Genomic DNA, 72089 nt, shown 5'->3' on the forward strand with positions numbered 1-72089 from the left:
GTCTCACTAAAACACCTAAGCAGACAACGGAGGCAGCTGTGGGAGAGGGGCGACTCTAGAGTCCCGGAAGAACTCCAGGCCTACCCCGTCATACGGGTGCGTCCTAGCCATATCATCTGGGGGACGGAGAGAACGAGCATCAGAGACAGACAGAAGCAGTTGTGAGGACTATCCCGGGGTGCTCAGCAGGGAAGGACTACAACACACAAGCGCTAGAAGGTAGACGCTGATTCCCACCTGTGAAGGGGACTCCTGATGTGCCTTCAGACCGGCCGGTCTCAGACAGCCCGGTTAACAGTGCCCTGGATTAGACACCTGAAGCCTTCAGTAAAGAGGTAAAGAGACTGCAACCTGGTGTCCTCGTTATTGACTGCGACCGGCACTACACTACCACCATCATCCACATCTATTACTGTACGCCCCTCAGCAGGGTCACGGACCGGGTCTAGCCACCGCGACAACCCCAGAGCAGAGACTTGGAGGCCCGGTACCGGGTACCCCTCGGCCCTGCGGCCGTGGGGGCGCTACAACTTGGCGCCACGAACAGGATCTACTTAAGCCTGAAGAATCAGGTCATGTGTGCCTTGGAACTGTGATTTACTGTGCTTGGAACTACTGTGACTTATTGCAAGGACTGTGTATTGTCATTTACCGCCAAAATTCGCCATTGCCGCGCACGGAAGGAGGAGCCTTAGCTTCGTGGGCGGAACCGGCCAAAAGAAGCGCGGAACGGAAAAGCGCGGTAAGGCGCCAATCCCGGAAGAGGAACTCCGACCTCCAGCAGGTTAGTGGGAGGAAGGGACAGCCATGTCCGAGTCAGGAGGAGAGGAGGTGGCGGCCGCAGCCGTGGACGCAGGGGCACCTCCGGTCCCCGCAGCGGGCGAAGCCGCGGCCCTAATACCACCACTGGCAGCCCCGGTGCCCGTTGCCCCCATCAGCCAGTCGGACACCGCCGCTACCGCAAAGGCTATAATGCCCTTCTCTATGCCATACCTGCCCGGGGCGGCCTGGCTCCCACGATACTCCGGGGATTCACATACATTCACTGACTTTAAAGAAGGGATTATGCAGCCTGCTCGAGTTCTATCCCCTGACAGAGCCTCAGAAGGTTCATCTGATAACAAACCAACTCTTTGGGGCGGCTCTGAGAGAAATGAAATCCTGGCCCACCGCGGATAAGGGAACTGCACAGCAGGTTTTTGCAAAGCTTAAAGCCACCTTTGATACCCGCACTGCTACCGAAATTAAACTGACTTTCTATGGGTGCAAGCAGAGGCCGCAGGATAGCTTAAGGGATTATGCCCTTAATCTTCAGGAGGCGATGCGGGCCATTAAGCAGAGTGACCCTGACAGCATGCAGGATGAGGATAAACTCCTGAAGGAGCGGTTCATTGAGGAGCTCCTGTGCAGCCACCAACGGGGTCAACTGCACTTCCTGGCCATGCAAAATCCAGACTTGACTTTTGCGCAATTCAAGGATAAAGCTATCCAGGCATGGCAGGAGCGACAGCCTAGCCGTGCAGCACCTCCTAGGCGTCCCGCTCTCACATACCAGGAGGTGGCGTCGGATGTTCCAGTCGCCGCCGAGGCCGATGCCCAGAGCCTAGAAGACGACTCCCCTGCAGGACTCCGCCTTCAGATGCAGGTGCTGACCAAGAGCGTTGCTGCCCTGGCCCGGACGATGCGGTCCCTACAGGAGGCCCCCAAGGAGAAGATCCAGCTAGCCACCAGACCGGAGGATGTTCCTTGGATGCGACAGAGGAGGACCCCGCCGACCAGAGGCCGGTCCAACGATCGCTTCCATGAGGATGGATGACCCATCTGCCGCCGCTGTCATCAGGTGGGCCACCTTGCAAGGTACTGTCCTTTAAACGAGCAACCCCTGGGGCAAAGGGCCAACCCCCAGGAATAGGACGGTCAGGCTCACAGCATTGGAGAGCCAAATACATTGGAGGGCGACCAGTTCTTCCTGTAGTGGTTGACGGCATCCCCCTGAATGCTTTGCTGGACACCGGTTCTCAGGTGACGACTATGCCTTATGTACTCTATAAACGGTATTGGGAGGAAACCGACATTACTCGTGGCCCCGATGACGATTTCACCATAATAGCCAGTAATGGTCAGCCATTGCCACAAGTGGGGTATAAAGAGGCCACTATCAAAGTGGGGCGGGTGGAATTGAAAGCTCAGGGGATTGTGATTGTTGATATTGACCGCCGAGAATGTAATCCCATGATGACTATCGGTACCAATGTTATAGAAAATTGTCTTGCAGAAGTTATTGTTTTGTTGCAACAGGTAGCCGAAACCGCTGGCCACAGTGAACAACGTGCCCTGCGAAAAGAAATCAGAGCTCTGATGCAGAGACAGCAGGTAGAGCTGACTGGTGGTGAGATTGGCCGTGTCACTGTGAGTGATTCAAACCCCATTGCGATACCCCCCAGGAGTGAAATGTTAATATGGTGTCGGGCAGCCATAGGCCTCAGGGGAAAGGACTACCAGGCCTTGGTAGAACCCGTGTATTCAGACAATAGGCCTACTATTCTGACAGCCCGGGGGGTGGTCGACGTGCGCCAGGGGAGGGTGCCCGTACGTGTCCTCAATTGTGGGGAGGAAGAGGTTCATCTCACCAAGTATGCCACGCTCACCAAACTGTTCACTGTCAACAATAGTGTGATAAGGACACCTGAACCCTTGGTCCCGTCAAACGTGGCGGAGGACAACGGTTCTGCAGGGCACACGAAACATTGGTGTCGGGAATTGCATGTGGGCACTGACTCTACCCCATCCCAACAAAAACAAGGGGCTTACAGGGTGGTTCACGAGTACGAGCGGGTATTTAGCAAACACCCCTTAGATTTTGGACAGGTGAAAGGGATCCAACACCATATCTCCACGGGAGATCACCGGCCCATAAAAGAGAGATACCGCCCTGTACCCCCAGCTCATTACCAGTGTGCCAAGGACATGTTGCGAGAAATGAAGGAGGCTGGGGTGGTGAGAGACAGTTGTAGCCCCTGGGCAGCTCCATTAGTCCTGGTTAAAAAGAAGGATGGTACAATGAGGATGTGTGTTGATTATAGACAGTTGAATCGCATTACACATAAGGACGCATACCCACTGCCCAGGATAGAGGAGTCTCTGGCTGCCCTAAAATCTGCTAACTACTTCTCTACCTTAGATCTCACCAGTGGGTACTGGCAGGTTCCCGTGGCGGAGGCGGACAAAGAGAAGACGGCCTTCACGACACCGATGGGTCTCTGCGAATTCAACTACATGCCCTTTGGATTGTGCAATGCCCCGGGGACGTTCCAGAGGATGATGGAGTGCTGTCTGGGACACAAGAACTTTGAAACCGTGCTGCTGTATTTGGATGATGTCATTGTCTTCTCTAAGACCTACGAAGACCATTTGAAACACCTGGCTGAGGTGTTTGAAGCCCTGTCCAACTTTGGCTTAAAGGTGAAACCGTCCAAATGTCATCTGCTGAAACCTAAAGTGCAGTACCTGGGCCATGTGGTGAGCGCTGAAGGAGTGGCCCCAGACCCCGACAAGGTCACGGTGATCCAGGATTGGCCGAAGCCCAGCAACCTCCACGAAGTCCGGCAATTCCTCGGGCTGGTAGGCTATTACCGGAGGTTCATTAAGGACTTCACCAAGAAGGCCGCGCCCTTGCAAGACCTGTTGGTGGGGCAATCAAAGAAGACCAAAGGGAAGAACACCCCATTTGATTGGAACGAGGGGCTGGAAGGGTCCTTCACTTGCTTGAAGTCGGCACTGACGGGAGAAGAGGTACTGGCCTACCCCGAATACGACCAACCGTTTGTGCTGTACACGGATGCCAGCAATGTAGGATTGGGAGCCGTGCTGTCCCAGGTCCAGAAGGGCAAGGAGAGGGTAATCGCTTACGCCAGCAGGAAACTTCGTCCCACGGAAAGGAACCCTGACAACTACAGTTCCTTTAAGCTGGAATTCCTTGCCATCGTCTGGGCCATGACAGAGAGGTTCAAACACTACCTGGCCTCAGCGAAGTTCACTGTCTTCACGGATAACAATCCGTTAACACATCTGGACACCGCCAAGCTCGGGGCCTTGGAACACCGGTGGATGGCCCGGCTGTCCAACTACAACTTCACCATCAAGTACCGGGCAGGACACAAGAATGCAAATGCTGATGCCTTGTCTCGAATGCCCAATTTGCCACAAGCAGAGGAAGACCCGGAGGCACTTGAAGAGGTGGAGCTACCTGCATTCCATCGCCCTAAAGCCACTCAGAACTCCCATCATGTGAGGAACAGGCACAAAAACCAACCGGGTGCCACGCTGAACCCCCTGCCCCACCATGGGTGGGCGGAAACCCAGGATGGTGACCCCGCGGTCCGTCAGGTGAAAGAGCTCTTGACGCAGGCAGGGTTGCATCCCGGTCCAGATGATCCACAGGAGACCCCACAGCTGTGGAAGGGGAGAAGCAAACTGTTTATCCATGATGGCAAGCTGTGCAGGAGAAGCATCGATCCACGTACTCATGAATTGGTGTGGCAGATAGTGGTGCCAAGGCGAGATGCGCCCATGGTTCTGGGAGCCTACCACGATGGAGCCGGACACTTCGGATGGAGGAAGCTAGAGAGGCTGCTCCGAGGGAGGTTCTATTGGATTGGCATGAAGAGAGCCATTGAGAAGTGGTGTCGGGAGTGCGGTCCATGTAGCCTACGCCGGAAGGACCGTGACAGCCAACGGGCTCCCTTGCGGCCTATCATCACCAAACGGCCGCTCGAACTGGTCGCGCTGGATCATGTGAAGCTGACACCTAGCCGGTCAGGCTATATCTACGCTCTTACCATCGTAGATCACTACTCCAGATTTTTGGTGGTTGTACCTGTCAAGGATCTAATGGCCAGGACTGCTGCCAAGGCCTTCCAGCAGTACTTTTGTAGGCCCCATGGCTACCCGGAGAAGGTACTGACCGATCAGGGCCCAGCCTTCGAAGCAGAAGTGTTCCAAGAGTTCTGCCAACTGTACGGGTGTAAGAAGATCAGAACCACACCGTACCATCCTCAAACCAATGGGATGTGCGAAAAGATGAACCAAGTGGTGATTGACTTATTGAAGACCTTGCCCGTAGAGGAACGGAACCTGTGGCCGACAAAGTTGCCTGACTTGGTGGATATATACAATCACATCCCAGTAAATTCTACCAACTGCACTCCAGCGTACCTAATGCGAGGAAGGTCTAGCCAGTTACCCGTTGATTTGGACATGGGGGTCCTAGTCCCCGAAGATACCTCACCGGATGCAGATTGGGATGGAGAAAGGCAGCAAAGGTACTGCAAGGTACAGGAGTGCGTAGAGAGAAGTCTCGCCCAGGCTAGGCAAAAACAAGAAAGGGACTACAACCAGCACGCTCCTGCGATTCCCCTGTCACCTGGTGAGCAAGTACTCAAACGAAAGAGGAGACTACACAAGCTCGAGGACCAATGGGAAGCGGAACCGTATACCATCCTGCCATCCGATTTCGACAACACGAAGGTCTGTCTCATCAGCAAGGACGGAGGGGAGACCTCAACGGCGATATCCAGGGATCACCTTAAGGTCTGCCCTGATAAGTTGAGAGAGAGGGAAACGGCTCCAGGAATCTCCCCACCTGAAGAAAAGGAGAAGATGATCCACACTGTCCTTGGTGACTTTCCCCAGTCCTGGACTCAGATAAATCAGGCCATCGTGGTACCTGTTCTAACGTTTCAACAGCCGGACCCACCAGAAACAATGGTGGTACCAGATCATCCGGCCCCGCAGCCTCAGCCAGCTCAGCAGATCCAATCTGAAGATGCCATGCCAACCGCTGAAGCGGCAAGTCTTCCCTCTGCTATCGGCGAATCTGTCGTACCCACTGTTGGTAGCAGCAGCCCTGAGAGCTCTAGCCTGCCAGTGCTACCCAGACTCACTAGAAGTGTAGCCAGAAGACAGTGCACTACACCAGCGGTAGCAAGCATAGCGGGCCCGGTTAGGTCAATAGCGACCACTGCGCTGCGAAGGTCCACACGCAGCACTCAGAATCAAACTCCACTCCGCTACAAAACTTGGAGGTATTAATGAGGGCTGCGATTTAGTTGAAAATGTTTGTGTGCATATCTTCTGTTACAGGTTTTAAAAATGGACAGCGGAGTAATGGACAGTGAATTGCTCCAAAAACTTCTAAAAGGGGACCCCTTTGTTTACCCGGGGTCCCCGCTGTTTCAACCACTGAACTGAGAGTCATAAACTGTGCATGACCTAACCTTTGCAACGTTCAAGAAGTCCTCACCTCCCATAAGGGGAAGCACTGTTATGTTTAATTGTTTATAACCTTTCAAATTGTTGTGTGTTTCCTGTTAACATGTATTGTTGTTCTTGTTTTCCCAGTCCGGGAGTACTGGATTTAACCGGGGGGGAGTGCAGCACCCCAGAGTCCTGGTCGTTGCAGTAATGTCGCTCTGCCGCTAAGGGGGGTGATGTTACGTCTGATTGCACTAAAGGAGTTCACCTGATCAGGTAACACTCACATTACACTTCACACTCCGGCCACCAGGGGGAGTGGTTCTATCTAGTAGGCCACTCCTCACACTCTGGTAAAACTGGGGGTTGGACAGGAAGACAGGGAGAAGTAACTGGGAAGAGCTAGTGAGAGGACCTGTCAGGGATGGGATCCTGGCAGACTCCTAAGAATAGCACAAACCAGTGAGCAACGGGACACAGCAAAGAAGTGATAGAACCAGAAGGAGTCGTGCTGTAAGATCGAGGCAACATCCTTCTGAGGGGCAACAGTCGGTGGCCGGAACGCCGAGCAAGTAAGAGACTACAAGTATTACTTCAAACCACGGCCGGACAGCCAATTATAGGTTGTCTGTCTCACTAAAACACCTAAGCAGACAACGGAGGCAGCTGTGGGAGAGGGGTGACTCTAGAGTCCCGGAAGAACTCCAGGCCTACCCCGTCATACGGGTGCGTCCTAGCCATATCATCTGGGGGACGGAGAGAACGAGCATCAGAGACAGACAGAAGCAGTTGTGAGGACTATCCCGGGGTGCTCAGCAGGGAAGGACTACAACACACAAGCGCTAGAAGGTAGACGCTGATTCCCACCTGTGAAGGGGACTCCTGATGTGCCTTCGGACCGGCCGGTCTCAGACAGTCCGGTTAACAGTGCCCTGGATTGGACACCTGAAGCCTTCAGTAAAGAGGTAAAGAGACTGCAACCTGGTGTCCTCGTTATTGACTGCGACCGGCACTACACTACCACCATCATCCACATCTATTACTGTACGCCCCTCAGCAGGGTCACAGACCGGGTCTAGCCACCGTGACAACCCCAGAGCAGAGACTTGGAGGCCCGGTACCGGGTACCCCTCGGCCCTGCGGCCATGGGGGCGCTACAGCTATATCCCGGCAGGCAGCGGCGGAGTGGACTGGGCCGCGGGGTCCTGGGCCACTCCACCAGCAACTGTGTGGGGCTACCTGCTTCTTCTTTGGCCAGCACCTTTAAACTTGTTTGTGTGTCGGCCCAGCCACCTCTCAGCTAGCAGACGTGGCCCTGTGCGCAGCCGTGTCTGCTAAATTGACGTCACACAGTGCTTCCTACACTGCTGCTTCCCACTGGGGAGGAGCTGGACTGGAGACAAGCCAGGGGCAGGTGAGTGACATATGCTGCTTCCCAACGTAAAAATACCCCTAGTGTGTCTGAGCGTGCGTCTATAGTTTTGTTTAAGAATGCATGTCTGTGATATTTCTGTTTATATGTATTTTTGAGTGTATCTTCAAATATGTTTATGCCTGTATGTGTCTTTGTATATAGCTACATTCACACTATCAGTATTTGGTCAGTATTTTACATCAGTATTTGTAAGCCAAAACCAGGAGTGGGTGATGAATACAGAAATGGTGACGTGTTTCTGTTAACCCCTTTCTGACATCGGGCATAATAGTACGCCAATGTCGTAATATTACTTGTTATGAGCGACGCACCGTGGTCGGCGCTCAAAGCCAGTGAGCAATTCTGCTATATACAGGCGATCTGATCATCGCCTGTAAGTAGCAGAGCCGATCGGATTATGGCAGCTTCTAGTCTCCCATGAAGACTATTGAAGTATGCCAAAAGTAAAAAAAAAAATTTTTAAATATTTAAAAAAATCTAAAAGTTCAAATCACCCCCCTTTCCCTCCATTCAAAATAAAACAATAAAAAAATTCTAAAGTATCAGCGCGTTCAGAATCGCCCGATCTATCAATGTATAAAAAGAATTAACCTGGTCGCTAAATGGCGTAACGAGAAAAAAAAGTCAAATGCCAGAATTACATTTTTTTGGTTGCCGCTACATTGCAATAAAATGCAATAACGGGAGATCAAAATGTATTTAGTCTCCTATGTATATTATGAGCCTCCAAATAGCCTCCTATGTACAGCATGAGCCCACACATACAGTAGCTCCCTATATACAATATGAGCCTTCACATACAGGTCCTTCTCAAAAAATTAGCATATAGTGTTAAATTTCATTATTTACCATAATGTAATGATTACAATTAAACTTTCATATATTATAGATTCATTATCCACCAACTGAAATTTGTCAGGTCTTTTATTGTTTTAATACTGATGATTTTGGCATACAACTCCTGATAACCCAAAAAAACTGTCTCAATAAATTAGCATATTTCACCCGTCCAATCAAATAAAAGTGTTTTTTAATAACAAACAAAAAAACAATCAAATAATAATGTTCAGTTATGCACTCAATACTTGGTCGGGAATCCTTTGGCAGAAATGACTGCTTCAATGCGGCGTGGCATGGAGGCAATCAGCCTGTGACACTGCTGAGATGTTATGGAGGCCCAGGATGCTTCAATAGCGGCCTTAAGCTCATCCAGAGTGTTGGGTCTTGCGTCTCTCAACTTTCTCTTCACAATATCCCACAGATTCTCTATGGGGTTCAGGTCAGGAGAGTTGGCAGGCCAATTGAGCACAGTAATACCATGGTCAGTAAACCATTTACCAGTGGTTTTGGCACTGTGAGCAGGTGCCAGGTCGTGCTGAAAAATGAAATCTTCGTCTCCATAAAGCATTTCAGCCGATGGAAGCATGAAGTGCTCCAAAATCTCCTGATAGCTAGCTGCATTGACCCTGCCCTTGATGAAACACAGTGGACCAACACCAGCAGCTGACATGGCACCCCACACCATCACTGACTGTGGGTACTTGACACTGGACTTCAGGCATTTTGGCATTTCCTTCTCCCCAGTCTTCCTCCAGACTCTGGCACCTTGATTTCCGAATGACATGCAAAATTTGCTTTCATCAGAAAAAAGTACTTGGGACCACTTAGCAACAGTCCAGTGCTGCTTCTCTGTAGCCCATTTCCTGCACACGCCTGTGCACGGTGGCTCTGGATGTTTCCACACCAGACTCAGTCCACTGCTTCCTCAGGTTCCCCAAGGTCTGGAATCGGTCCTTCTCCACAATCTTCCTCAGGTTCTGGTCACCTCTTCTCGTTGTACAGCGTTTTCTGCCACATTGTTTCCTTCCAACAGACTTACCATTGAGGTGCCTTGATACAGCACTCTGGGAACAGCCTATTTGTTGAGAAATGTCTTTCTGGGTCTTACCCTCTTGCTTGAGGGTGTCAATGATGGCCTTCTTGACGTCTGTCAGGTCGCTAGTCTTACCCATGATGGGGGTTTTGAGTAATGAACCAGGCAGGGAGTTTTTAAAAGCCTCAGGTATCTTTTGCATGTGTTTAGAGTTAATTAGTTGATTCAGAAGATTAGGGTAATAGGTCGTTTAGAGGACCTTTTCTTGATATGCTAATTTATTGAGACAGGTTTTTTGGGTTATCAGGAGTTGTATGCCAAAATCATCAGTATTAAAACAATAAGAGACCTGACAAATTTCTGTTGGTGGATAATGAATCTATAATATATGAAAGTTTAATTGTAATCATTACATTATGGTAAATAATGAAATTTAACACTATATGCTAATTTTTTGAGAAGGACCTGTAGGTCCCTATATACAGTGTGAGCCCACACAAAGCTCCTTCTATCCTGAATGGGCATGCACAAAGCCTCCTATCTATGTACAATATGAGCCCCCGCATAGCTCGCCATATATACAATGTAAGCCCTCACATAGCTTCCTATATACAGTATGAGCTCCCACATGTGGACACTTACCTTGTCCACATGTTGCCTTTAAAGACATGAGGCGCCTCTTTCCAGGCCACAGTATGTCTATTTACGCTCCTTCTCCGCATGATAAATAACCCAGTCTATGCATACGATGCAGTGACTCCGCATGTGTTCAATTAGCACATCCGAAATCACCGCACGTACAACAGGGGGCGGGGCTTTGGGCAGAGCGGGGTATCCGCTGCGTCCAAAGTGCAGAGATTACGCCCAGTGGAAACATAGCCTTACCCTCTGGATAGAGTTGTGGATCTTTTTCATGGACACATGTCTATGCAAAATATTATATTGAAATATACTCGTACTGTCGTATTTAGATTTGATTATAGCATGAGATCTGCTGCTACAGGAATCACTGGTTTCAATGAGGTGGGCTCCATAGGTTTCACTGGGACACTGATCAATTTATTGGTAGCTATATCAGATTGTCAGATAGGTTGAGGGTGATATAGAGATAGCCAAGGGTGAGCAAGGGTGCCATTTTGTATACAGGGAGTTATGTGGGAGCTAATACTGTATATAGGAGCCTATGTGATTGCTCATACTGTATATATGATACGATACGATACACTTTATTGATCCCGAGGGAAATTATGGTATTACAGCAACGTTAAAAACAGCATTTCAAAAATTACTGGATCGCCCCCCTAAGGGCAGTGGGGTACTCGGTGGGGGGCGATCAAGGGGGATGTCACGGTGGATGTCTCCGAGGCCCTAGGGACGTCCATATTAAAAGGGAAAGGTCTTTAAAGGGATAGAGTTTGTGTTCGTGACGCCACCTGTGGTATTCGGTCAGCGTGACCGACGCTGCTTAGGGGTCCGCTGGGGTGATGTTATGGCAGCTAGATTTTATACCTTCCCACAGGTGAAGTATGTCCCCAGGGCTTCCCAGTGTGTAGATGGTGGATGGTGAGAGGCGCAGTGAAGAACGAGGACACAAGGTTGCAGTCTCTTTACCTTTTTACTGAAGGCTTCGGCATCCACAGTCCCGAGCACCAGATCACAGGGCAGGCAGAGTCCAGCCGGTCTGAAGGCAAATCCAGAGTCTCCTTATCCAGGTGGAAATCAGTAGCCTTCCTCTAGCGCCTGGGTGTTGTAGTACCTCCCGGCTGAGCCTCTCATAAGGTCCTCACAACTGTTGTAGATGTTCTAGATGTTATGTCTCTTTCTCTGTCCCCCAGATGGATAGGAACAAACCCGTATGACTGATGGCCTGAGGCTTTTTACAGGGACTCTAGCACGCCTCAGGCCCCACAAGTTGCCACCGTGCCTCCTAGGTATAGGGCGGATCAGTAACTTGGAATTAGCTGTCCTGCCGGTCTCTGGAGCAAGGCATAGAGACTGTTGCTCCCTCGGTGTTCCGGCTACGGGATCCTGCGCCTCAGAAGGAGGCAGCTTTTGCAGGGCAGAACTCCTTCTGGTTTCCTCTCCTTTTGCTATGACTTCGTTTCTCACCCTCTACAATACAATTCGCTGTTCGTGTCTCTTTCTTAGGATGCTGCCGCACGTCGGGCAGGTGCAGCTCCGTGGCCTTCTGTCTAGGCCTCTGACAGGAATCCACCCCTGTCAGGGACCCACTCTGTCAGCAGCTATTAGATGTTCCTCCTTCCTCTCTGTCTGCCTGACAGGAACTGACTAACTTCCTATCCAGGCCACCAGTTTTCCCTAATTGTGAGGAGTGCCCTAATAAATAGGAGCATAGCTCCCCCTGGTGGACTGGAGTGTGAAGTGTGTTGCATGGTTTGTGATACCTGGTAAAGAGATCTCCGTTATTGCCTTCAAACGTAACATCACTCCCCCTGGTGGAAGAATGACATTACTGCAACGACCAGGACCCTGGGGCACTGCACTTCAACATTACAAACAGCATTACATAAAATAATTACTAGACACAGATCTCGCGCATGACTAACCACATTACGTAACAAACAAATTTGGGTGAATGAAGGTACTTAAATTTCTGGTCATTGCCATTAGTGCACCAGCCGTAGGTCATTGTTGTCTTTCACCCTTAGGTGAAAGAATATAGGAGCCTATGTGAGGAATCATACTGTATATAGGAGGCTATATGGAGGCTCATACTGGATATAGGAGGCTATGTGCAGGCTCATACTGTATATAGGAAGCTATGTGGGGACTCGTACTGTATATAGGAGGCTATGTATGGGTTCATAATGTATATAGGAGGTTATATATGTGGGGCTCATACTGTATATAGGAAGCTATGTGAGGGCTCATATTGTATATGGCGAGCTATGTGGGGGCTTATATTGTACATAGATAGGAGGCTATGTGCGTGCCTTTTCAGGATATAAGGAGCTATGTGTGAGCTCACACCTTATATAGGGAGCTATGTGAAGGCTCATATTGTATATAGGGAGCTATGTGTGGGCTCATGCTGTACATAGGAGGCTATTTAGGGGCTCATAATATATTTAGGAGACTATGTGGGGGTTCATAATATATATGAGGCTATAAGGGGATCATACTGTATATAGGAGCCTATATGAGAGCTCATACTTTATGTAGGAGGCTATGTTTGGGCTCATATTGTATATTGGAGGTTATATATGGGGCTCATACTGTATATTTGGAGCTATGTGAGGGCTCTTATTGTATATAGGGAGCTCTTTTGGGCTCATACTGTATATAAGAGGCTATGTGCGGGATCATACTGGATATAGGGAGCTATGTGTGAGTTCATACTGTATATAGGAGGCTATGTGGGGCTCATACTGTATATAGGAGGCTATGCATGGGCTCATACTGTATGTAGGGGGCAGTGTGTTTACTCATACTGTACTGTAGGTGCTGTGTGTGGGTTCATACTGTATGAAGAGAGATGTGTGTTGGCTCTTAGCTATGTGGGGGCTCATACTGTAAATAGGGGGACTGTGTGAGGGCTCATATTGTATATAGGGGCTGTGTGAGGGCTCATACTGTGTATACGGAGCTCATATTGTTTGTATGGGCCATGTGGGGGCATATTGCCTGGGCCTGTGAGCAGTTATCCTCATTGCATTATAGCTTATGGTCTCATTTTCTTGTCCTGATTGAAGGAATTCCCTAATGAAACCCCAAATGACCAAAAGAGGGTAAAAATACATCAGAAGATATCATTAAGCTAACTACACAACTGTTCAGGCCATATAGAATATATATATATATATACTGTATATATGTATAGGATAGTCCATGCCCATAGAAACGTGACTATAAGGTACAGGGCAACCATCAGCGCATTACTGCCCTTACTGTTGTATGGGGCCCAGCGAGCTGATGTAAAGAGGGATGGGGCTCAGAGCTGGTTCAGCCCTCCTTCTTGTGCTTATGTTCAATGAGCCCCATGGTATAATAATGTAGTCTGTGCTGGCATGACAGCCATGCAGCTCCAGGGGAGTTACCCAGCCTCTTATGCGACGCGCTGTTGTCAGGATATATGCGTGCCACTCACCAGGAGGTTACCAGAAGTGGAGCTGAGGGCTGGGGACAGGTGGCAGCAAATGACTATGGAGTGTGGGTGGGGGATGGGGACTTCAAATAATGATGGATTGAGGGTGGGGGATGGGAGACAGCAAATAATGATGGATTGAGGGTGGGGGATTGGAGACAGCAAATAATGATGATTGAGGGTGGGGGATGGGGACAGCAAATAATGATGGCTTTGGGGTGGGGGATGGTGAGGATGGGGGACAGCAAATAATGATGGATTGGAGGAGAGGGACAGCAAATAATGATGGATTGGGGGTGGTGGACCGGGTGACAGCGAATAATGATGTATTGAGGATGGGAGACAGTGAATAATGATGAATTGAGGGTGGGAGATGGGGGATAGCAAATAATGACAGATTTAGGGTGGAGGACGGGGGACAGCAAATAATGATGGATTGAGGGAGGGGAACGGGGGACAGCAAATAATGATGGATTGAGGGTGGATGACAGCAAATATTAATGGATTGAGGGTGGGGGATGGGGACAGCAAATAATGATGGATTGAGGATGAGGACAATAAATAATGATGGATTGAGAGTGGAGGATGGGGACAGTGTATGATGATGTATTGAGGGTGAGGTGAGGGAGCGAAAATAATAGATTGAGAGTGGGGGACAGCAAATAATGATGGATTGAGAGTGGGGGCAACAAATAATGATGGATTGAGGGTGGGGAACAGTGAAAGATGATGGATTGAGGTGGGGGAGCGCAAATAGTGATGAATTAAGGTGGGGGACAGCAAATGATGAATTGAGGGTGGGGTACAGCAAATGATAATGAATTGAGAGTGAGGGGAGAGAAAATGATGAATTGAGGGTGGAGAGAGTAAATGATGATGTATTGAGACTTGAAGATGGGGACAGTAAATGATGATGAATTGAGGTTGGGGAAAAACAAATGATGAATTGGGGATGTAGGAAAGTAAATGATGAATTCAGTGTGGGGGAGATTAAATGATGCTATATTAAGGATGTGGAGATCAAATGCTGATAAAGTGAGGGTGGGAGAGAGAAGACGTAGCATAATGAATTGGGAAGGAAGGGGCATGTAAATATCATGAATCGGGGGAGCCGGAGGTAGAGTGGCGGGCCGTTGAGGATACAGGAGTGTGACTGGTAATTGGGGGAAAGAGTACAGGTTCAAATAGATTTATATATTCATTGGGTGGGGAAAGTGACTATTTATACTTAGTTAGAGACGGTGGTCTGTGCCTGATGAAGAAGAAAAGCATATAAAAGCATATAATTTTATGGGTCCGAGCACCTGTGCACTCCCACTCCCGATACCGTGCAACATCATTTTACAGCACTAGGTGGAACCAACATATATATAAAAATTAAATGGAGTAGAACTGCATGTGTGCACTCACACATACAGTATATTCCTATGTAATTTCTTTATGTACTGTATACATAGGGGTTATGGTGGTTGAGCAATAAAGACTTGCCCGGTTTGGTCAATCTTGTTTTTGAAATGTGCAGCAAAGCATTCTGCAGGGATGAAGGATGTTGGAGGGGCAATGGTGGGCATATAAGGGGGTTGAAAGTATTGAATAACGGTTTTGAGTTGTGGGATAAAGAAGATATGAGTAGTAGTAGTAGTAGTAGTAGTAGAAGTTGAATAATGTATTTTGGTGCTGTTATTTTTCTTTTCTTTCAATAGGCTGTTGTTTTTTCAAAAAGATTTTGATCAGGGTAGAACTTCCAGCGTCCTAGCTGTCATCACTATTACAAATACCCAGTCACTAGAGCTTTATAAGCTGCAGAGTTTACTATTGCCAGTGAGTGTTTACAACGATAGCTCACACTTCAACAGATTCCTTAGACATTATCCAGTTTTATTTTCCTGATACAGTTATGTCTGTAGGAAAACTGCATCTAGTTCTTCTGGTATTCATTAGTAGACGCAGAAGTGAATGATGTCACCTTACCACAAAAAAAGAATTCACACAAGTGTCCAGACTGCTACATGCAATTAGTTTACATATCCCTATGATCTACGCTGAGGTTTTGGATGAAAGGCTTTGTAATCATCACAAATGTGTATAACATAACAGATATGCACATGGAGAGGATTAAATATAACTATTCACTGCTCTTATTATAAATCTGAGGTATAATTCATTATCTTTTATGTTTCTTTCTGTTCAGCTGTGGATTGCTTAGGAATTTTTGTCATTGAATCTTGGTATTTTACATATTATTTGATCTACAGTAGATCAATAGTTTGCAGCCTGTGGTCCTATATGATAGCAGCCACCCCATGGATGAGTTAGGCTATGTTCCCACGATCAGGAACAGCAGCGTTTTGAACGCCGTGTATTTTCGCTGCATCCAAAACGCTGCATTCTAATTTACCGTACTTGTGTTTAGGCACCTGCAGATTTACCGCATGTAGTGACATTTTATTGCTGAAAATACGCAGCGGAAACGCTACAAAAATTGCCATGCTGCAGCTCGTAAACCCACTCCACGGGTGAGCTTACGCAGCGTTACATAGAAGCACAGTGGGCAGGAGATTTCTATAAATCCCATCCACTGTGCTTGTAATGTAGAATACAGCATTTTGGAAGCAGAGGAAATTGCTGTGTCCAAAACTCTAATAGTCCTGATCGTGGGCACGCAGCCTAAAGGTGCACTGCACACCAGATATGCGTTGGTGTTTTTGCTGATGGATGGTACTGGCATGTAACGATGTTTTAATAACGGTACCAATAAAGCTGAAGATTTTATCCATTGAGATGGATCCTTTTCTACAGGGCCGGCATTAGAGGGAGGCAGACCAGGCAGCTGCTTAGGGCTAGAGCTCCTCCAGGGGCCCCCAGCCAGTGGTCACTATGGGGCCCCTGAGTAAGAGGGGCCTGGCGCCGCCCCCTCCTCGCATCGCGCATTCAACTTATCGGCATTATAGATGCTGATAAACTTGAAAGCAGCGATGGAGAGAGTGTCAGCTGACACTCCCTCTCCCATCACTTCCCCTCTGTCTGTGACCCAGCATGTTTCAGCAGTGGAGCTGAAGAGATGCTGAGACGCTCTGCAGAAGCTACAGCAGCAGGAGTTACAAGGAAGAGAGGTAAGGTGTGTCTGTGTATGTGTGTGGGTAGTGGACTATACTGTGTGGGGGGACTGCATTATGCTATGTGTGTGTGGGGGCAGAACTATACTGTGTATGTGGGGGGCTGCATTGTACTGTGTGTGGGGGCTACACTATGCTGTGTGTGGGGGCTGCACTATACTGTGTTTGTGTGGGGGCTGCATTATACTGTGTGTGTGGGGGGGCTACATTATACTGTGTGTGGATTGCAGATCACTAACATACAATAAGTACAGTAAGAACCAGACATTTATTAAACACTAGCTGGAATAATACTTCTATAGTTTGTGAAGCAAAATTGATGTGTGTTTAAAAAGCAAAGGCTAACTGATTTTGTTTAATTCCACAAAACAGCGACCAAAGCACAAATTGCTGAGAATGTGAATGCTGGAAAGGTTTCAGAACACACAAACAAGTAAAGATACTCGGACTGATCTGTATCCAGTGGCGTAGCATTGGTGGTAAGGGGCCATAGGAGTGGTCTATGGGGATTTCGTATACTTACTTATATAGTGCCATCATATTTCACAGCATTTTACAGTTATTGTCATCGATGTCTCCATTAGGGCTCCCAATCTAAATTCCAATATGTCTTTGGAGTGTGGGAGGAAACCCATGCAAACACAGGGAGAACATACAACCCCCTTGCAGATGGTGTCCTTGGTGGGATTTGAAACCAGCCTACACTTTTACACACTTTTTCTAACCCTAGTGAGGGTTAGAGCTAGGGTTAGAACTAGGGTTAGGTTCAGGGCTAGGGTAATAAAATAGTTACATAAAAAAGCCAAAAATATAAAAGGTAATAAAAAATAAAAGTAAAAAAGAAATAACAATGTAAACCTTTTTATTTTTAAAATATTATTTCAGATTTAAGCAAAAAGAGTATTAAAAAAAGCCACAACTTGGTCTTATTAAAATGTGTTCTTTTCACATCATGTGGATGACCAGATTTGTGTGCATCAGTGAAGAAGAGATGGCACTAGGATTCACTACGTGAAGAAGCCAAGCGGTCGGAGGCAGTGTGATGTTCGGGGTAATGTTCTGCGAGGAAACCTTGGGCCTAGATATTGTTGTAGATATTTAACTTTTTAACACAAACCAATGTAGTAGTTCACTCACGTGGCGGCGCAGAGAGGTAGGAAAAATGGGAACACCGTCTCTTTAAATCTTTATTGGTTTATTGTCAGGCAGCATAAACCAACTAATGGGGAAACAAAACTAAGCCTTTCTGGCTAAAACAGGAACAAAACAACAAAAAGGAAAACAGCATGCTGCAACACAATCGGTATAATAACATAGTAACATAGTTATTAAGGTTGAAGGAAAACTTTAAGTCCATCTAGTTCAACCCATAGCCTAACCTAACATGCCCTAATATGTTGATTCAGAGGAAGGCGAAAAACCCCATGTGGCAAACAGTAAGCTCCACATTGGGGAAAAAAATTCCTTCCTGACTCCACATACAGCAATCAGACTGGTTCCCTGGATCAACGCCCTATCAAGGAATCTAGTATATATAACCTGTAACATTATGCTTTTCAAGAAAGGCATCCAGTCCCCTCTTAAATTTTAGCAATGAATCTGTGGCGCCCCAGGGTCCTGATCGTCATAGTAGCATTGCTTTTCTCACCGGGAGAGTGATGTTACATTTGGAGGCAAGGAAGGATAACTGTCACCAGGTAAACACAAGCATGCAACACATTCACACTCCAGGCCACAAGGGGGAGCTTTTGATCCTGTTTACTAGGTGACTCACCATATATAAGGTAGTTTTTGGAGGGAAAGTCAGTCAGTTCCAGGAAGGTCCAGTCAGTTCCTGTCAGAGAGACAGAGGGGAAGGAAGCAGAAAGATGTGCTAGAGAGAGAGATTGCCAGAAGGGAGCTTGTCGTGGAACATCAGCTGAGGCGGAGCTGGTACGATGGGAGAATAGCTGAGCAGACGTGAGGGTCTGTAGCTCCTGGCAGAAAGGGGAATCTGAAAAGGAAAGAACATCGTAGAGAACAGTTCTTGCCAGGAAACAGACTGGAGCAGTCTGAGGCAGAGGAGGGTTTACGGAGCTGTGTAGCCGCAGTGCAGCAGTTCCTAGAAAGAGATATACAGAAAGCCGAATATATTGCAGTGAGTGTGCATGAGAGCAAAGCACACGAGAGGATACCAGCGGGAGACCAGCCACGAGCAGGCTGCCTCCTTCTGAGGCGCAGATAACCGGTAGCTGGAACACCGAGGTTGTAAGGACTCTCTACGACTTACATCAGAGACCGGCAGGACAGCTGAACTTCACGTTACCTGTCCGCCTTAATACCCAGGAGACACGGTGACACCTTTAGAGCCCAGGGCATGCTAGAGTCCCTATAAACAGACTCAAGTCACCAGTCATACGGGTTATGTCCTATCCTATACGGGGGACAGAGAGAGAGAACATCTGTGAGGACCTTATCTGAAGCCATAGGCAGTAAGGGACTACAACACCACGGCGCAAGAGGAAGGCTTTGATTTCCACCTGGATAAGGGGACTCCTAACTTGCCTCCAAGCCGGCCAGACCCTGCCTGCCCTGTGATCTGGTGCCCTGGACTGTGGCTGCCTGAAGTCTTCAGTAAAAAAGGTAAAGAGACTGCAAACCTGTGTCCTCGTTCCTTACTGCGCCATTCGCCATCTTTCATCTACACACTGGGAGCCCTGGGGATACACTTCACCTGTGGGAAGGTATACCATCTAGCTGCCATAACATCACCCCAGAGGACTCCCTAAAGCAGCGTGGGTCCCGACTGACCGAATACCACAGGTGGCGTCACAAACATAAACTTTATTCCCTTTAAAGACCTTTCCCTTTTACATGGGCGCCCAGGGCCACGGACTGGGTAGCCACCGTGACATCCCCCTGTGAGTACTGGACCCGGTACCGAGTACCCCACGGCCCTGGCGGATCACTCTAATCACTCATTACAACATCATACGGCAGAGAGTTCCATAGTCTCACTGCTCTTACAGTAAAGAATCCGCGTCTGTTATTATGATTAAACCTTCTTTCCTCCAGACGTAGAGGACGCCCCCTTGTCCCCGTCTCAGGTCTACGAGTAAAAAGGTCATTAGAAAGGTCTTTGTACTGTCCCCTCATGTATTTGGTATGTATGTTGCGGGTGGCACCCCGCTTTGCAGCAGCACAGGTTCAGTCTGTGCTCGACGAGCCACAAAACCTCTGGAAACTCCTCACTCCAGGCTAGCTGAACCCAGACTGCCTGTAGAGCTCGGTTATTTAAACCCAAGCCTGTGACTTTCCCATCATGTGGTTGATCATATGATCATGACCTCACGCAGGTCCTGGCAGGTCTGCAAGGGGAAATAAAGTGGACCTTCTCACACCTGCTCTATGAAGGTCAACATAAAACCCTTTTTACGTAACTTAACTCTCATAACACATAGCATGCCGGAGAAAAATCCTCTGGTTTCATATCACTGATGCCGCTAAAAGCGCAGTGACACATATCTCCCCTCTATCACCCTGCCAGGGACTCTGTCACACCAAGTATTTCAACATTATTCCATACCTGCAGTGTCCTCTTAAGGCAGTGGCCTCTTTCAGCTGACTATTGCAAGATTGTTCAGGAATGTTGTGAAGTACGTCACAATAAATTCAAGGTACTGATTTGCCTTCCGAATTCCCCAAGTCTACATCGCATCTGTGGAAAGTGCTAGAGGCGCAAACTCCAAATTTAGAAGTAAACACTTGATGCCAGATACCACAGAACACCTTCAGAGGTCTTATGGAGTCCAAGATTTCATGGGTCAACGCTGCCTTGAGAGTACAACTGGCAATATTATGCAAAGTAGTTTTAATGTTATGGTTGATCAGTGTATAAGACAACCACATTGTGTTACCTATAGTATTGCAAATGCGGCCCCATTATTCATTGATGCTTTCTAGTACTGGAATCACTATTCTTTTATTTCCTTCCATTGTGTCTGCGGTTGAGATGCTTTTGGATGTCAAAGTGACGTCTGGCCAATGATTTCACAACTACAAATCCTATTACAAAGCACAATGCCCCATTGTTTAAGACGTTGATGGCATGAACTGCTTAAGAAACAATTTAGATGAGATTATTATTCAGAAGGATTTGTTTTTTGGGCAAAGCTTGTGGATACCTCCCAGCTCTTTATATCGAGAAGAATTGACCATCTCCCCTAAAACACTACAGTTTTGTATAACAATTCGATGGAGGTCTGGAGATTTGCAAGAACATTCTACTAAGTATGGAGGAACGTACAGCTATTGATTTCATGAGGGAATTAGGGTTGTGTATATGATATACAACATGGTAGTAGTGGATCAAACAAGAGTAAGATGAGGTTTGGATATCTGGTCTGTTTTCTGACAAAGTTAACATGAAGGGAACATATAAATATGACCACATAACGAAATCCATACATACATACATAGATACTCACTTATATTCACACATGCAACCTTTGGGGGGAGGGAATGATACCACCGTGTCCCATTGTACAGACATAGATAACATTGCCATTATTTTCCCTTTTACTGGATGGACCACCTGTAATATGGGATCACTTCTCCATCATAATTAACTAGTGGATGGTAACGATGCTGCTTCTCCCTGAGGTCTGGGGCATATGTAAGGCCACATACCAATCAAAATAAGTGAATGACTTAGGTATATCACTGTCTAACCTACATCTCATCAAAAGCTAAACTACAGTAGTCAGTGGTGAAAACATTCACTGCACCGACCTAATGAAGTCTCATGTCTAATCAGACTATATAATTTGCAAAAAGCATTTATTTACTCAAAGTCTAACAAAAATTACAGCGGAAATGTTTAGTAGCAATAGATATAAATTTAGACAAAACAATGCTGCCATCAACACGTCCAACATACTGCAACATTCTTTAATCATTTTCCATCTTTTCGTATCTTATCAGTTACAAACCATACAATATCCTTAACCCCTTAAGCTGGAGTTACACTAAACGACTTACCAACGATCACGACCAGCGATACGACCTGGCCGTGATCGTTGGTAAGTCGTTGTGTGGTCGCTGGGGAGCTCTCACACAGACAGCTCTCTCCAGCGACCAACGATCAGGGGAACGACTTCGGCATCGTTGAAACTGTCTTCAATGATGCCGAAGTCCCCCTGCAGCACCCGGGTAACCAGGGTAAACATCGGGTTACTAAGTGCAGGGCCGCGCTTAGTAACCCGATATTTACCCTGGTTACCATTGTAAAAGTAAAAAAAAAAAAGAACAGTACATACTCACATTCTGATGTCTGTCACGTCCCCAGGCGTCCACAGGGTTAAAACTGCTTTCCGCAGGAGCGCTGTAAATGCACACGCTGCTGCCGAGAGCTTCCCTGCACTGAATGTGTCAGCGCCGGCAGTAACAGCGGTGACGTCAACGCTGTGCTCTGCTTTACGGCCAGCGCTGACTCAGTCAGTGCAGGGAAGCTCTCGGCAGCAGTGCATGCATTTGCAGCGCTCCTGCCGAAAGCAGTTTTAACCCTGTGGACGCCGGGGGACGTGACAGACATCAGAATGTGAGTATGTACTGTTTTTTTTTTTAATTTTACAATGGTAATCAGGGTAAATATCGGGTTACTAAGCGCGGCCCTGCGCTTAGTAACCCGATATTTACCCTGGTTACAAGTGAACACATCGCTGGATCGGCATCACACATGCCGATCCAGAGATGCCAGCGGGTGATCAGCGACCAAAAAAAGGTCCTGATCATTCCCCAACGACCAACGATCTCCCAGCAGGGGCCTGATCGTTGGTCGCTGTCACACATAACGAGATTGTTAGCGGGATCGTTGCTACGTCACCAAAAGTGTGACGTTGCAACGATATCGTTAACGATATCGTTATGTGTGACTCAGCCTTAAGTGACAGAGCCAATTTGGTACTTAATGACCGAGGCAATTTTTACAATTCTGACCACTGTCACTTTGAGGTTATAACTCTGGAACGCTTTAACGGATCCCACTGATTCTGAGATTGTTTTTTCGTGACATATTGTACTTCATGTTAGTGGTAACATTTCTTTGATATTACTTGCAATTATTTATGAAAAAAATGGAAATATGGCGAAAAAGTTTGCAATTTTCAAACTTTGTATTTTTATGCCCTTAAATTAGAGAGATATGTCACACAAAATAGTTAATACACTGTGTTCCAAATTATTATGCAAATAATATTTCCTCATATTTTCTCTAAATTACCTATCTGAATTGCAGTCATTGTTATTTTCCAGTCATCTACTATTCTAGTATAATTGCAATGTTTTGGAACAAACTGCCTATGAAAACAGTATATTTTTTAAAAAAATAAACACTCAAAATGCATGTTCCAAATTATTATGCACAGCAGAGTTTTCAACCTTTTTTTTTTATTGAACAAAAAAATGGTCAATTGTGAAGTTCTAAGCATTATCAGCTTATTACAAAATGAAATCAAACAGTTTTCAAGTGAAAACTTTATTCTAGGTGATGTTACATTTGCACATAGGACCCCTTGTTGGAAAGAAGCTTCTGAACTCTCTCGTCCATTGAATTTGTCAGTTTTTGGATGGTTTCTGCTTCAATTGTTTTGCATGTGGACAGAATACCCTCCCAGAGCTGTTGCTTAGATGTGAACTGCCTCCCGCCATCATAGAAACTCCTTTTGATGATGCTCCAGAGGTTCTCAATGGGGTTGAGGTCAGGGGAAGATGGTGGCTACACAATAAATTTGTCCTCTTTTATGCCCATAGCAGCCAGAGATGCAGATGTGTTTTTTGCAGCATGAGACGGTGCATTATCATGCATGAAAATGATCTTGCTGCGGAAAGCACGGTTCTTCCTCTTGAACCATGGCAGGAAGTGTTGTTTTAGAAACTCCAAATAGATTATGGAGTTCATCTTTACCCCTTCAGGGATCATAAATCTCTCTCCCCATGATTCCAGCCCAAAACATTACTCCACCTCCTCCTTGTTGGCGCCTTAGCCATGTTTTCATGGGGTGTCCATCAACCAGCCATCCTCCACTCCATCCATCTGGACCATCGAGCGTTGCACGGCACTCATCGGTGAACAAAACGGTTTGGAAGTCAGTCTTCATGTATCATTTGGCCCACTGGAGCCGTTTCTGCTTGTGTTCAGTGGATAGAGGTGGTCGACAGGAAGGCTTACGCACAGCTTTAAACCTCTGAAGGACCCTGCATCTTGGTGTTCTGGGGACGTTGGAGGCACCAGCAGCTTCAAAAACTTGTCTGCTGCTATGACAAGGCATTTTTGCAGCTGCTCTTTTAACCTTACGCAATTGCCTGTTGGAAAGAGTCCTCAATTTTTCCTGATCAGCACGCACACGTGTGTGCTGGGAATCAGCTACATACTTCTTGATTGTGCGATGATCACGATAAAGTGTCTTGGCAATGTTGATTGTAGTCATGCCTTGACCTAAATACTCCACAATTTGTTGCTTCTCAGCAGCCGACACATCCTTTTTCTTTCCCATTTTTGCAAAAAATGTAGGCAGCTTAATAATGTGGAACAGCCTTCTTAAGTAGTCTTGCCTTTATTTGGACACACCTGCCAAACTAATTTGCACAGGTATCTGCAATTGCTTTCAGTGATGCAAAGAGCCCTGACACACATCACCATCAATGAGTTTAAATGACAAACAAAAAAATTCTAACCTTATCACTCCTAAACTCTTTGTGCATAATAATTTGGAACACAGTGTAAATAACATTTCCCACATGTCTACTTTACATCAGCACAATTTTGGAAACAAATTTTTTTTTTGTTAGGGAGTTATAAGGGTTAAAAATTGACCAGCAATTTCTCATTTTTACAACACCATTTTTTTTTAGGGACCACATCACATTCGAAGTCATTTTGAGGGGTCTATATAATAGAAAATAACCAAGTGTGACACCATTCTAAAAACTGCACCCCTCAAGGTGCTCTAAACCACATTCAAGAAGTTTATTAACCCTTTACGTGCTTCACAGGAACTGAAACAATGTGGAAGGAAAAAATGAACATTTAACTTTTTTTTGCAAACATTTTAATTCAGAACCATTTTTTTTTATTTTCACAAGTGTAAAAACAGAAATTTAACCATAAATTTTGTTGTGCAATTTTTCCTGAATACGCCGATACCCCATATGTGGGGGTAAACCACTGTTTGGGCGCACCGCAGAGCTTGGAAGAGAAGGATCACCGTTTGACTTTTTCAATGCAGAATTGGCTGGAATTGAGATCAGATGCCATGTCATGTTTAGAGAGCCCCTGATGTGCCTAAACAGTGGAAACGCTCCACAAGTGACACCATTTTGGAAACTAGACCCCTTAAGGAACTTAACTAGATGTGTGGTGAGCACTTTGAGCCCCCAAGTGCTTCACAGAAGTTTATAAAGTAGAGCCGTGAAAATAAAAAATCGCATTTGTTTACACAAAAATGATCTTTTTGCCCACAAATTCTTATTTTCACAAGGGTAACAGGAGAAATTTTTACTTCAGAACCATTTTTATTTATTTTCACAAGTGTAAAACAGAATTTTAACCATAATAGTTATTGTGCAATTTCTCCTGAGTACGTCGATACCCCATATGTGGGGGTAAACCACTGTTTGGGCGCACCGCAGAGCTTGGAAGAGGAGTGCCGTTTTACTTTTTCAATGTAGAATTGGTTGGAATTGAGATCGGACACCATGGCCCCTGATGTGCCTAAACAGTAAGAAACCCCCCACAAGTGACCCCATTTTGGAAACTAGACCCCCCAAGGAACTTATCTAGCTGTGTGGTGAGGACTTTGAATGCCCAAGTGCTTCACAGAAGTTTATAATGCAGAGTCGTGAAAATAAAAAATATTTTTTTTTCCACAAAAAAGATTTTTTAGCCCCCAAGGTTTTATTTTCACAAGGGTAACAGGAGAAATAGGATCCCAAAAGTTGTTGTCCAATTTATCCCGAGTACGCTGATGCCCCATATGTGGGGGTAAAACACTGTTTGGGCGCACGGCAGAGCTCAGAAGGGAGGGAGCACCATTTGACTTTTTGAGCGCAAAATTGGCTGTGGCGTTTAGAGACCCCCTGATGTACCTAAACAGTGGAAACCCCCCAATTCTAACTCCAACCCTAACCCCAACACACCCCTAACCCTAATCCCAACCCGATCCATAATCCTAATCACAATCCTAACCCCCAAAACACCCCTAACCCTAATCCCAAAGCTAACCATAACCCTAATCAAAACCCTAAACCCAACACACCCCTAATCCTAATCTCAACCCTAACCTCAAAACCTAACCCTAATCCCAATACACCCCTAACCCTAATCCCAACCCTAACCTTAACCCTAATCCAAAACCTAACCCTAATCCCAAATGTAACCCTAATGCCAACCCTAATCCAAACCCTAATCCCAACTCTAACCCTAACTTTAGCCCAAACCTTAATTTTAGCCCTAAACCTAGCCCCAACCCTAACCCTAACTTTAGCCCTAACCCTAGCCCTAACCCTAGCTCTAACCCTAATCCTAGCTCTAATCCTAACCCTAGCCCTAACCCAAGCCCTAACCCTAGCCCTAACCCTAAGGCTATGTGCACACGTTGCAGATTTTGCTGCGGATCCACAGTGTTTCCGCAGCTGCGGGTCCGCAGCAGTTTCCCATGAGTTTACAGTACAATGTAAACCTATGGGAAACAAAAAACGCTGTGCCCATGCTGCGGAATAATCCACGCGGAAACACAGCGGTTTACATTCCGCAGCATGTCACTTCTTTCTGCGGATTCCGCAGCTGTTTTACACCTGCTCCATAATAGAAAACCGCAGGTGTAAAACCGCAGGGGAATCCGCACAAAAACCGCGGTACATCCGCGATAAATCCGCAGGAAAAACGCAGCGTTTTGGCCCTGCGGATTTATCAAATCCGCTGTGGAAAAATCCACAGAGAACCATTCTACGTATGCACATATCCTAACCCTTCCCCTACCCCTAACCCTACCCCTAACCCTAATTGGAAAATAGAAATACATACATTTTTTTTATTTTATTATTTTTTCCTTACTAAGGGGGTGATAAAGGGGGAGGTTATTTACTATTTTTTTTATTTTGATCACTGTGATAGGATCTCACAGTGACCAAAATAAAACAAGAGGAAGAATTTTCCTCTGCCGGCCGGCAGATCATGGCAGGCGCACTGCGCATGCGCCCGCCAATTTCTTACCGGAGCAAGAAGCCGGCTGCCAGCAGAAGAAGCAGGAGGACCCAGGGACACCGGTAAGTATAACAGGGTCCCCGATTCCCCTATTTCTCTGTCCCCTGATGTGCGATCACATCAGAGGACAGTAAAATCAACCAAGAGCAAGCGTATGCATAATTATTGGGATCACCACAACATAGTTTTACAATAGACCAAATCTTTATTTAGAAAACAACATAGACAAAAACATTAAAAACATCTAAAAACAAAAGGACATAAAGGGTCCATCAATATAATGAATACAATAAATACTACAAATAAGCAAGCACCCTACACAGCTTAATATATTATACCATCATTTGATATGTCAACACACCTGTTATTGACAGCATGTCCCAAACCCATATACATATTCCAAAATAATTTGAGGCTAAATGCCACAGTTGGAAACTGGTACCAAATAAGAACCGTAACACAAATAAGGGTATAAAAGAAAGAGTCTGAATACTCAAATCGTCACCCCACTAAGTCCACCTCAAGCAGGGCCGTATTTAGAGTTTCTGCTGCCCTAGGCACTTTTAGCGCTGCCCCCCCATTGGTGAGTATGACACTATCGGCAGTGACTTTGGCAAGAATCGCTGTTGCGAAAATAGCCTTTTGCAGCAGATCGGGCAGTTTTTTTGCATCTGCCACGTAACGGATCACTTACAACGGATCACTTACGGCAACACTGCGCTTGGCTTCATTCATTCCCTATGGGATTTGTGGCACTTGCTGTGATCTGGCAAATGCGGTACCATACCTCCCAACTCTTGAAGGGAAAGAGGTATAAAGGTTGCGGCGCCTCTGACCACACCCATTTCACAACTAGTCACACCCATATCCAAGTCCCAACCACACCCATTTAGCACTGCTGATCACAACTGTTTCATATACAATAATTATAACCAAAAAAATATGGCCACACATGATGCTCCATACTGTATAATGACCGCACATGATGCTCCATACACTGTATAATGACCGCACATGATGCTCCATACTGTATAATGGCCACACATGATGCTCCATACTGTATAATGACCGCACATGATGCTCCATACTGTATAATGACCGCACATGATGCTCCATACTGTATAATGACCCCACATGATGCTCCATACACTGTATAATGACCGCACATGATGCTCCATACACTGTATAATGACCGCACATGATGCTCCATACTGTATAATGGCCACACATGATGCTCCATACTGTATAATGACCGCACATGATGCTCCATACTGTATAATGACCCCACATGATGCTCCATACACTGTATAATGACCGCACATGATGCTCCATACTGTATAATGGCCACACATGATGCTCCATACTGTATAATGACTGCACATGATGCTCCATACTGTATAATGACCCCACATGATGCTCCATACACTGTATAATGACCGCACATGATGCTCCATACTGTATAATGGCCACAAATGATGTTTAATACTGTATAATGACCGCACATGATGCTCCATACTGTATAATGACCGCACATGATGCTCCATACTGTATATTGGCCACACATGATGCTCCATACTGTATAATGACCGCACATGATGCTCCATACTGTATAATGGCCACAAATGATGTTTAATACTGTATAATGTGTATAATGACCGCACATGATGCTCCATACACTGTATAATGATCGCACATGATGCTCCATACTGTATAATGGCCACACATGATGCTCCATACTGTATAATGACCGCACATGATGCTCCATACTGTATAATGGCCACACATGATGCTCCATACTGTATAATGACCGCACATGATGCTCCATACTGTATAATGACCGCACATGATGCTCCATACTGTATAATGACCCCACATGATGCTCCATACACTGTATAATGACCGCACATGATGCTCCATACACTGTATAATGACCGCACATGATGCTCCATACTGTATAATGGCCACACATGATGCTCCATACTGTATAATGACCGCACATGATGCTCCATACTGTATAATGACCCCACATGATGCTCCATACACTGTATAATGACCGCACATGATGCTCCATACTGTATAATGGCCACACATGATGCTCCATACTGTATAATGACTGCACATGATGCTCCATACTGTATAATGACCCCACATGATGCTCCATACACTGTATAATGACCGCACATGATGCTCCATACTGTATAATGGCCACAAATGATGTTTAATACTGTATAATGACCGCACATGATGCTCCATACTGTATAATGACCGCACATGATGCTCCATACTGTATATTGGCCACACATGATGCTCCATACTGTATAATGACCGCACATGATGCTCCATACTGTATAATGGCCACAAATGATGTTTAATACTGTATAATGTGTATAATGACCGCACATGATGCTCCATACACTGTATAATGATCGCACATGATGCTCCATACTGTATAATGGCCACACATGATGCTCCATACTGTATAATGACCGCACATGATGCTCCATACTGTATAATGACCGCACATGATGCTCCATACTGTATAATGACCGCACATGATGCTCCATACTGTATAATGACCGCACATGATGCTCCATACTGTATATTGGCCACACATGATGCTCCATACTGTATAATGACCACACATGATGCTCCATACTGTATAATGACCCCATATGATGCTCAATAGTGTATAATGCTGCCCTCCCATCTTGTATGCATGGCTCACCTTCCTCCCATCCCATATGCATGGCTCATATCCCCCCGCGTATGCATGGCTCATAATTCCCCCCCCCCGTATGCATGGCTCATATCCCCATATGCATGGCTCATAATTCCCCCCCACCTCCTGTATGCATGGCTCATAATTCCCCCCTGTATGCATGGCCGATATCCACCCCCCCGTATGCATGCCTCATATCCCCCTATGCATGGCTCATAATTCCCCCCCCTGTATGCATGGCTCATATCCGCCCCCCTGTATGCATGGCTCATATCCCCCTATGCATGGCTCATATCCGCCCCCCTGTATGCATGGCTCATATCCCCCTATGCATGGTTCATAATTCCCCCCCCTGTATGCATGGCTCATATCCCCCTATGCATGGCTCATAATTCCCCCCCACCTCCTGTATGCATGGCTCATAATTCCCCCCCCCCCTGTATGCATGGCTCATATCCGCCCCCCCCGCCCCCCTGGCTGTATGCATGGCTCATAACCCCCCCCACCTCTTGTATGCACGACTCATATTCCCCCTATGCATGGGTCATCACTCCCCCCTCCCCCCCCATGCATGGCTCATCACTCCCCCCTCCCCCCCCATGCATGGCTCATCACTCCCCCTCCTCCCCCCCCCATGCATGGCTCATCACTCCCCCTCCTCCCCCCCCCATGCATGGCTCATCACTCCCCCTCCTCCCCCCCCTCATGCATGGCTCATCACTCCCCCTCCTCCCCCCCCATGCATGGCTCATCACTCCCCCCTCCCCCCCATGCATGGCTCATCACTCCCCCCTCCCCCCCCATGCATGGCTCATCACTCCCCCCTCCCCCCTCTGCTCCCCACTCCTTCTCCCATGGCACGGGCGGCTTACCGTCCTCCTTCAATCCCCCCTGTCCTCTGTCCCTCATACTCACATGTCAGCTGTCTCACACCAAGCGCAGGCTCGCAGCTCCTTCTTCCTGCGTGAGCGGTCACGTGATACCGCTTCATTAAGGCTCATGAATATGCGCATATTCATGAGCCTTAATGAGCGGTACCACATGACCGCTCACTCAGGACGCGCTACAGAAGCTGAGACCAGGCATCGCTGGAGCAAGGTGAGTATCGTCTTCAAGGAGGGCGGGGGGAGGCAGGGGGGGCGTCGGTCGGAGGGTGGGTGGGAGGCTGGTCCCGGGGGGGGGCGGGGGTTGGGGCGGTCGGGAGGTGGGAAAAAAAGAAAAAAAAAAAAAAAACCTTGCTCACTTGCTCTGGTGCCGCCCCCCCGCATCGTCCCCGCCCTAGGCACGTGCCCTCGGGTGCCTAGTGGCAAATACAGCCCTGACCTCAAGGGAATGATATAATGGTTCTTACCTAGCCCTAGTACGGGTAACTAGCTCAATGGTATTAGCCAGCAAACATGTCAGAACAGGATAGCTGTGTGGGTGCCCTGACCACATCAGAGGACAGAGAATGACATTGCTTCTTTTTTTTTTTTGCGGTCGCCAGTAAACAGTTAATTACCAGCTAATGCAAAACAGGGGTGGGTAAAAACCGACCACGATCATGTTCTTTGGGGTCTCGCCTACCCCTGGCAGCCGAGACCCCAAAGATCTTCTGGGTGGCGGGCGTACTGCGCATACGCCCGCCATTTTTTTCCCGGAAAAAGATGGCGGCACCCATCGGGAGCCACGAGGAGCACCGGGGGAGAAAGGTAAGTATCGGGGGGCGATCTGGGACCCCATCTCTCTGTCCTCCGATGTGCGATCACATCGGAGGACAGAGAAATTAAATGGCAAATTGTGGTGTTTTTTTTGTTGTGACCGCCGGTAAACGGTTAATTACCGGCGATCGCAACTCGGGGGTCGGTAAAAACCCCCCGAATCATGTTCTCTGGGGTCTCGGCTACCCCCGGCAACCGAGACCCCAAAGAAAATCCGACTCTGGGGGGCGCTATTCATTTTTTCCACAGCGCCGTTAATTAACGGCGCTGTGGTTTAAGTACCCTTAACTGCCGCCGTTAAAAGGCGTATTGGCGGTCGTTAAGGGGTTAAAGATTTATATGTGACTGTTATTTACTATTAGAACATTGAAGGACATCAATAGCAGTAGAGTCTTATCCAAAAGCCTTTAGAAATACCTTGGTTCAAAGTGCTGCCCATTGTGTTGGATTGTCAGTGCAACCCTCTTCTCCCACTCTTGACACACTGATAGCAACATCGCAGAAGAAATGCTAGCACAGGCTTCCAGTATCCGTTGGGCAGCACTTGGAACACATTTTATAAGTGGTCATAAACTTGTAAATATCTCATGAAAAAATAAAGTTATGTTAAAACCAAGACACAACATTGTTTTTCTTGTGAAATTTCAATAAGTTTGATGTGTCACATGACCCTCTTCCCATTGGAAAAACTAAAGTTGGATCCAAAATGGCCGATTTCAAAATGGCCACCATGGTCACCACCCATCTTGAAAACTTTTCCCCCTCCCATATACTAATGTGACACAAACAGGAAGATGATATCACCAACCATTCCCATTTTATTTAGGTATATCCATATAAATGACCCACCCTGTATAATACAGGTGCAATATAATAATATGTGAAAACCTAAACACAGAATGGCAAAGCTACCCTCATCTGGCCTGTGCACAGGATCATTTCATACTTGACCAACTATATGTTTTTTGAAAGCACTAAATGACAAATCTACCCTATACGACAACCAAGCAGAAATATTCCAATCTTTTTTTTAGAATGAGGAATATGGATTTCTGCCTACAATCCTGACATCAGCTCTCTTGTTATTTAAATTTGGCTCCTATAAAATAAATTGTACTTTATTTATTCTGGTTCAAAACTTCTTGGATGGAACAAAAAAGCAGATGGTGACTATGATCTGACTGTTCTTTTTAAGGATTCGAGATTATGTGCTTTCACTTTCTAGCATTTACGGTAGATGGTCAATTATAGCCAAAAAAAATTGTGCTCCTGTCTAGTCTATGTAGAAATGAATCATAAAAACTCATGTTTGACAGTAGAATGGAAACTTTTAGAACATTCTCATCTATTTAATCTCGACTGCCCGTCATCATCCATGTCTCAGAATCGCATGTCTACATGACCTTACTGGTATGCCAAGACTTCTTGTGTTGAGCCAGAGACATTATAGAAAACATCCATGTTTATAGTTATTAGAAGTATTCATTTGTGTCACGCCGCAGCTATGCAGGTAGATGCACACTCCACTAGATGGCAGTAGAGTGGGGAAAGACTGCAACTCTTGCCAGAGCAGACCTGCAGCGCTGCAGCGACGCCACCACCAGGTGGCAAAAAGGGTAGTCAAACAAGCCGTGTCAAAACCAGGAGAGTAACGTAGTACAAAGGGGGAAATCAACTCAGTCAGAGACATGCCAGAGGGTCAATACCAGACAGAAGCAGAAGTACTAGGAGCAAAAGACAGAGTGAGGTCTGAGACGAAGCCGAGTCAAGTACCAGAAAGTCTGCACACAAAAAGGAAAGCATTGAGTCAGAATGGGGGAAGGGGAATAAACAGACATGGGAACAGTCAGGGATCGCAGCAGGACAAATCAGGATATAACAGGAGTCAGCTACTCACGCCGTAGGCAGAAGCTATAACTTACACCGCCTGCAGGATGCAATGGAGCTAAATTGCAAACCTGAACCCAGAATGAGGCAGAGCAAAGTTAACCATTGACATGATCAGTCCGGGAAAAGGGCAGACAGGACTAAAACCCAAGACACCTTAGTGGCCCACAGTCTAAACTTAGAACAATACCGTTTAGCAGTGAGTTTACTCTGGGAGAGACCCATGATCACGTCCTCTGCCACCCTGATCCAGTCTGATTCATCATAAATCAGTCCTAAAGCCTCAAAGAACCTATCCACAGACGTTCGTTCAGGGGCAGTAGCAGATAAAGAAAAAGCCCAGGTTAGAGGACCCTCCCGGAGCAATGAAATAATTATCCCCACCCGCTGACTCTCATGTCCTGAGAATCTGGGTCTAAGGGTATGTTTCCACGTTCAGGTTTGCTTCAGGCTTTGGTCAGGATTTTATGCAGGTAAAATCCTGACCAAAAATGCACCTGAGGTCACTGGCAGGTCACCTGCGGTGTTCCTGCGTGTTTTGCTCATTGTAGCAACATGCTGCGTTCTGAAAAAATGCAACGCATGTGCGTTTTTGCGGGAAAAACGCATGCGTTTTTTAATGCACAGTGGAGACGGGATTTCATTAAATCCCCTCCTCTATGCTGTAACATCTGGACGCTGCGTTTTTGACCTGAACGTGGACATACCCTAAGGGAAAAAAAATAGCTTACAACCCTCCCTGAAAGTAAGAAACCTTTTCCTTCTCTTTGGAGAAAGTATCAGGGAGCCTGAGTAGGTTCCGGAGAGTGTAAGGAAATATCAAAGGGATTAGATTGCTTAACAGCTGATTTTGTCATGGAACCCTGAAAAGATTTCACAGTTTCAGTAAGCTCCCATTGGAGTTGGTTGCGAGAGGAAGCAAGAGCCCTATGTTCCACTGACAAATCCTGCATCATTTGGGTGAGATTTAACATCTGACCCACAAGAGTGTGCAGGGGATCCATAAGGAGCAGAGCAAAGAAAAAAAAACTGGTGGTCAGTTATAATGTCAAGATCTTGACAATTAGTAATTACCCTCTATTGTACCCATAGTCCCAGCCCTCTATGTGCTCCAAGACGAGTCAAGAGGTTTACTTAAATTTTCAAATTACCTACGAATTTCCAAATAATTTCAAATTGCTCTTAGTTTTTCTTGGTTTAACTGCACCCCAAAACTAAACAGGTAAAGAGAAGTCCTAATATTTAAAAGGGAGAAATCAAATCATGCACCAATAAATTCAGAAATATTTTCTTAAAATATGTGCCTATATGTAACGTTTTGTGTTAGAAAAGATCCAAATATGTAATTTGTCTGTTTTACAGTCAGTCCTAAGCCCCAAGACCTCCACTCCTGCTCTTGTGCTTGACACAGGAGAGTTTTTCCTGTGTTTGGCATGTCATCAGAAGAACTGTGTGTTAAGGGGGCTAGCTGGTTATTCAATTCAGAAGCTAAGCCAGCCCCCTTTACATGTGCAGCGCCCCAGAGTCCTGGTCGTTGCAGTACTGATGCTCCGCCGCTAAGGGGGGCTATGGTACGTCTGATGGCACTGAAGGAGTTCACCTGACCAGGTATCACAGACACCAATACAATTCACAGTTTGGCCTCCAGGGGGAGCTAAGGGCACTATGTATTAGGCCACTCCTCACAATCTGGCAAAACTGGGGGTTGGATAGGAAGTTAGAGAGAAGCTGACTGGGTTGGAACCAGGCAACATCCTGTGGCAGAGGGTGTTGCAGGGGAAGATTCAGGGGGGTCCCTGTCAGGGGTGGGATCCTGACAGAGGCCTAGCGAACTGAGAGAACATTACGGGACCGCGCCTGCACCTGATCGCAGCGGTACCCTAAGAAAGGACAAGAAGCGAGGTTTATTGTGCTGAGTGAGAAACGAGATCAACGCAACAAGGAGAAACACCAGTAGGAGTCGTGCTGTAAGACGAGGCAACATCCTACTGAGGCGCGCAGCCGGTGGCCGGAATGCCGAGGAAGTATAGAGCTCCAGGCCTAACTTCAAACCTACGGCAGGACAGTCAGTTATAGGCGGGCTGTCTCACCCAAATCACCTAAGAAGACATAGGGGGCAACAACAGGAGAGGGGCGACACTAGGGTCCAGGAAGAGCTCCGAGCCTACCCGTCATACGCGTGCGTCCTAGCCATATCATCTGGGGGACGAAGAACATGATAATCGAGTTGTGAGGGAACTTCAGAAACAGACACAACAGTTGGGGGGACTATCCCGTAAGCACAGCAGGGGAGGACCACAACACACAAGCGCTAGAAGGTAGGCACAGATTTCCACCTGCAAAGGGAACTCTGGAGGTGCCATCGGACTGGCCGGACTCCCACAGCCCGGTTAACCGTATTCCGGACCGAGGATCCTGAAGCCTTCAGTAAAGAGGTTAAAGAGACTGCAACCTGGTGTCCTCGTTATTTGCTGCGACCTGCACCGCACCACTACAGCATCACCACCCACACCTTTCATTGGGCGCCCCTCAGCAGGGTCACGGACCAGGTCTAGCCACTGTGACAACCCCAGAGCAGAGAATCAGAGGCCCGGTACCGGGTACCCCTCGGCCCTGCGGCAGTGGGGGCGCTACAACTTGGCGTCACGAACAGGATCTACTTAAGCCTGAAGAATCAGGTCATGTGTGCCTTGGAACTGTGATTTATTATACTTGGACTGTGATTTATTGCAAAGACTGTGGATTGCCATTTGCCGCCAAAACCAGCCGCCATTACAGCGCTGAGGATAGCGCAGGAGGAGAAGAGGGGCGTGGAGTAGGCGTGGACCAGCTGAAGAGCGCGAAAGACAATGGCCGCCCAGTCTAAACATTTTTGCATCCTGAGGACATGTCCGTCAGCAGCCGAGGTCCGCCTTCTCATCCTCTTTGGAGGGTGGAGACCATGGAGACGGGGCCGCCCACGAAAGAGGCCGCGGGAAGAAGACACTGGAGAGGAAGCAAAGATGGCGACGCCGGGAGTACCGCGTGGGGACGACCCGACCCAGCATGAGGCTGCACCCCCCGACACAGCACCAGATGCGCCATCGTTGCAGGGACTGGCCCTTACGGAGTTACCGACGGGCAGACCCAACTGGCCGCCGTCTGAGGAGTGTGTGGCCGCAGCCGAGGCCCGGCAGATAGCACGCCGCCGGGAGGCCGACGCCCGTGTGACCGCTCGGCTGGGCCAGCCTACGGAAGTCCGCCTAACTCCGGTGTCCCCCGCTTCCTCCATCCTGGCCATGGCAGAGTGCGAGCTACAGGCACAGGGCCTGAGGATCCTGCCGGAGGCAGAACATCTGCGGCGCCTGATGACGGCGTGGAGGAATAGACCCCAACCTGCGGTCCAGATTGACCTGACGGATGCTGAGGAGGTTCCCCCGTCACACTGGGGTGTGGTGGTGTTTTTCAACTCCCGGGAAGGACGGGGAGTTATACAAGAAATTGGAGAGCCACTGCGGGTCCGTGTGGATCGGGAAGAGGTGGAACCCTGCGGGGGAAGGTACAGTCACGACCTGGAGCCCGGAGACGCGGTAACTTACACCCGGTGGAGGAGGGAGGTTGGCTGGATAGCTTGGGGTGTCCAGCGGTGCGTCGCACTCCAGGCCGCTGCCGGGACGTCGGAAGACGAGCCTCCTGCAGGGAAGATGCCGGAACCTGCCCCCGCAGAACCCCAGGGAATCCAGGCCCACCGTGTAGCTACGGGTCGTGCTCACCCACGAGCGAGGAGGGTGTCCCGACAAGGAATCCTGTCGTTGCTGAATCCAGGACCGGTCCTCGTCACGCCACCACGACCCGTCTGCCAGGTGAGGCCCGGAAGGAGGCCGCCTCCTGCTCAGCCAGAAACTGAGTAAGCAAGAATGCTTCATCAATTGTATATAGTTAACTGTCCGTTCTTCTATGTGTCTTCTTGCTGCTACAACCCGACTAGGGTTAACTCTTAAAGGGATCCCTTTGTTTACCCGGGATCCCTTCTTCTGCTTTTGTTTTTGTTTTTCGTCTTATCATTGTTGAAAAGAACTGCTGGATCATGAACACTGCATGATTACAAACTCATTGTAAATAGTTTGCACCTTCTTAAAGGTGCCCTCTACTGGTTTTACAAAAAAAAGGACTCTGCGAAGAAACTGTTCCTGGAAACAGCACCAGAGTCCTTACTGCATACGGACTTGCAGCTTGAGAAGTTGCACTACCTCATAGAGACTTGGTCCCCTCTTAAAGGGAACGTTCACCCATAGCACTTAAAGTATAATGATGCTTTAAGAGAAATAGTGATAATGCTTACATGTAAAGTTATATGTAGTCAGACAGTTGATAGTAAGAAATGTTTAATGATGTGTCAGAGAATGAGGACAGGAAGTGGACCCGTACGGGGTTAGTCGGTGAGTCCTCTTAGGAGCCACACAGAGATGGCTCAGTGATCTTGAACTGAGAGATGGATGATACGTTCTATACTGTGTATAGTAGCAGAAAGGCAGTAGGCCCGGGCGGAAAGGGGCGGTCCTGCAACAGAACGAGAGGCAGTAGGCCTGGGGCAGATAGACAGGCGGTCCTGCAGATGTAAGGATGGAAAATGAAGAAAAGTTGATTAGCCTTATAGAGTTTTATAAGAAGGTCTTTAGTGGATTCAGTGTGTACGTCCTTAAAGGCAACGTTAAATTATTGTTCAAAAATTTGCACTTAGTAGAATACCCGGTTGGGTAAGAAAAAGTTATTTATAGTACGTTATTTAAAGTATTTAACCATGTTTGTAACGTTCAAGTGTCCGCACTTCCCATAAAGGGAAGCTTACTTCAAATTTGCTTATTTGTTATGACCCCAATGGCAGAGGGTCTCAGGAATCAATACCAAGTCTGCAAACACAAAAAACCAGCTCATAGGGCAGTGGTAACTGGGCTGACCATATATCTAATCCTAGCACCACAAATAGAAGTAGCCGGGGAACGTGCCTACGTTGGTTCTAGACGTCTCGCGCCAGCCGGAGAACTAACTAACCCTAGAAGGGAAAAGAAAGACCTTTCTTGCCTCCAGAGAAAAGACCCCAAAAGTTGGATACAAGCCCCCAACAAATAATAACGGTGAGGTAAGAGGAAAAGACAAACATAAGAATGAGCTAGGTATTTAGCAAAGAGAGGCCCACTAGCTAATAGCAGAATATAGTAAGATGACTTATATGGTCAGCAAAAACCCTATTAAAATATCCACGCTGGATATTCAAGAACCCCCGAACCGTCTAACGGCCGGGGGGAGAACACCAGCCCCCTAGAGCTTCCAGCAAGGTCAGAAATCACATTTAGTACAAGCTGGACAAAAATAATAGCAAAGCAAGTAACTCAAAAAACAAAGAAGCAAGACTTAGCTTAATTTTGCAAGAGCCAGGACCAGCAGACAGGAGCAACAGAAGGATCTGATTACAACGATGCCAGGCACTGGACTAAGGATCCAGGAAGTAAATATAGCGACACCCCTGGACTAATGACCCAGGTGAGTGCCAAACAGAAAAAAGACAATCCCAGAGTCATACCACTAGTGACCACAAGAGGGAGCCAAAAAGTCTAATTCACAACACTTATTGTTACTGTGTTTCAAAATTGTATGTCTTTTTGCTGACATGTATTGTTGTTTTCTTCCCAGTCCAGGAGTACTGGATTTAACCGGGGGGGGGGGGAGTGCAGCGCCCCAGAGTCCTGGTCGTTGCAGTACTGATGCTCCGCCGCTAAGGGGGGCTATGGTACGTCTGATGGCACTGAAGGAGTTCACCTGACCAGGTATCACAGACACCAATACAATTCACAGTTTGGCCTCCAGGGGGAGCTAAGGGCACTATGTATTAGGCCACTCCTCACAATCTGGTAAAACTGGGGGTTGGCTAGGAAGTTAGAGAGAAGCTGACTGGGGTGGAACCAGGCAACATCCTGTGGCAGAGGGTGTTGCAGGGGAAGATTCAGGGGGGTCCCTGTCAGGGGTGGGATCCTGACAGAGACCTAGCGAACTGAGAGAACGTTACGGGACCGCGCCTGCACCTGATCGCGGCAGTACCCTAAGAAAGGACAAGAAGCTAGGTTTATTGTGCTGAGTGAGAAACGAGACCAACGCAACAAGGAGAAACACCAGTAGGAGTCGTGCTGTAAGACGAGGCAACATCCTACTGAGGCGCGCAGCCGGTGGCCGGAACGCCGAGGAAGTATAGAGCTCCAGGCCTACCTTCAAACCTACGGCAGGACAGTCAGTTATAGGCGGGCTGTCTCACCCAAATCACCTAAGAAGACATAGGGGGCAACAACAGGAGAGGGGCGACACTAGGGTCCAGGAAGAGCTCCGAGCCTACCCGTCATATGGGTGCGTCCTAGCCATATCATCTGGGGGACGAAGAAGAACATGATAATCGAGTTGTGAGGGAACTTCAGAAACAGACACAACAGTTGGGGGGACTATCCCGTAAGCACAGCAGGGGAGGACCACAACACACAAGCGCTAGAAGGTAGGCACAGATTTCCACCTGCAAAGGGAACTCTGGAGGTGCCATCGGACCGGCCGGACTCCCACAGCCCGGTTAACCGTATTCCGGACCGAGGATCCTGAAGCCTTCAGTAAAGAGGTAAAGAGACTGCAACCTGGTGTTCTCGTTATTTGCTGCGACCTGCGCCGAACCACTACAGCATCACCACCCACACCTTTCATTGGACGCCCCTCAGCAGGGTCATGGACCGGGTCTAGCCACCGTAACAACCCCAGAGCAGAGACTCAGAGGCCCGGTACCGGGTACCCCTCGGCCCTGCGGCAGTGGGGGCGCTACACATGTCTTTGCATTGGTCATGACATTGAAGGGGGGCTAGCTGAGCAGTCAGCCCATCGCCTTCATACAGAGCGCAACTGTAGTGATGTGCTACAACAGAAAAGGCCCTCCTTTGTCAAACCTAGAACTGGAACTAGAGTAGTCAGGACCAGGGTTTCACAGTGACATAGTCACAGTTATATGCAAATTGCCTCTTCTGAGAAAAAGAACTCACCTATTGGAAGTAGCGATCCTACAAGTCACAATCAACCCTTTAACGAGTTGTGCAATATGACTTAGGATAAAAGCCAAATCAGTATCTCAATTCGCAGACACGGTGTTTCGGGCTGTTGTCCCTCGTCAGTGCGAAGCATGAGAACTGATTTTGCTAGGTGAGAGGCTCTGGACTGGGGTCTAAGGGGTATCGTTTCTCCTTATGGAGAGTGACATACCATCTCTGGCTTGTCAAGGTAAGGAGGCTTATTCGCAGTTATGGAGCCTTGCGTATTCAATTCAATATGCATTAGTAAGTTATATATAATTCACCAGAAATACATTTAAATGTATTTACTTTTAAAGTGGACACCCCCTTTAAAAAATGTACTTTAGAAAACATGTTATAATTGAATACATTGATAAATATGATGAAGTAGGTGTAATAATAATAGTATTAGCAAATACATCCAATTAGAAATGTAGTATAGTTCTTCTAATAAGCTATGTTGCTTACCCCATGTGAAGGGCATTACAGTAGCTTAGATCTCCATGGTTACGACATATAGCGACAGTTAGTTGTTAATGGTCGTAACCATGGATACCTAAGCGACTGCAATGCCCTACACATGGGGTAAGCAAGATAGCTAATCAGAAGAACTATACTACATTTCTAATTGTAGGCATTTGCTAATATTAATATTATTATATTATTACACCTACTACATATTGGAATAGGATCTTGGAGATGGGAATACCCTTTAATGTTTGCAGTTTTGCATTTGATTTTGACAATAATCCAGCCCAGCCAATTAAAAGCCACGTTGGGGGTCGTAGACGGTAAGAGATTCATAAGCCTCCTACCCAGCAGCCGGAAACTACTGACCTGGCTAATGGATCGAAATCCCGGAAAATCGATCTGCCCATCTCTTTCTGTTCATTACAGCATTATCCTAAATATTGGTGGCACGTTATATGTGTGTTTTACTTTATTGCATCACAGCGGAAGCAAATGTTTCCTAGTAAGACAAGCCGCATGAGTGCATCAGCATCGCAGGAATATTTAGGTGAATGTCAGATCTTCATTTCCTGTAAAGTTAATCCTCAAGACCTCAAAAAAATCAGTAAAGACAAACTCATTCTAATATTTTCCTGTAAAATTCACATTCTTATGCCATTGTTCACTTGGTATACTAATTGATGGGTCTTGACCTTCAAATGTTTGGCTGACTTTGTATGAAGCTGAGCCAACTCTGCTAGTTATGAAATTCTATGATTGTGTGTGGTTTGAGCTTTCTATTGCTCGCAGGCTAATGCCTATACTTCATTGTAAGCCAACAGCCTATAAATTAAAGTCTCACTCTGTCTACACTTCAATGGCTACACCAGCTTTTTACTAAGCCCTTAGCAATATTCAATGGAACAAAGCCAAATATGAGCCTGTACAGCCAGTCATTGTCTATTAGAAAACAATATCGGGAGCATGTAATGGCAGTAGATATAAATCAATAGTTACAGAACTACATAGCATTTAACAATGCAATTACATGAGAGAAACTCATATCAGACTAATAGTTGTTGGTCAAACAGATAAGGAAAATTACTTTCTGTGTTTTGCTTATGTAAGAAGGGGCATGTTAGATCTACAACAGAACATAAGGAAATTCAGAATTCTAACATGATTTGCACCCCTGGGCTATCCCTCCTTCCTTCTAATTCTTCTTCCATTGATTGCCATGTTACAGATACCTTAACTTGCAGCCAGGCCCCAGTCACCCTGTCTACAGTTCTGCTAGTTCATATCACATTAGCCACTAACCTCACCAGTCTCACACTTCAGAGGCTGCTTGCTTGAATCAGTGCTGATGCTGCGGTGACCGCAGGACTTTACTTACTTTCATCTTTCTTCTACAAATATCCAGCAATGAACTGTTTGGGGGAAATATACAAGTGATTCTCTCTCCTCATATCTAAAGTGAAGGAAGTAATTATTTGATCCCTTGCTGATTTTGTAAGTTTGCCCACTGACAAACACACAGTCTATAATTTTAAGGTTAGGTTAATTGTAACATTGAGAGATAGAATATCAAAAATAAAATCCAGAAAATCACATTGTATAAAGTATATACATTTATTTGCATTTTGCAGTGAGAAATAAGTATTTGATCCCCTACCAACCATTAAGAGTTCTGGCTCATACAGACCAGATAGACACTCCTAATCAACTCATTACCTGCATTAAAGACAGCTGTCTTACATAGTCACCTTTATAAAAGACTCCTGTCCACTGACTCATTAATCAGTCAGACTCTAACCTCTACAACATGGGCAAGACCAAAGAGCTTTATAAGAATGTCAGGGACAAGATCATAGACCTGCACAAAGCTGGAATGGGCTTCAAAACCATAAGTAATATGCTGGGTGAGAAGAAGACAACTGTTGGTGCAATAGTAAGAAAATGGAAGAAATACAAAATGACTGTCAATTGACATCAATCTGGGGCACCATGCAAAATCTCACCTCATGGGGTATCCTTAAAGGGGTTGTCCACTACTTTCAGTTAACCCCCCAATGTATCCCCCCTGAGACCCCTAATGAATTTTATAAATACCTTCTGTTGCCGTTTTCGCCTGTGAGCGGCGCTATGGCGGCGGCTGAGTCCGGGTCACGTGACCCCCAGGCTGCAGCCGCCGCTAATTTCCGACGTCATGTCAATTTCCAGACTCTGGAAATTGACGTGACGTCAGCAACAGGCGTGTCCCAGCCGCACAGTCAGCAGTCGCTCAAGAGTGACTGGGCTGTGGGCGGGGCTGTCGGCTGCCTGCGGGGCTGTGCTGGGGGTGGGCGGGGCTGTACTGGGGCGGGCGGGGCTGTGCTGGGATCTGCTGACCGGCCGCACGGCGGCCGGTGCATCGGCGGTGGCGTTCGTTGCGGCGGCCAGTGCGGCTGCCGTTGCCGTGGCGGCGTTCGTTGCGGCTGCCGGTGCCGTGGCGGCGGCCGGTGCATCGGCGGCGGCCGCGGCCGGTGCCGTTGCGGCGGCCGGTGCGTCAGCGTCGGCGTTCGTTTCTGCGGCCGGTGCGGCTGCCGGTGCCGTGGCGGTGGCCTGTGTGACGGCGGGGGTCTGCACGGTGAAACCAAAGGTGCTGGAGTGTGGCTGTGCGGTGGTGGTGGCGTCGTCGTCTCTGTGTGCAGGCATCGTCCGATGGGACTACAAGTCCCATCGGGCTCTGCCTGCTACAGTGACAGTGAGTGACACATTAGCCAATGATGGGACAGTAGTAGTCCCATCATCCAGCTAATGTGTTGAATGTAAAAAAAACAAAACACACACACATATACAGTACATACATACATAGAACACACATACAGGACATGCGATGACATGCACCATGCGGCGCCATGTGACGACATGCACCATGCGACGAAATGCGACATGTGACATCATGCGACATGCAGCATGCGACATGTGACATGCACCATGCTACATGTGACAACATGCGACGACATGCAGCATGCGCCATGCGACGACATGCGCCATGCGACGACATGCAGCATGCGACATGTGACAACATGCGCCATGCGACGACATGCGACATGCAGCATGTGACACGTGACAACATGCGATGGCATGCACCATGCGACGACATGCAGCATGCGACATAAGACAACATGCAATGACATGCGCCATGCGACAACATGCGCCATGCGACAACATGCGCCATGTGACAACATGCAGCATGCGACATGAGACAACATGCGACGACATGCGCCATGCGACGACATGCGGCATGTGACATCCTGCGACATGCAGCATGTGACATGCGACGACATGCGCCATGCGCCGACATGCAGCATGAGACATATGACAACATGCACCATGCAACAACATGCAGCATGCGACATGTGACAACATGCGACGACATGCACCATGCGACGACATGCGCCATGCGACGACATGCAGCAAGCGACATGTGACAACATGCGCCATGCGACGACATGCGCCATGCGACGACATGCAGCATGCAGCATGAGACAACATGCGACAACATGCGCCATGCGACAACATGCAACATGCGACGAAATGCGCCATGTGGCATCATGCGACATGCAGCATGCGACATGTGACATGCAACATGTGACATGCACCATGCGACAACATGAGATGACATGCAGCATGCGACATGCGATGACATGCAGCATGCGACATGTGACAACATGCGACGACATGCAGCATGTGACATCATGCGACATGCAGCATGCGAAATGTGACATCATGCAACATGCCACATACAGTACATACATACAGTACATACATACAACATACATATAGACATACAGTACATGTAACATAGATTACATACTCACCATCACTTGTCACTTTGTTCCCCGAAGCCAGTGTCATCTGTAAAAAATATTAAAATAATAAACAAACACTATACTCCCTGATCCGCAGAAATCCAATTAAAACGAGTGTCCCTCGACGATCTCCCGTGGAGAGCAGGAGCATCAGCTGATGCGACCGCTCTCCAGGGGCTCCAGGAACACAATGAGGGGAGGAAGGTATCCTTCCACAATGTATTCCCCACAATGTATTCCTACGCCCCTGTGAAAAAATAGTCCCTAGTCTCACTTTATGGCATTGCTGTGTGAGAAAGTTCCCACGCAGCTTTTTGCCATAAAGTGAGACCAGTGAACTATAGTAACCTCAGTGATGCACTGCAGGAGCCATTGTCTCCTGTCATTGTGTCACTGAGGGTCCTATAGAGCAGTGACATCACCCGATGTCACTGTTCTATAGGGGAGATGGCCGTGGGACACTCGTTATTAATTGGACTACGGCGGACAGGTAGTATACGGTTTATTATTTTACGTTTTTTGCAGGCGCTGAAGTATGGTAAGTATGGTTAAATGAAGAATATTAAAATACTTTTTCCTAATGTGTGTGTGTTTTATTAACCCTTTATTACTATTGGATTAATAACGGATGGGCGTCTTATTGACGCCTCTCCGTTATTAACCCGGCTTAATGTCACCTTACAATAGCAAGGTGACATTAACCCCTTATTACCCCATATCCCACCGCTACACGGGAGTGGGAAGAGAGGGGCTAAGTGCCGGAATTGGCGCATCTTACAGATGCGCCATTTCTGGGGCGGCTGCGGACTGGTATTTGTAGCCGGGGGGGACCAATATCCATGTCCCCTCTCTAGGCTATGAATATCAGTCCACAGCTGTCTGCGTAGCCTTTCTGGCTGTAAAATATAGGGGGACCCCACGTAATTTTTTTTGGGGATCCCCCTATTTTAATAGCCAGTAAAGGCTACGCAGACAGCTGCGGGCTGATATTCATAGCAGGCTACAAATATTGGCCCCCGGCCGTCGGCTTTCCCCCCCTAGCGCAGAAAATTTCGCAGGAGCCCACGCAATTTATTTATTTTTTTTAACTGAAACATATTGTTTATTAACCCCTTTCTGCCAGCTGACAGAATAGTACGTCAGCTGGCAGTATCCCCCGCTTTGAGGTGGGCTTCGCGGTGAGCCCACTTCAAAGCCGCAACATGTCAGCTGTTTTCAATACAAAAAAAAAAATGTACATGATCGCTAAACGGCATAGCGAGAAAAAAAATCAAAAGACAAAATTACATTTTTTTGGTCGCCGCGACACTGCATTAAAATGCAATAATGGGCGATCAAAAGAACGTATCTGCACAAAAGTGGCATCATTAAAAACGTCAGCTCGGTGTGCAAAAAATTAGCCCTCACCGACCCGATATCTCAGAACATAGACGCTACGGGTATCGGAAAATGGCGCAATTATTTTATTTCTTTTTAGCAAACTTTGGAATTTTTTTTCACCACTTAGATAAAAAATAACCTAGACGCAGTTGGTGTCTATGAACTCGTAATGACCTGGAGAATCATAATGGCAGGTCAGTTTTAGGCTGTGTGCACACGTTGCAGATTTGGGTGCAGAATTTTCTGCACAAAATCTGCATCTCCTTGCAGAAAACGCAGCTGCATTTTTGATGCATTTTTTTCACTTTTTTTCATGTTTTTTGCGCGGTTTTGATGTGAGTTTTTTGTGTGGTTTTGATGCAGTTCTTGGTGCGGTTTTTGTTGCGGTTTTTGCGTGTTTTTTGTGCGTTTTTGTATGCGTTTTTGAAAGCTAAATAAAGATGTATTATTGAACAAAAAAAAAAGATTTGTGATGTCATTATTGTCCAATCCACACTCAATTACACACAGATAGATAGACATATAGATGATAGATGAAATGGATAGACAGATCTACATATAGATAGATCTATAGATGCATACATCTACCTATTCCTATATCTATCAATAGATATATCTGGATAGATATATCTATTGATAGATGTATGGATAGCGTAGGGTGCGTGTCCACTGTCCGGATTACATCCGAATTAGCTGCAGATTGGATGCTGCGTACTTGTAGTCCCATCGGATGATGCCTGCACACACACCCCAAAAGACCCCCCGCACAGCCCCGCACACATCCGAACAGCCCGCAGACCCCGCACACACCTGAACAGTCCCGCACAGCGCCGCACACATCCGAACAGCCCGCAGACCCCGCCCGCACACACATACTCGCACACAGTCACCGCCCACACACTTCCCTCCTCCCGAACTGCAGCGTTTCTCGGACCCACATCCGCATCTAAACTGCAGATCTTTTTTACATCTGCGGTTTTGCTGCGGATGTGCCCGACTCTATGAAAGTCTATGGGTGCATAAACGCTGCAGTTTGGCACAAAAGAAGTGACATGCTCCGCAACAACAAGTCTGCGGCTCCCATAGGCTTACATTGGTTGTGCACTACACTGCGGATTTGATGCAATTCTGTGCGGCAAAAAATGCTGCGGATCTGCAATCAAATCCGCAACGTGTGCACACAGCCTTAGCATTTAGTGAACCTAGCAAAAAAGCCAAGCAAAAAACAAGTGTGGGATTGCACTTTTTTTGCAATTTCATCGCACTTTGACTTTTTTTCACATTTTCTGTTACACGACATGGTAAAACCAATGGTGTCGTTCAAAAGTAGAACTTGTCCCGCAAAAGATAAGCCCTCACATGGCCATATTGACGGAAACATTATGGCTCTGGAAAGAAGGGGAGCGATAAACGAAAAAAGCTCCAGGGGTGAAGGGGTTTAGAAACATGGATATGGACATATCTATGGAAATAGACTTAGATATATCTGTATGTATCTATCTATCCATCCCATATCTATCTATCTATCTATCTATCTATCTATCTATCTATCTATCTATCTATCTCATATCTATCTATCCCATATCTATCTATCCCATATCTATCTATCTATCTATCTATCTGTCTGTCTGTCTGTCTGTCTGTCTGTCTGTCTGTCTGTCTATCTATCTATCTATCTATCCATCCCATATCTATCTATCTATCTGTTATCTATCTATCTTATCTATTTGTTATCTATCTATCTATCTATCTATCTATCTATCTATCTATCTATCTATCCCATATCTATCTATCTCTATCTATCTGTGTGTAATGGAGTGTGGGTTGGACAAATGTAAAAAAGGAGGTTGGACAGAAATGACATCACAAATCTTTTTGAAGATAGAGGCGGGAGAGGAGGGAGGGGTTGGGTTGTGTTTTGGAGTGGGTGTGGTAGGTTCGGGCTTAGAAGCCTGTGCAAAGCATCATGGAACTTGTAGTATTAGAGCACAATAACTCAGGAGAAAGGAAGTTGTCGATTAACCCCATGAGAGCTGGATCCAGCACTGAAGATGTGCTGCTACAGCATGATAAAAGGTAATACAGGTAGTCCTCGACTTACGACGTTGATCCGTTCTTACACAGCGTCGTAAACCGAATTTCGATGTGTCGGACCATACATTCATACAGTACTGTACCATAATAACAGTACAGTACTGCAAACACTTAGCCTATCCAAACACCTATCCTAACACAGTACCCTACATAATTAGGGTGTTATGGCGTGCAGGACACTCGTTTTCCTCGTGTAACCGGGTACAGTGTACAGTACTGGACTCTATTCTCCTGCCACTGCACGTAGTTGCATGTAGTTCGACTTACGACGCAAACCGTGTAAGTCGGAACGAGGCCTCGTATAAAGCGTTGTAATCACGAAACGATGTAACTCGAGACCGTTGTAACCCGAGGACTAACTGTATTGCTAAAATAAAGACTGGATGTTTTCAGTGGCACATAATAGCAAGATTTATGAAAAAAAATTTTTTTTATTGTAGTGGACAACTTCTTTAACCCCTTCATGACCCAGCCTATTTTGACCTTAATGACCTGGCCGTTTTTTGCAATTCTGACCAGTGTCCCTTTATGAGGTAATAACTTAGGAACGCTTCAACAGGTCCTAGAGGTTCTGAGATTGTTTTTTCGTGACATATTGGGCTTCATGTTAGTGGTAAATTTAGGTCGATGATTTCTGAGATTATTTGTGAAAAAAACGGAATTTTCACATTTTGAATTTTTATTGTTAAACCAGAGAGTTATGTGACACAAAATAGTTAATAAATAACATTTCCCACATGTCGACTTTACATCAGCACAATTTTGGAAACAAATTTTTTTTTTGCTAGGAGGTTATAAGGGTTAAAATTTGACCAGTGATTTCTCATTTTTACAGCAAAATTTACAAAACCATTTTCTTTAAGGACCACCTCACATTTGAAGAAAGTTTGAGGGTTCTATATGGCTGAAAATACCCAAAAGTGACACCATTCTAAAAACTGCACCCTTCAAGGTGCTCAAAACCACATTCAAGAAGTTTATTAACCCTTCAGGTGTTTCACAGCAGCAGAAGCAACATGGAAGGAAAAAATGAACATTTAACTTTTTAGTCACAAAAATGATCTTTTAGCAACAATTTTTTTATTTTCCCAAGAGTAAAAGGAGAAACTGGACGACAAACGTTGTTGTCCAATTTGTCTTGAGTACGCTGATACCTCATATGTGGGGGAAACCACTGTTTGGGCGCACGGCAGGGCTCTGAAGGGAAGGAGCGCTATTTGACTTTTTGAATGAAAAATTGGCTCCAATCTTTAGCGGACACCATGTCGCGTTTGGAGAGCCCCTGTGTGCCTAAACATTGGAGCTTCCCCAAAAGTGACCCCATTTTGGAAGCTGGACCCCCCAATGAACTTATCTAGAAGCATAGTGAGCACTTTAAACCCCCAGGTGCTTCACAAATTGATCCGTAAAAATGTAAAAGTACTTTTTTTTAACAAAAAAATTATTTTAGCCTCAATTTTTTCATTTTCACATGGGCAACAGGATAAAATGGATCCTAAAATTTGTTGGGCAATTTCTCCTGAGTACACCGATACCTCACATGTGGGGGTAAACCACTGTTTGGGCACATGGTAAGGCTCGGAAGGGAAGGAGCGCCATTTAACTTTTTGAACGAAAAATTATCTCCATCGTTAGCGGACACCATGTCTCGTTTGGAAAGCCCCTGTGTGCCTAAACATTGGAGCTCCCCCACAAGTGAGCCCATTTTGGAAACTAGACCCCCCAAGGAACTTATCTAGAAGCATAGTGAGCACTTTAAACCCTCAGGTGCTTCACAAATTGATCTGTAAAAATGAAAAAGTACTTTTTTTTCACACAAAATTTCTTTTAGCCTCACTTTTTTCATTTTCACATGGGCAACAGGATAAAATGGATCCTAAAATTTGTTGGGCAATTTCTCCTGAGTACGCCGATACCTCATATGGGGTGGGGGTAAACCACTGTTTGGGTGCACGGCAAGGCTCGGAAGGGAAGGCGCGCCATTTGACTTTTTGAATGGAAAATTATCTCCAATCGTTAGCGGACACCATGTCGCGTTTCGAGAGCCCCTGTGTGCCTAAACATTGGAGCTCCCCTACAAGTGACCCCATTTTGGAAACTAGACCCCCCAAGGAACTTATGTAGATGCATAGTGAGCACTTTAAACCCCCAGGTGCTTCACAGAAGTTTATACCGCAGAGCCGTGAAAATAAAAAATAATTTTTCTTTCCTCAAAAATGATTTTTAGCCCAGAATTTTTTATTTTCCCAAGGGTAACAGGAGAAACTGGACCCCAAATGTTGTTGTCCAGTTTGTCCTGAGTACGATGATACCCCACATGTGGGGGTAAACCACTGTCTGGGCGCACGGCAGGGCTCGGAAGGGAAGGCACGCCACTTGGCTTTTTGAATGGAAAATTAGCTCCAATCATTAGCGGACACCATGTCGCGTTTGGAGAGCCCCTGTGCGCCTAAACATTGGAGCTCCCCCACAAGTGACCCCATTTTGGAAACTAGACCTCCCAACGAACTAATCTAGATGTGTGGGGAGCACTTTGAACCCCCAAGTGCTTCACAGAAGTGTATAACGGAAAGACATGAAAATAAAAAATAATTTATCTTTTCTCAAAAATGATATTTTAGCCCACAATTTTTTATTTTCCCAAGGGTAACAGGAGAAATTGGACCCCAAAAGTTGTTGTCCTGTTTCTCCTGAGTTCGCTGATACCCCATATGTGGGGGAAAACCACTGTTTGGGCACATGCCGGGACTCGGAAGGGAAGTAGTGACGTTTTGGAATGCAGACTTTGATGGAATGGTCTGCGGGCATCATGTTACTTTTGCAGAGCCCCTGATTTGCCTAAACAGTAGAAACCCCCCACAAGTGACCCCATTTTGGAAACTAGACCCCCCAAGGAACTTATCTAGATATGTTGTGAGCACTTTGAACCCCCAAGTGCTTCACAGACGTTTACAACGCAGAGCCGTGAAAATAAAAAATCATTTTTCTTTCCTCAAAAATGATGTTTTAGCAAGCAATTTTTTATTTTCACAAGGGTAACAGGAGAAATTGGACCCCAAAAGTTGTTGTCCTGTTTCTCCTGAGTTCGCTGATACCCCATATGTGGGGGAAAACCACTGTTTGGGCACATGCCGGGACTCGGAAGGGAAGTAGTGACGTTTTGGAATGCAGACTTTGATGGAATGGTCTGCGGGCATCATGTTACTTTTGCAGAGCCCCTGATTTGCCTAAACAGTAGAAACCCCCCACAAGTGACCCCATTTTGGAAACTAGACCTCCCAACGAACTAATCTAGATGTGTGGGGAGCACTTTGAACCCCCAAGTGCTTCACAGAAGTGTATAACGGAAAGACATGAAAATAAAAAATAATTTATCTTTTCTCAAAAATGATATTTTAGCCCACAATTTTTTATTTTCCCAAGGGTAACAGGAGAAATTGGACCCCAAAAGTTGTTGTCCTGTTTCTCCTGAGTTCGCTGATACCCCATATGTGGGGGAAAACCACTGTTTGGGCACATGCCGGGACTCGGAAGGGAAGTAGTGACGTTTTGGAATGCAGACTTTGATGGAATGGTCTGCGGGCATCATGTTACTTTTGCAGAGCCCCTGATTTGCCTAAACAGTAGAAACCCCCCACAAGTTACCCCATTTTGGAAACTAGACCCCCCAAGGAACTTATCTAGATATGTTGTGAGCACTTTGAACCCCCAAGTGCTTCACAGACGTTTACAACGCAGAGCCGTGAAAATAAAAAATCATTTTTCTTTCCTCAAAAATGATGTTTTAGCAAGCAATTTTTTATTTTCACAAGGGTAACAGGAGAAATTGGACCCCAATATTTGTTGCCCAGTTTGTCCTGAGTACACTGATATCCCATATGTGGGGGTAAACCACTGTTTGGGCACAAGTCGGGGCTCGGAAGGGAGGTAGTGACGTTTTGAAATGCAGGCTTTGATGCAGTGGTCTGCGGGCGTCACATTCCATTTGCAGAGCCCCTGATGTGCCTAAACAGTAGAAACCCCCCACAAGTGACCCCATTTTGGAAACTAGACCCCCCAAGGAACTTATCTAGATATGTTGTGAGCACTTTGAACTCCCAAGTGCTTTACAGAAGTTTACAACGCAGAGCCGTGAAAATAAAAAATAATTTTTCTTTCCTCAAAAATGATGTTTTAGCAAGCAATTTTTTATTTTCACAAGGGTAACAGGAGAAATTGGACCCCAATAGTTGTTGCCCAGTTTGTCCTGAGTACACTGATACCCCACATGTGGGGGTAAACCACTGTTTGGGCACAAGTCAGGGCTCAGAAGGGAGGTAGTGACGTTTTGAAATGCAGGCTTTGATGGAGTGGTCTGCGGGCGTCACATTCCATTTGCAGAGCCCCTGATGTGCCTAAACAGTAGAAACCCCCCACAAGTGACCCCATTTTGGAAACTAGACCCCCAAAGAACTTATTCTAGATGTGTGGTGAGCACTTTGAACCCCCAAGTGCTTCACAGAAGTTTATAACGCAGAGCCGTGAAAATAAAAAATAATTTTTCATTCCTCTAAAATTATGTTTTAGCAAGCAATTTTTTATTTTCGCAAGGGTAACAGGAGAAATTGGACCCCAATAATTGTTGCCCAGTTTGTCCTGAGTATGCTGGTACCCCATATGTGGGGGTAAACCACTGTTTGGGTGCACGTCGGGGCTCGGAAGGGAGGGAGCACCATTTGACTTTTTGAACGCAAGATTGGCTGGAATCAATGGTGGCGCCATGTTGCGTTTGGAGACCCCTGATGTGCCTAAACAGTGGAAAACCCTCAATTATAACTCCAACACTAACCCCAACACACCCCTAACCCTAATCCCAACCCTAACCCCAACACACCCCTAACCACAACCCTAACCCTAATCCCAACCCTAACCCTAATCCCAACCCTAACCCCAACCCTAACCACAACTTTAACCCCAACACACCCCTAACCATAACCCTAACCACAAGCCTATTCTTAACCCTATTTCCAACCCTAGCCCTAATTCCAACCCTAACTCTAATTTCAACCCTAAGGCTATGTGCCCACATTGCGGATTCGTGTGAGATTTTTCCGCACCATTTTTGAAAAATCCGCAGGTAAAAGGCACTGCGTTTTACCTGCGGATCTACCGCGGATTTCCAGTGTTTTTTATGCGGATTTCACCTGCGGATTCCTATTGAGGAACAGGTGTAAAACGCTGCTAAATCCCACAAAGAATTGACATGCTGCGGAAAATACAACGCAGCATTTCCGCGTGGTATTTTCCGCACCATGGGGACAGCGGATTTGGTTTTCCATAGGTTTACATGGTACTTTAAACCTGATGGAACACTGCTACGAATCCGCAGCGGCCAATCCGCTGCGCATCCTGTTGTGAATTTGCTTTTTGCTCCCTCTAGTGGTTACTAGTTTTTTGACTCTGGTTTTTCTGTCATTCCTTTTATCCGCACCTGGGTCGTTAGTTAGGGGTGTTGCTATATAAGCTCCCTAGACCTTCAGTTCAATGCCTGGCAACGTAGTTATCAGAGCTAGTCTGCTGTGCTCTTGTCTACTGATCCTGGTTCCAGTTATATCAGCTAAGTCTGCCTTTTGCTTTTTGCTATTTGTTTTGGTTTTGTATTTTTGTCCAGCTTGTTCCAAATCTATATCCTGACCTTTGCTGGAAGCTCTAGGGGGCTGGTGTTCTCCCCCCGGACCGTTAGACGGTTCGGGGGTTCTTGAATTTCCAGTGTGGATTTTGATAGGGTTTTTGTTGACCATATAAGTTACCTTTCTTTATTCTGCTATCAGTAAGCGGGCCTCTCTGTGCTAAACCTGGTTCATTTCTGTGTTTGTCATTTCCTCTTACCTCACCGTTATTATTTGTGGGGGGCTTCTATCCAGCTTTGGGGTCCCCTTCTCTGGAGGCAAGAAAGGTCTTTTGTTTTCCTCTACTAGGGGTAGCTAGATTCTCCGGCTGGAGCGTGTCATCTAGAATCAACGTAGGAATGATCCCCGGCTACTTCTAGTGTTGGCGTTAGGAGTAGATATATGGTCAACCCAGTTACCACTGCCCTATGAGCTGGATTTTTGTATTCTGCAGACTTCCACGTACCTCTGAGACCCTCGCCATTGGGGTCATAATAGTTTGCCAGGCCATGATTAAATGTTTAATGCGTTGCAGAAGAGGGATTATAAGAAAGAAGATTCTGAGTTTTTTTTTTTTTCTTTCTTCTTCCCCTTTACCTCAGAGTGGCTATGCTTGCTGCAGACATGAATGTCCAGACCTTGATTACAAGTGTGGACCAGCTGGCTACTCGTGTGCAGGGCATACAAGACTATGTTATCAGAAATCCTAGGTCAGAACCTAAAATACCGATTCCTGAACTGTTTTCCGGAGACAGGTTTAAGTTTAGGAATTTTGTGAATAATTGTAAATTGTTTTTGTCCCTGAGACCCTGTTCATCTGGAGACTCTGCTCAGCAAGTAAAAATAGTTATTTCGTTCTTACGGGGCGACCCTCAGGATTGGGCTTTTTCGCTGGCGCCAGGAGATCCGGCATTGGCTGATATTGATGCGTTTTTTCTGGCGCTCGGTTTACTTTATGAGGAACCCAATCTTGAGATTCAGGCAGAAAAGGCCTTGCTGGCTATGTCTTAGGGGCAGGACGAGGCTGAAGTGTATTGCCAAAAATTTCGGAAATGGTCCGTGCTGACACATTGGAACGAGTGTGCACTGGCCGCTAATTTTAGAAATGGCCTATCTGAAGCCATTAAGAATGTTATGGTGGGTTTTCCCATTCCCACAGGTCTCAATGATACTATGGCACTGGCTATTCAAATTGACCGGCGGTTGCGGGAGCGCAAAACCGCAAATTCCCTCATGGTGTTGTCTGAACAGACACCTAATTCGGTGCAATGTGATAGAAAAACCGCAAATTCCCTCATGGTGTTGTCTGAACAGACACCTGATTTAATGCAATGTGATAGAATCCTGACTAGAAATGAGAGGAAAATTCATAGACGCCGGAATGGCTTGTGCTACTACTGTGGTGATTCTACACATGTTATCTCAGCATGCTCTAAACGTATAGCTAAGGTTGTTAGTCCTGTCACCGTTGGTAATTTGCAACCTAAATTTATTCTGTCTGTAACTTTGATTTGCTCACTGTCGTCTTATCCTGTCATGGCGTTTGTAGATTCAGGTGCTGCCCTGAGTCTTATGGATCTGTCATTTGCTAAGCACTGTGGTTTTACTCTTGAACCATTAGAAAATCCTATTCCTCTTAGGGGTATTGATGCTACGCCATTGGCAGCAAATAAACCGCAGTATTGGACACAGGTTATCATGTGCATGACTCCTGAACACCGCGAGGTGATACGTTTCCTGGTTTTACATAAAATGCATGATTTGGTTGTTTTAGGGCTGCCATGGTTACAGACCCATAATCCAGTCCTGGACTGGAAGGCTATGTTAGTCTCAAGTTGGGGCTGTCGTGGTATTCATGGGGATTCCCTGCCTGTGTCTATTGCTTCTTCTACGCCTTCGGAAGTTCCGGAGTATTTGTCTGATTATCAGGATGTCTTCAGTGAGTCTGAGTCCAGTGCACTGCCTCCTCATAGGGACTGTGACTGTGCTATAGATTTGATCCCAGGCAGTAAGTTTCCTAAGGGAAGACTGTTTAATCTGTCGGTACCTGAACATACCGCTATGCGTTCATATATCAGGGAGTCTCTGGAGAAAGGAAGAAAGGACATATTCGTCCGTCTTCTTCCCCCCTTGGTGCGGGATTCTTTTTTGTGGCAAAAAAGGACGGATCTTTGAGACCTTGTATTGATTATCGGCTTTTAAATAAGATCACTGTCAAATTTCAGTATCCTTTACCGCTGTTGTCTGACTTGTTTGCCCGGATTAAAGGTGCCAAGTGGTTCACCAAGATAGACCTTCGTGGTGCGTACAACCTTGTGCGCATTAAGCAAGGTGATGAATGGAAAACCGCATTCAATACGCCCGAAGGTCATTTTGAGTACTTGGTGATGCCTTTTGGGCTCTCCAATGCGCCTTCAGTTTTTCAGTCCTTTATGCATGACATTTTCCGGAAGTATCTGGATAAATTTTTGATTGTTTATCTGGATGATATTTTGGTTTTTTCTGATGATTGGGATTCGCATGTGGAGCAGGTCAGGTTGGTCTTTAAAATTTTGCGTGAAAATTCTTTGTTTGTCAAGGGCTCAAAGTGTCTCTTTGGTGTACAGAAGGTTCCCTTTTTGGGGTTCATTTTTTCCCCTTCTGCTGTGGAGATGGACCCAGTCAAGGTCCGAGCTATTCTTGATTGGACTCAGCCCTCGTCGGTTAAGAGTCTTCAGAAGTTCTTGGGTTTCGCTAACTTCTACCGTCGTTTTATCGCTAATTTTTCTAGCATTGTGAAACCGTTGACGGATATGACCAAGAAGGGCTCCGATGTAGCTAACTGGGCTCCTGCTGCCGTGGAGGCTTTCCAGGAGTTGAAGCGCCGGTTTACTTCGGCGCCTGTTTTGTGCCAGCCCGATGTCTCACTTCCCTTTCAGGTTGAGGTGGATGCTTCAGAGATTGGAGCAGGGGCCGTTTTGTCGCAGAGAGGCCCTGGTTGCTCTGTTATGAAACCTTGTGCCTTTTTCTCCAGGAAGTTTTCGCCTGCCGAGCGAAATTATGATGTGGGCAATCGGGAGTTGTTGGCCATGAAATGGGCATTTGAGGAGTGGCGTCATTGGCTCGAGGGTGCTAAGCATCGTGTGGTGGTCTTGACTGATCACAAAAATCTGATGTATCTCGAGTCTGCTAAACGCCTTAATCCGAGACAGGCCCGCTGGTCATTGTTTTTCTCCCGCTTTGATTTTGTTGTCTCGTATTTACCAGGTTCAAAGAATGTGAAGGCCGATGCTCTTTCTAGGAGCTTTGTGCCTGATGCTCCTGGAGTCGCTGATCCTGTTGGTATTCTTAAAGATGGAGTTATCTTGTCAGCTATTTCTCCGGATCTGCGACGTGTGTTGCAGAGATTTCAGGCTGATAGGCCTGAGTCTTGTCCACCTGACAGACTGTTTGTCCCGGATAAATGGACCAGCAGAGTCATTTCCGAGGTTCATTCCTCGGTGTTGGCAGGTCACCCGGGAATTTTTGGCACCAGAGATCTGGTGGCCAGGTCCTTTTGGTGGCCTTCCTTGTCAAGGGATGTGCGGTTATTTGTGCAGTCCTGTGGGACTTGTGCTCGAGCTAAGCCTTGCTGTTCTCGTGCCAGCGGTTTGCTCTTGCCCTTGCCTGTCCCGAAGAGACCTTGGACACATATCTCCATGGATTTCATTTCTGATCTTCCGCTATCTCAGGGCATGTCCGTTATCTGGGTGATATGTGATCGCTTCTCCAAGATGGTCCATTTGGTTCCTTTGCCTAAGCTGCCTTCCTCTTCCGATCTGGTTCCTGTGTTTTTCCAGAACGTGGTTCGTTTGCACGGCATCCCTGAGAATATTGTGTCAGACAGAGGATCCCAGTTCGTTTCTAGGTTCTGGCGATCCTTTTGTAGTAGGATGGGCATTGATTTGTCGTTTTCGTCTGCTTTCCATCCTCAGACTAATGGACAGACGGAGCGAACCAATCAGACTTTGGAGGCTTATTTGAGGTGTTTTGTCTCTGCTGATCAGGACGATTGGGTGACATTCTTGCCGTTGGCTGAGTTTGCCCTTAATAATCGGGCTAGTTCCGCCACCTTGGTTTCGCCTTTTTTCTGCAACTCTGGTTTCCATCCTCGCTTTTCTTCGGGTCATGTGGAGCCTTCTGACTGTCCTGGGGTGGATTCTGTGGTAGATAGGTTGCAGCGGATCTGGAATCATGTGGTGGACAACTTGAAGTTGTCACAGGAGAGGGCTCAGCGCTTTGCCAACCGCCGCCGCGGTGTGGGTCCCCGACTACGCGTTGGGGATTTGGTATGGCTTTCTTCCCGCTTTGTTCCTATGAAGGTCTCCTCTCCCAAATTTAAACCTCGTTTTATTGGGCCTTACAAGATATTGGAAATCCTTAATCCTGTATCTTTTCGTCTGGATCTTCCTGTGTCGTTTGCTATTCACAATGTATTTCATAGGTCCTTGTTGCGGCGGTACATTGTGCCTGTAGTTCCTTCTGCTGAGCCTCCTGCTCCGGTGTTGGTTGAGGGCGAGTTGGAGTACGTGGTGGAGAAGATCTTGGATTCTCGCCTCTCCAGGCGGAGGCTTCAGTACCTGGTCAAGTGGAAGGGCTATGGTCAGGAGGATAATTCCTGGGTGGTCGCCTCTGATGTTCATGCGGCCGATTTGGTTCGGGCCTTTCATGCCGCTCATCCTGATCGCCCTGGTGGTCGTGGTGAGGGTTCGGTGACCCCTCACTAAGGGGGGGGTACTGTTGTGAATTTGCTTTTTGCTCCCTCTAGTGGTTACTAGTTTTTTGACTCTGGTTTTTCTGTCATTCCTTTTATCCGCACCTGGGTCGTTAGTTAGGGGTGTTGCTATATAAGCTCCCTAGACCTTCAGTTCAATGCCTGGCAACGTAGTTATCAGAGCTAGTCTGCTGTGCTCTTGTCTACTGATCCTGGTTCCAGTTATATCAGCTAAGTCTGCCTTTTGCTTTTTGCTATTTGTTTTGGTTTTGTATTTTTGTCCAGCTTGTTCCAAATCTATATCCTGACCTTTGCTGGAAGCTCTAGGGGGCTGGTGTTCTCCCCCCGGACCGTTAGACGGTTCGGGGGTTCTTGAATTTCCAGTGTGGATTTTGATAGGGTTTTTGTTGACCATATAAGTTACCTTTCTTTATTCTGCTATCAGTAAGCGGGCCTCTCTGTGCTAAACCTGGTTCATTTCTGTGTTTGTCATTTCCTCTTACCTCACCGTTATTATTTGTGGGGGGCTTCTATCCAGCTTTGGGGTCCCCTTCTCTGGAGGCAAGAAAGGTCTTTTGTTTTCCTCTACTAGGGGTAGCTAGATTCTCCGGCTGGAGCGTGTCATCTAGAATCAACGTAGGAATGATCCCCGGCTACTTCTAGTGTTGGCGTTAGGAGTAGATATATGGTCAACCCAGTTACCACTGCCCTATGAGCTGGATTTTTGTATTCTGCAGACTTCCACGTACCTCTGAGACCCTCGCCATTGGGGTCATAACAGCATCCGCAGCCAAATCCGCACTGTGTGCACATAGCCTAATTCTAACGCTAACCCTAGTTCTAACCCTACCCCTAACCCTACCCCTAACCCTACCCCTACCCCTAACCCTACTTCTACCCCTAACCCTACCCCTAACCCTACCCCTAACCCTACCCCTAGCCCTAACCCTAGTTCTAACCCTAGTGGAAAAAAAAAATATTTTCTTTATTTTATTATTGTCCCTACCTATGGGGGTGATAAAGGGGGGGTTCATTTACTATTTTTTTTATTTTGATCACTGTGATAGGTTTTATCACAGTGATCAAAATGTACATGGAACGAATCTGCGGGCCGGCAGATTCGGCGGGCGCACTGCGCATGCGCCCGCCATTTTGGAAGATGGCGGCGCCCAGGGAGAAGACGTACGGACTCCGAGAGGATCGGGAAGTATGAGGGGGTGGTGGGGTGGTGGAGCGGAGCACAGGGGGGGTGGATCGGAGCATGGGGGGAGCGGACAGGAGGACGGGGGAGCGGACAGGCGGACGGAGGGGAGTATGGGACAGAATGGAGGACTGGGGAGGAGATCGGTGGCGGTGGGGGGGGGCAGATCTGGATTTACAGCCATGGCCGATGATATTGCAGCATCGGCCATGGCTGGATTGCAATATTTCACCATTTTCATAGGTGAAATATTGCAAATTGCTCTGATTGGCTGTTGCACTTTCAACAGCCAATCAGAGCGATCGTAGCCACGAGGGGGTGAAGCCACCCCCCCTGGGCTGAAGTACCACTCCCCCTGTCCCTGCAGATCGGGTGAAATTGGAGTTAACCCTTTCACCCGATCTGCAGGGACGCGATCATTCCATGACGCCACATAGGCGTCATGGGTCGGATTGGCACAGACTTTCATGACGCCTACGTGGCGTCATGGGTCGGGAAGGGGTTAATCATGAGGAAGGTGAGAGATCAGCCTAAAACTACACGGGGGAACTTGTTAATGACCTCATGGCAGCTGGGATCACAGTCACCAAGAAAACCTTTGGTAACACATTACGCTGTAAAGGTTTAAAATCCTGCAGTGCCCGCAAGGTCCCCCTGCTCAGGAAGGCACAAGTGCAGGCCCATCTGAAGTTTGCCAATGAACACCTAGATGATTCTGTGAGTGATTGGGAGAAGGTGCTGTGGTCAGATGAGACAAAAATTGAGGTCTTTGGCATTAGCTCAACCCGCCATGTTTGGAGGATGAGAAATGTTACCTATGACCCAAAGAACACCATCCCCACTGTCAAGCATGGAGGTGGAAACATTATGTTTTGGGGGTGTTTCTCTGCTATGGGCACAGGACTACTTCACAGCATCAATGGGAGAATGGATGAAGCCATGTACCGTAAAATCCTGAGTAAGAATCTCCTTGCCTCCTCCAGGACATTAAAAATGGGTCGTGGCTGGGTCTTCCAGCAAAACAATGACCCAAAACATACAGCCAAGGCAACAAAGGAGTGGCTCAAAAAGAAGCACATTAGGATCATGGAGTGGCCTCGCCAGTTTCCAGACCTTAATCCCTTAGAAAACTCATGGAGGGAGTTAAAGCTCTGAGTTGCCAAGCGACAGCCTCAAAATCTTAATGATTTAGAGATGATCTGCAAAGAGGAGTAGACCAAAATTTCTCCTGACATGAGCGCAAACCTCATCATCAACTACAAAAAAATCTGACTGTTGTGCTTGCCAACAAGGGTTTTGCCACCAAGTATTAAGTCTTGTTTGCCAGAGAGATCAAATACTTATTTCTCACTGTAAAATGCAAATAAATTTATATAATTTATACAATGTGATTTTCTGGATTTTATTTTTGATATTCTATCTCTTAATGTTAAAATTAACCTACCCTTAAAATTATAGATTTTTCATGTCTTTGTCAGTGGGCAAACTTACAAAATCAGCAAGGGATCAAATGCTTATTTCCTTCACTCTATCTATCTATCTATCTATCTATCTATCTATCTATCTATCTATCATAAAGGAAAGCAGCAATTCCTATTTTGTTCCATACCAGAAAAGGATGCAAAGTGCAACCTGCAAGAAAATGAAGCTAATAAACAGCACAGAGGTCTCATTGCTATTACTATATTAGGAAATTTAATTTACACGTAGAGCTGCATATGATGGGCAGGGCCGCCATCAGGGCATTACTGGTGCATGGGGTCTGGTGAGCAGAAACAAAGAGGGGGTGCCTGGACTCTGTATAAATGGCTTGGCAGCCTGCGTGGTACACTGGGGTCCAGGCTAATTGATTTACTTTGCCTTTATGTGCCTTGTGGTCCCAGTCTCTTACTGCAGAAGCAGCTTACATTATATGGTAGCAGCAGAGTGGGCTGGCCGCATCTGACCCCCCCCCCCCCCCCCTCTGTTCCTAAGCTGCTGGTGCGCCACCGGCCCTTGCAGCATAAATATGCAGGAGCTGAGGGCCCGCAATAAAATTTAAAAAATGCCTAAAAAGAGTATTATGTATTTTAAGAAATGTTTAATAGATTAGAGTAGAGTTGGGCCCTGCCAAAAGTGTCTACCTTGTCGTGGTGGCAGGCTTAAAAAATATTTTGGCCAAAACAAAAGTTGATGGTTAGGTACAGTTGAAACCAGAATTTTACGTATACTATATAAAATTATACATATGCATGTTTTTCTCAATATCTGACATGAAATCAGAATAAACCTTTCCCGTTTTAGGTCATTTAGGATTACCATAATTATTAATATTTGCCAAATACCAGAATAATGAGAGAGAGAGAGAGAGCGAGAGAGGGAGAGAGAGAGAGAGTGATTTAAGGCATTTTTATTACTTACTGCAAAGTCAAAAGTTTACATGCATTAAGATTACTATGCCTTTAAACACTGGACGGCCCATATGATGATGTCATGTGTTTGGAAGTTTCTGAGGTTTTTTGGCAACATCTGAGTTAATTAGAGACATACCTGTGGATGTATTTTAACCCCTTCACCCCAAAGCCTGTTTTCACCTAAGTGACACGGCCAATTTTTACAATTCTGACCACTGTCACTTTATGAGGTCATAACTCTGAAACGCTTCAACGGATCCTGGTGATTCTGAGATTGTTTTCTCGTGACATATTGTACTTTATGACAGTGGTAAAACTTCTTCGATATGACTTGCATTTATTTGTGAAAAAAACAGAAATTTGTCGAAAATTATGAAAATTTAGCAATTTTCAAATTTTTCGTTTTTATGCCCTTAAATTATAGTCATATCACATAATATAGTTAATAAACAACATTTCCCACATGTCTGCTTTACATCAGCACAATTTTGGAAACATAATTTTTTTTTGTTAGGGAGTTATAAGGGTTAAAAGTTGACCAGCAATTTCTCATTTTTGCAACAAAATTTGCAAAACCATTTTTTTTACGGACCACCTCACACTTGAAGTGACTTTGAGGGGTCTATATGACAGAAAATGTCCAAAAGTTACACCATTCTAAAAACTGCACCCCTCAAGGTACTCTAAACCACATTCAAAAAGTTTATTAACCCTTCAGGTGCTTCACAGGAATTTTTGGAATGTTTAAAAAAATTGAACATTTAACTTTTTTTTCACAAAATTTTTACTTCAGATCCAATTTGTTTTATTTTACCAAGGGTAACAGGAGAAATTGGACCAAAAAAGTCGTTGTACAATTTGTCCTGAGTACGCCGATACCCCACATGTTGGGGTAAACCATTGATTGGGCACATGGCAGAGCTCGGAAGGGAAGGAGCGCCATTTGACTTTTCAATGCAAAATTGGCTGGAATTGAGATCGGAACCCATGTCGTGTTTGGAGAGCCCCTGACGTGCCTAAACAGTGGAAACCCCCACAAGTGACACCATTTTGGAAAGTAGACCCTCTAAGGAACTAATCTAGATGTGTGGTGAGCACTTTGAACCTCCAAGTGCTTCACAGAAGTTTATAATGTAGAGCCGTAAAAAAAATTAATATTAATTTTCACAAAAAATGATCTTTTTGCCCCAAATTTTTTATTTTCCCAAGGGTAGCAGGATAAATTGGACCCCAAAAGTTGTTGTGCAATTTGTCCTGAGTACGCTGATACTTCATATATGGGGATAAACCACTGTTTGGGCGCATGGCAGAGCTCGGAAGGGAAGGAGCGCCATTTGACTTTTCAATGCAAAATTGGCTGGAATTGAGATCGGAACCCATGTCGTGTTTGGAGAGCCCCTGACGTGCCTAAACAGTGGAAACCCCCAAGAGTGACACCATTTTGGAAAGTAGACCCTCTAAGGAACTAATCTAGATGTGTGGTCAGCACTTTGAACCTCCAAGTGCTTCACAGAAGTTTATAATGTGGAGCCGTAAAAAAAAAATTAATATTAATTTTCACAAAAAATGATCTTTTTGCCCCAAATTTGTTATTTTCCCAAGGGTAGCAGGATAAATTGGACCCCAAAAGTTGTTGTGCAATTTGTCCTGAGTATGCTGATACTTCATATATGGGGATAAACCACTGTTTGGGCGCATGGCAGAGCTCGGAAGAGAAGGAGCGCCATTTGACTTTTCAATGCAAAATTGGCTGGAATTGAGATCGGAACCCATGTCGTGTTTGGAGAGCCCCTGACGTGCCTAAACAGTGGAAACCCCCACAAGTGACACCATTTTGGTAAGAAGACCCCCTAAGGAACTTATTTAGATGTGTGGTGAGCACATTTAACCCCCAGTTGTTTCACTAAAGTTTAGAATGTAGCGCTGTGAAAATTAAAAAATCATTTTTTCTTTCCACAAAATGATGTTTTAGCCCGCAATTTTTTTCCCCCCAAGGGTAACAGGAGAAATTGGACCACAAAAGTTATTGTCCAATTTGTCCTGAGTACGCTGATACCCCATACATTGGGGGGAACCACTGTTTGGGCGCACGGCAGAGCTCGGAAGGGAAGGAGCGCCGTTTGAAATGCAGACTTAGATGGATTGGTCTGCAGGTGTCATGTTGCATTTGCAGAGCCCCTGATGTACCTAAACAGTAGAAACCCCCCACAAGTGACCCCATATTGGAAACTAGACCCCCCACAGAACTTATCTAGATGTGTTGTGAGAACTTTGAACCAACAAGTGTTTCACTACAGTTTATCACGCAGAGCCGTGAAAATAAAAAATATTTTTTTTTCCACAAAAATTATATTTTAGCCCCCACATTTTTATTTTCCCAAGGGTAACAGGAGAAATTGGACAACAAAAGTTGTTGTCCAATTTGTCCTGAGTACGCTGATACCCCATATATGGGGGGGAACCACTGTTTGGGCGCACGGCAGAGCTCGGAAGGGAAGGAGAGCCGTTTGAAATGCAGACTTAGATGGATTGGTCTGCAGGTGTCATGTTGCATTTGCAGAGCCCCTGATGTACCTAAACAGTAGAAACCCCCCACAAGTGACCCCATATTGGAAACTAGACCCCCCACGGAACTTATCTAGATGTGTTGTGAGAACTTTGAACCCCCAAGTGCTTCACTACAGTTTATAACGCAGAGCCGCGAAAATAAAAAATATTTTTTTTTCCACGAAAATTATATTTTAGCCTCCATGTTTTTATTTTCCCAAGGGTAAGGCTGGTTTCACACTTGCGTTTTTATCTGCATGCGTTTTTTTAAAAAACGCATGTGTGAAAAAACGCATGTAAACGCGGTAAAACGCATGCGTTTTTTAGACGCATGCGTTTTTATAGAAAAACACAAGAAAACAAGAAAAAAACAAAAAACCCTAACCCTACCCCTAACCCTAACCTGAAATACGTGGCACTGAAATACGTGGCACTGAAATACGTTTATATACGTATATACGTATATACGTATATAAGTGCCACGATATTTCAGTGGCCACGTATATAAGTGCCACGTATATAAGTGCCACGTATATAAGTGCCACGTATATAAGTGCCACGTATATAAGTGCCACGTATTTAAGTGCCACGTATTTAAGTGCCACGTATTTAACGTAAATGCCACGATATTTCAGTGCCACGTATTTCACTGAAATATCGTGGCACTTAAATACGTGGCACTGAAATATCGTGGCACTGAAAGACGTGGCACTGAAATACGTGGCACTGAAACACGTGTCACTGAAATACGTGGCACTAAAATATGTGGCACTGAAATACGTGGCACTGAAATACGTGGCACTGAAATACGTGGCACTGAAATACGTGGCACTCTGACTGTCAGAAAATGTTCATTAAACGGTTAGGGATGAGTTTAGGGGTAGGGTTAGAGTTTGGATCCCTTTATCACCTTGATGGTGGTGGGTGACTTTTCAGTGTGTGTTCTGGTTTTTTTCTATAAAAACGCATGCGTTTTTAACGCAAACGCGTTGAGATCGGACGCCATGTCGCGTTTGGAGAGCCCCTGATGTGCCTAAACAGTAGAAACCCCCCACAAGTGACCCCATATTGGAAACTAGACCCCCCACAGAACTTATCTAGATGTGTTGTGAGAACTTTGAACCAACAAGTGTTTCACTACAGTTTATCACGCAGAGCCGTGAAAATAAAAAATATTTTTTTTTCCACAAAAATTATATTTTAGCCCCCACATTTTTATTTTCCCAAGGGTAACAGGAGAAATTGGACAACAAAAGTTGTTGTCCAATTTGTCCTGAGTACGCTGATACCCCATATATGGGGGGGAACCACTGTTTGGGCGCACGGCAGAGCTCGGAAGGGAAGGAGAGCCGTTTGAAATGCAGACTTAGATGGATTGGTCTGCAGGTGTCATGTTGCATTTGCAGAGCCCCTGATGTACCTAAACAGTAGAAACCCCCCACAAGTGACCCCATATTGGAAACTAGACCCCCCACGGAACTTATCTAGATGTGTTGTGAGAACTTTGAACCCCCAAGTGCTTCACTACAGTTTATAACGCAGAGCCGCGAAAATAAAAAATATTTTTTTTTCCACGAAAATTATATTTTAGCCCCCATGTTTTTATTTTCCCAAGGGTAAGGCTGGTTTCACACTTGCGTTTTTATCTGCATGCGTTTTTTTAAAAAACGCATGTGTGAAAAAACGCATGTAAACGCGGTAAAACGCATGCGTTTTTTAGACGCATGCGTTTTTATAGAAAAACACAAGAAAACAAGAAAAAAACAAAAAACCCTAACCCTACCCCTAACCCTAACCTGAAATACGTGGCACTGAAATACGTGGCACTGAAATACGTTTATATACGTATATACGTATATACGTATATAAGTGCCACGATATTTCAGTGGCCACGTATATAAGTGCCACGTATATAAGTGCCACGTATATAAGTGCCACGTATATAAGTGCCACGTATATAAGTGCCACGTATTTAAGTGCCACGTATTTAAGTGCCACGTATTTAACGTAAATGCCACGATATTTCAGTGCCACGTATTTCACTGAAATATCGTGGCACTTAAATACGTGGCACTGAAATATCGTGGCACTGAAAGACGTGGCACTGAAATACGTGGCACTGAAACACGTGTCACTGAAATACGTGGCACTAAAATATGTGGCACTGAAATACGTGGCACTGAAATACGTGGCACTGAAATACGTGGCACTGAAATACGTGGCACTCTGACTGTCAGAAAATGTTCATTAAACGGTTAGGGATGAGTTTAGGGGTAGGGTTAGAGTTTGGATCCCTTTATCACCTTGATGGTGGTGGGTGACTTTTCAGTGTGTGTTCTGGTTTTTTTCTATAAAAACGCATGCGTTTTTAACGCAAACGCGTTGAGATCGGACGCCATGTCGCGTTTGGAGAGCCCCTGATGTGCCTAAACAGTGAAATCTCCCCAATTCTAACTGAAACCCTAACCCCAACCCTAACCCTAGTCCTAACCCTAGCGCTACTTTCACACTAGCGTTTTTTTGCATACGTCGCAATGCGTCGTTTTGGCGAAAAAACGCATCCTGCAAAGTCATCTGCAGGATGCGTTTTTTCCCCATAGACTAACATTAGCGACGTATTGACACACGTCGCAAGCGTCGTGCGACGGTTGCGTCGTGTTGTGGCGGACCGCTGGCAGCAAAAAACGTTACATGTAACTTTTTTTGTGCCGACGGTCCACCATTTCCGACCGCGCATGCGCGGCTGGAACTCCGCCCCCACCTCCCCGCACCTCACAATGGGGCAGCGGATGCGTGGAAAAACAGCATCCGCTGCCCCCGTTGTGCGGCGCTTGCACAGCATGCGTCGGTACGTCGGGCCGACGCAGCGCGACGGCCCCGTACTGACGCTAGTGTGAAAGTAGCCTAACGGGAAAATAGAAATAAATATATTTTTTAAAATTTTATTATTTTTCCTAACTAAGGGGGTGATGAAGGGGGATTTGATTTACTTATATAGCGTTTTTTGGGCGGATTTTTATGGTTGGCAGCCATCACACACTAAAAGACGCTTTTTATTGCAAAAAATAGTTTTTACATCACCACATTTTGAGAGCTATAATTTTTCCATATTTTGGTCCACAGAGTCATGTGGGGTCTTGTTTTTTGCGGGACGAGTTGACATTTTTATTGGTACCATTTTCGGGTACATGACATTTTTTGATCGCTTTTTATTCCGATTTTTGTGAGGCGGAATGAACAAAAACCAGCAATTCCTGAAATTCTTTTAGGGGGGGCGTTTATACCGTTCCGCGTTTGGTAAAAAGGATAAAGCAGTTTTATTCTTCGGGTCAGTACGATTACAGCGATACCTCATTTATGTAATTTTTTTATGTTTTGGCGCTTTTACACAATAAAAACTATTTCATATAAAAAAATAATTGTTTTTGCATTGCATAATTCTGAGAGCTATAACTTTTTTATTTTTCTGCTGATGATGCTGTATGGCAGCTTTTTTTTTGCGGGACAAGATGACGTTTTCAGCGGTACCATGGTTATTTATATCCGTCTTTTTGATCGCGTTATTCCACTTTTTGTTTGGCGGTATGAGAATAAAGCGTTGTTTTTTGCCTCGTTTTTTTTTTAATTTTTTTTACGGTGTTCACTGAAGGGGTTAACTAGTGATATAGTTTTATAGGTGGGGTCGTTACGGACGCGGCGATACTAAATATGTGTACTTTTATTGTGTGGTGTTTTTTTTATTTAGATAAATGTATTTATGGGAATGTATTTATTTTTTTTTTCTTTATTTAGGATTTTTTTTTTTTTTTTTTTACACGTGGAAAAATTTTTTTTTTACTTTGTCCCAGGGGGGGACATCACAGATCGGTGATCTGATAGTGTGCACAGCACTCTGTCAGATCACCGATCTGACAGGCACATTGCAGAGGCTTGCCGGCGCCTGCTATGAGGAATTCTCAGCAGACGCCGGCAAGCAGGGTCATCTTATGACCCGGAAGGAGTCCCGCGGCCATCTTGGATCCGGGGACTCCTTCCAGGTCACCGGAGCAGCGCGATCTCATCGCGCTGCTCCGGTGGGAGAGCGCAGGGAGCCCCCGTCCCTGCGCGATCCCCCTCTATGCCGCTGTCACTATTGACAGCGGCATCAGAGGGGTTAAATGCCCGCGATCGGCGACAGCGCCGATCGTGGGCATTGCTGCGGGGTGTCAGCTGTCATATACAGCTGACACCCGCACCCGATCACTGCGGCGCTCAGCGTGAGACCGCGGTGATCGGGGCGCCGTACTAGTACTGCGGCTGGCACTAATGCAGTGCCGGCAGCGCCGTACTAGTACGGCGCATGGCACGAAGGGGTTAATGCACACCTGAAGCATACTGCTTCTTTGTGTAGCAGCATGGGAAAGTCTGACAAGAAATCAGGAAGAGAATTGTGGACTTGCACAAGTCTGGCTCATCCTTGGGTACAATTTCAAAATACCTGAAGGTGCCTCATTCATCTGTACAAACAATTATACGCCAGTACAAACAAGATGAGAATGTCCAGCCATCATACCACTCAGGAAGGAGACGGGTTCTGTTTCCTAGAGATGAACGTGCTTTGGTCCAACATGTGCATATCAACCCAAGGACAAAGCCAAAGACCTTGCGTAAATGATGGAGGAACTGGTAAGATTGTGTCAATAACCACAGTAAAGCGAGTACTGTATCAACATGGGCAGAAAAGCCACTCTGCCAGGAAGAAGCCATTACTCCAAAAGAAACATAACTAGCCAGATTAATGTTTGCAAATGCACACAGGAACACAGACCTCAATTTTTGGAGACATGTGGGTTATGGGTAACAAAGTGGCTTATGGGTAACAAAGTCAATGTTTTGGAGTGGCCATCACAAAGCCCTGATCTCCTATTGAAAATGTATGAGCAAAGCTGAAAAGGCCGGTGCGAGCAAGGTCACCTACAAACCTAGATCAGTTACACCAGTTTTGTCAGGAGGAATGGGCCCAAATTCCAACCAACTATTGTGAGAAGCTTGCGGAAGGATATTCCAAACGTGTGAACCAAGTCATTCAGCTTAATGGCAATGGTACCAAATACTAATGAAATGTATGTAAACTTTTGACTTTGCAGTAAGTAAGAGAAATGCCTTAAAACATTCTCTCTCTCTCCCATTATTCTGACGTTTGGCAAATATTAATAATTATGGTAATCCTAATTGATCTAAATCGGGAAAGGTTTATTCTGATTTTGTTTCAGATATTGAGAAAAACATGCATGTGTGTCTTTTCATATAGTGTATGTAAACTTCTGGTTTCAACTGTATATGATAAGGTGTTCTATGGGAACTTTTAATGTGTGATTGGTGAAGCCGAGGTGCAGAAGTGGAGTTTTTCCAAGAGTGGGCGGTGGTACTGTGGAAGGTTCGAGGGGTGGAGGCAGAGCTCAGGTGGAGGTGGAGCTGGGGTGGAGCTTGGGCAGAGTGTTAATGGATGCGCCATTTCTGGGGCGGTTCAGAGCTGATGTTATTAGTATGGGAGGGGGCAATTTCAATGGCCCCTTTTCAGATTATTAAGATCAGCCCACAGCTGTCTATTTAGCCTTTGCTGTTTATTAAAATTAGGGGGGACCCCACATAATTTTATTGGGGGTCCCCCTTTTTAATAACCAATAAGGGCTATGCAGACAGCTGTGAGCTGATCTCAATAGCCTGGGAAGCTTCATGTATATTATCCCCTTCCTAGAGTAATAACACCAGCCCCCAGCTGTCCGCTTTCTCTTAGCTGGTTAGTAAAAATAAGAGAGACCCCAAGTAATTTTTTTGTTCCATTTATTTATTAGCTAAAGACATGTACAGTAATTTATACATGCACTGCACTAATTATATATAACACTGATATCTTTATTACTATGCACAGGCGCCGACTCTTGAATGCTCTCATCAGCGTCACCTGCTCTTGTTGCTATCAGCAAGACCAGGCATATGATGATGAGAGTAGAACTCATCAGCTGACGCCTGACCGGCAGTAACCCTTTCACTGCCAGTCACAGCTGCTGACACCTTGTCCTCTGTGTGACAGCATGAAAACCGCATCGCTGTGACCGGCACTAACATCAGTAAGGTTACCGCCGATCAGAGTAGGTGTTTTCCACGCTGTCACACAGATGACAGCATGGGAACTGCTGGATGTTCAGGCTTCTCGTTCATTTGATTGGGTTCTGAGTTTGGGATCAAGTTTGGGTACCGTTCTGGTACCCGAACCAAACTTTTTTATACAGTTCGGCCAAACCCGACATACCCGAACATCTACGGGTTCACCCATCCCTATTTATGAAGGACAGACTATTGAAAACCAATGAACATACTGCAGCCGTGTAAGGAAGGATGAATGATTTTGAAGACAAAATGGCCCCTATAAGTCGCAACTTCCGTCAACTCAAGTTATCCTATTTCTGTTATCCAAGTCGGATGTATTGGAGAATAGATTACAGAGGAACAATGTACACTTGATAGGTATACCCGAGGATGGTGAAGAGAACATCTATACAGAGTAATACGAGACCTGGGTTAAGAACATGTTCAGTACAGAGACTCTGTCCCTGTTGTATACTTGCCTACTAACTCCTGGGGCACATTTGCATCCATTACTTATTAAGCTGCTACGTTATAAAACCCAAGATGTTATCTTCCATGCACTGCCCGTGCCACTACTTTGTGCACCCGGGCAAGTGTGTGTTTGAATGGGGGGCTCACTCACTGTCCAGGACACCAGCACACTATGAGGCTCATGAGTCGGGGGAGCCTGATGCCAGTGCTGGCACCACCCCCTCTCCTTGTTCCCCCCAGCATCCGCGTCTTATGACTCTATGAAGTCTCAGGGCAGAGGGCGCAATGATGTCACTATAGCTCACCCTCTGTGCTGAGCACTGTAGAGTGTCAGAAGATGCTGATGAGACAGGAGCTGCGGAGACTGGGAAAGGTATTTTTTTTGTATGAAGCTTTATATGGGGCCCATTATACTGTATGGATCATTATATGGGGTCCATTATACTGTATGGATCATTATATGGGGCCCATTATACTGTATGGAGCAATATATGGGGCCAATTATGCTGTATAGAGCAATATATGGGCCATTATACTGTATGGAACAATATATGGGGCCATTATATACTGTATAGAGCAATATATCGGGCCATTATATATTTTATGGAGCAATATATTGGGCCCATTATACTGTATGGAGCAATATACGGGGACTATTATACTGTATGGAGGACTATGTAGTGTCAATTATACTGCATAGAACAATATATGGGGCTCATAATACTGTATGAAGGACTATGTGGTGCCAATAATAATGAATGGAGGAATGTGTGGTGCCCATAATAAT

This window comes from Ranitomeya variabilis, chromosome 1, assembly GCF_051348905.1.
Source record: "Ranitomeya variabilis isolate aRanVar5 chromosome 1, aRanVar5.hap1, whole genome shotgun sequence".
Classification (NCBI taxonomy): domain Eukaryota; kingdom Metazoa; phylum Chordata; class Amphibia; order Anura; family Dendrobatidae; genus Ranitomeya; species Ranitomeya variabilis.